Genomic DNA, 72,089 nt, shown 5'->3' on the forward strand with positions numbered 1-72,089 from the left:
TGTGGACCTTACTATAATTAATCATCAACCTTCAATAGATGCATTGAAGGCATGCGGGCTATTTAAATTCTGGGCCATACCTGGCATGAGGGCCCAAGTAGACTTTTTGCAGTGGCTGGTGGACAGATGGAATATACAGGACCAGTGTTTCATTATTGGTGGCCACCAGCTCGAAATGGAGCCAGAGGAAATTTACTTCTTGACTGGTTTGCCCAAGAGAGGTGAAAAATTGACTCTATTCAGGACTAGGCCAGGTGGCCAGTCTATCGATAGTCTCCGACTAGAGTTTTGTAATGACCAAACAAAGGACAAAGGGATTGATATCAAAACCATCTCCTGTTGTGAACTCAAAGTGATTGCATTTACTATCACCAGACATTGCGGAAGCGCAGCACTACATGTAGCCACCGGATCCCAGATGCGAATGTGTTATAGACATTTTTGTGCCTCGCATCATGGAGCATGAAATGTCGATAATTACAGGGATCCTCAGTCCCTAAACATGTTGTTCTTACCCCTAAAAGAACAAGGTCATCAAACAACAGCACTTCCAATCAGTTCTCCACCTGAAAACACTTCAAAACAGGCTTATTTTGGATCATGTCAGCTGCTTAACTGAGCTTCTGCGCTGTAATGCAACTGTCCCACTCTGTACCTACGCTGGAAGTCAAAAGTAATGAAGGCTACCTGCGCTGGGCGAGATTGGCCAAGTGGCACAGTCATCCTGCAAGGTGTCAACTGCCCAGGAAGCTTCCAAACTGACACTTGGTTCATCAGATTCGCCTTGTGATGAGTAAGAGGTACTTGATCACCATGTGTAACCAAGGATCTCCAAGTGGACTCAAGAACTGAAGATTAACTGAAGAGGGAGAGGACACAAGGCAGCTTCATGTCAGTCTCAAGCTGACTCATCCTCTCTTCTTCTATCCTATATATAGAGCTCTTCTATGAGGTCTAAGGAGGCTGGAATTTTGTGTAAAGCAAGGAGGTGTTGTTGGATTACAGTTAGAGCTATTGGGTGATTGTTTTACTAGAGGTGAAGAGGAGAGTTCTTGCTGCTGGGGAGGTGCTGCTGGATTGGAGCCATCGTTGGTTGTAACCTTCTCAGAACCCTGTTACTTCTATCAATAAAGTTTTGCATGTTCTCCTATATACTTGTATTGCATTGATGTATTGTATTTACATATATATTTGATTCACTCTAATCCATGCATCAGTTATGAGTACATGTATCTTGTAGTTTTCTCTCTTGTTTTGTGCAGGATCTGTGTGTAGCTGGACCGGCAAAGAGAGCAAGGAGCTGGGAACAAGAGACAAAGAGAGAGGATCAAGATCGACTAAGCGAAGGACACCAGGTTGGTTAATCATTTCTTCTTTCTCTCTGTACTTTCATAAAGGAAAACATCAAAGCTTTACTTTCAGTTGTTGCTAAAGACTGTCACCTTTAGAGTAGGGATAGGGTCATCCGCATCGGATACTTTTCCCCACAACAAACTGGCGACTCCGCTGGGGAGCCTAGTATCTTGTTGGTGTTTGTAGTATTTTGCTATTCATTTCTTGAAGAAAAGAGTACCAAATCGAAAAGCTTTTGACTATATCAAAAGCGAAGTAGAGGGACTGCTACTCTTGCTCATTTGCTGAGCAAATTCAAGATTTGAAGAGCTTATCTACAAAAGACTCTTTACTCCTTGTGATAGATCTTCATCCTCTTGATCATCCCTTAGCCTGTACTTGACCTATAGCTTTTTATTTCAGCAAAAACAGTGCATTTTTGAGCTTTTTATGACCCGGAATTCTTTGTAGACGAAACTCTCGTGAGTCAGTGCAGGCTGTCCACAGGCAGTCTGCATTACAGCGCAGGTACTCCCTTCGGGAACTGCGCTGAGAGTCAAACTGACAGACCAGAGCCTGCGCTGGTCCAGTTAGCCCTTGTCTTGCTCAGTCTTCCTATTGTGTCTTGGCCCTGTTTGCACTTGTTTTTGGCTGATTGCTTGCTGGTTATTGTACTTGCTGTAAGCCACTTCTCCTTGACATTATTCCGCCTCAGTTGTGTGATGAAACTGTGAATGTTCTTTCAGTATTTCTTGTTTCAGTTACAGTTTCCCATTGTGAAAAGCGAACCAGTATAGCTGTGGCCTCTTAGATCCTGAACTGTAAAAGTGTCTTTGTGATCTTTTGAGTTAGTTTTATTACTGTTCATGGCTGTTTGAGTTTGTTTGCTCTTCACTTTTATGGTTTGAATCTATACATTTCCTGTGTTCAAACAAGTCTATCATAAGGTGTCTTTTTGATTGTGGACAAGCTTGTTTATTTCTACTTGAAATTAGATTCAAAATTATACAACCGTTTCCTTTCTGTCTAGCATCAACATTAAGGATAACGAAAAGAAATACATGCATTGTGCATTTTGCATTTGACTGTGTGCTTGACGATTTAGGAAAATGTGCATTTTAGTGTGTGTTCTTTGATCTGTGGAAAAAGTTGTGTCCTTCTTTTCCCTCAAGTAGATTAAGGTTTTCAAAGTTGAAAGATTGAAAAGATTTGCTTCTCATTCTTAGATTGCATATAGGAAGTTGTATATATACATCTCGTGGCGAACCTGAAAGGCAAACTGTTAAGAAAGATCAACATTAAAATAAACTCAATTTACATAACAACTCTTTGGAATTTAACGCAAACATCTAGAGGTCTAGGTAGAGACGTGTTCCGGCGTCGTTAAACATAGTGACTGTCGATCTCTACGAAGGTGGGTGATTCCTCCTGAGAGTCGGTGGCACTAACACGGACTTGAGCTCCCGCGTACCGTCGCGTATATTGGGAGACCCCTATAGGCTTTTATCCTTTATCCTTAGGAAACCGTGTCGGCCGCCCTACTGATCGCGATGCAGTGAACACAACATTCACAAAGATCGACCACCCGTACTGTAAAACGTATTCTGTGGTTTCGCGAAAGGTTTGGCACACCCTCTGCCTAGATCTCCAGAGCAGTTTCTTTTGGCCTTTTTCAAACTCTATAACTGAAAAAGTCCAACCGAGCATTTGTCACTTCAGGCTCGTTAATACATCGAAGGCGACTAGAGTCATCTTTAGCTTTTTCTCGACTCTTAAAACATGAAAAAGCAAGTTTGTGTCTAAAAGCGTCGTTAATAAAATTTATTTTAAAGCGGAACATAATCACCTGTTATTCCCACGTTGATCTTTCAGTTGAAAAGTATGGAGCCCACCAACCAAGGAAGTAACCTTGGCGGAAGTCCAAATCCCTTCTCCTCTTGGGGAGATGTTGGTGCGCCTCATATGGCTACATTGTCGCTTCCAGGATTGACAATCGGCCTCCCTGTATGGCTCTTTTCAACTAATGTAGTCCAGATCGCCACTAATCCTGAGCATTCGAATCAACAGTCAGAACAATCTAGAACTACCCACCAGCCTTCCACTTCTTATGATACTTCCTCTGATCCTTCGTCTTCGCAAGGTAAAGCTGGCAAAAGTCAGCCTCCCAAGGAGAAGAAGGAAAAGAAGAAGAGAGAAAAGAAGCAGAAGGAGCCTCTGGCGAAGGCGACTGGGGGCAAGCAGAAGAAAGCTGACAAAAACCCACACACTGCACCGACCGGGCCTAAATCGCCATGTGTCATTTGCAAAGGGATCCATTTCCATCGTGATTGTCCTTGTATTCCCCGGATACTAAGGGACTGGTCCCCAAGGTTGCACAATCCGGTAGCATCAACCTCTGGTTGTCATGTTGATTGCATTCCGTCGACTAGCGAGAGTGAAGGACGAAGAAGGGGACCAAGATCACCCTGTCTATTGTGTGAAGGTCATCATGCCATCCACAAATGTCCATTCTTAGATGAGGCCAAGAGAGTTTTGGAAGATCGCCCGGTCTCACCGGTGCGACTTCCACCTGGATATCAAAAACTCGCGCCTAATCCCTCGATAGTTGAAAATCCGGTTGAACCACTCAAGTGGTCAGCTGAAGTGTCGGTCATTGAGAATGAACCTACTGAATCTAGACTAGACGAAAGTCTAAAGGTTGATACGGCAGTTGGCCCGGTTCTTCCTTCAGAGGTTCTATCGTCCAATGACCCCGTCATTGAAGACCCGTCTTCAAATGACACCGTCGCCGAAGAGTTGTCTTCATGCGACACCCTCACTGATGAGAACAAGGATGACACCATCCAGGTTCTTTTCATCAGCACCGACTCCGATGAGCATCAGGGCAATGCGCCCATTCCTTTATCGCAGGAAGGAACATCATCAGAGTCATATCCGGCCGTATATTCGGTCCCACCGCCAAGCAACCTGGTTGTATCCTTTGATTGGAATCAACTAGGCAGACCCCGGTTACCAGCCAGTGTACCATTCAGAATCATTGTCCAGATCTATAGAATGATTATGGCTGGTACTATCATTGATGAAGGGGCGTCTATGAGTATCCTTTCCTCTGTTGCTTGGAAAGCACTGGGTTCCCCGACGCTTTTACCTGAGTTGAGAAATCTCTCAGGTTTTGATAAAGGAACCAGTCGACCATTAGGGATCCTCCCCGATGTACCTGTTACATTGAAGGGGAAGACCGTCAGGATGAACGTGTTGGTAGTTCAAGGACCCTTGGATTATAACCTACTCCTTGGACGCGACTATATTTATTGCATGGGAGCGATAGTCTCCTCACTCTTTAGAGTAATGTGTTTTCCACATGAAGGAAGGGTGGTCAAGCTCGTAGACCAACTTTCATTTCCGGGATCTCGCATCGCAAATAGTCAAATACCAATCCTAAATGGTCTGTTCACTCAAGATTCGCCTCCGCCCCCGGTCCTCCTTCCCGATGAGCGCGAGTGATTCGGAAAGAAAGACTAGGACCCAGGGGGCATGCACCCTGGTCTGCTTCGGGCAGAAGAAACTCCGGGTATAAGACAGAATTTCCGCAAGAGAACATGACTAGTCCGTACCCCGTCCGTAGGAAGTGGGGTTGTTCTGGAATAATGATCTTTTGTTAAAGTTATGTGTTTGGGAATCATTCACCTTTGTCTAAAAAAGTGGGCAATGCCCAAGTAGGAAATCCCTTATTACAACAAGTAGTCACCATCTTTAAATTCAAGCCTCGCCCATCGAAACATATGTTTTGAAGGATAAGCAGGGGCAGTCTACTAAGAAGGAGACCGTATTGTTGTGACAGAGGGTAACCATCTTAGGACAACCCAATGATAGGCATCGCCGAAGAAAGAGATTGATCTGCGGCAGCAAATCGAACCGTCTTTGGAATAATAAGAAAGAGGCAAGCCTCCCTCAATAATACCAATGTTTTATCTTTGAGTAGTGTTCTTCTATTGTCACAAATAGCTGTTTGTTAAAAGTGGGCCGACGGGAAGCCTGAGTACTACGTAAGACCCCTTAAAATAACGAGAAGACAAGTATCGTTAGCATTAGATTAGCAAGATGACAAATAAATGTGAACACCCAAAGAAAAGCGGAAGTAGGGGAGAGGAGGGGCAGCCTCGAAATTCTATCCTATACCTGGGGGCATGCAAACTTTCTGGAGTGCAAGCTAGGGGCGGTTATTTATCTGGTTTTAAGATTAGCCGTTTCCAAACTTGCATGAAAGAAAGCCTGTGGGGCAAAAGTAAAATTTGCCAAAAGTGAGCACAGCTGTGGTAAGGCATAAGCTCTATAAAAATTGGTCCTTACGAGAGGCGTTCTTCATATGACTGGTATATCGAGCAGTTTTAGCATATAGTTCATGCTCGTTAAAAAATAAACGCAAATCCGAGCAGTTTTAGGACTGAATTTATGCTCGTTAAAAAATAGAAAAGTGTGAGCAAAAGTTTCCCTCAGAGTTCAAGCTCATGGAAAAAATGAACCGGTAAATAACCTTTTGAGATCGTAAATTCATCAGCCATAAGAACCTTGATCGTGTTTTCATCCATCACCTCCACTGTTCATTTGGCCGATCATTCACTTCCATTTGTGTGTTTACCTCTTTTGAGAAACAGCTGCGAAGAGTGATTTCACCTAGCCATCCTTGTAACACTGCCGTGATTGGAAAATTCCAACCTGTACCTGGAATCTGTAGCTATCCCTGTTTATCACTCGTTCCTCAAAAGACGAGTCTTCTTTCAGCTCTTTTCACTGACTCGTAAAATATGAAAAGTTTGCCGAGTTTTGGCCTTCCAGCTCGTTAAATGACCGGAACGCTATCCCTCCTCTAAATTTTAATCTTTTTGGACCTGAGGGATTATTGCACAAAAGGATCGAGCGCTTGTCTTGTTCGGCTCGTTAAAAGTACCGAACAGCCATCCCTTCTGTATTGTTTTATACTTTTTCGGACTTAAGGGATTTGCTGACGAAAAAGGAATTATGGAGTTGACTTTCTGTACCTTTTCAGACTCTCTAAAAATGAAAAGGACCGAGTTTTCTTTGTCGTTAGACTCGTTAAAATGATTAAATAGCGACAAACTTGTCTTTAGACGAGAACGAATTTCCCTATCGCTAGGCTCGTTAAATCATAGCGATGGGCTTGCCCGAAGGGCAGGTTATAGAACAAGCATATGTTATCCTCCTCAAGCTTGACAAAAATAAAGAGGTACTGGTCAGAAATGACTGGGGAAAAATTGGGAGAACATCAAATTTAATGGTAGCAAGTCACTCTTGAACATGACACTTTTCCTCCGTACCACATCGGGTTGGGTTGTCTCATTCACCGGTCTCATCACCATGGTCCTCGCCAAACCATCCACATTTGGGGTAATGCTACCGATCCATCGCATCAGTGTCGTTATATGTTCAAGAGGGGTCATTCTGAAAGTGTCAACCGTGTCCCATCCACTGCCATACATTATCCTTCATCCATTCATGATCGCCACCCTGAATCATATGTCACAGTTTGTTTTCACCTCCACTAAAGTCATTAGCTCCGTTCCGTGTCATTGATGTGGGATTCATTAAGGCCCTCCTTTGACGGATCGCTTCTTGTCGACTTCAGCTCATTATCCAAGAAGTTGATCTAGGAACACCCCCATCAGTACTTTGAAGCTTGCATGCCTCAATGGCAAGTTTCTCACTTCCGGCGACAGGTATACATCAATGACCTTCGACCAGAAGATTTTGCGTGGCGTTCGACGCCAAGTCCTTTATTCACGCCACATGAATTGTACTGCAGTACCTTGAGGGTCATCGTCATTATTGGTGATTCCTCTCGCGCTTGTTAACGGTTTTCATTATTGACCGGTAATCAAGCGATGTCTTTCCATGTTCGACTTCAGCGCAATTCTCACATGGATCGACTTGTACTTAGAGTGAAGATCGAACGAGTTTGAAGACCCCGGATCTAGTTTCATCCATCCGGGCTGCGATATATATTCAGGAAATATAAAAGCATTTGTCATGTACATTATTGCAGCAGATGATCATCCTATTCAAAGGATGATAATTTCAGCAGAAAATTATCAGTCTACCTTCAGACGATCGTCTGTCATATGTACCAAAATGTATTTATAAAAGCTGAGCATGGGAATGCCCGCCTCAGCTAGATCATGAAAATAGAATGAAAAATAATGTATTGTATTGTATTGTATTACAGGGCTCCTCCTCAGCACTGGAACGAACTTCGGACCCTCTAGATAAAGCATTTCACCCGATAAACGGCCTCATACTTTAGGGGGCAACTGTTATAGACATTTTTGTGCCTCGCATCATGGAGCATGAAATGTCGATAATTACAGGGATCCTCAGTCCCTAAACATGTTGTTCTTACCCCTAAAAGAACAAGGTCATCAAACAACAGCACTTCCAATCAGTTCTCCACCTGAAAACACTTCAAAACAGGCTTATTTTGGATCATGTCAGCTGCTTAACTGAGCTTCTGCGCTGTAATGCAACTGTCCCACTCTGTACCTGCGCTGGAAGTCAAAAGTAATGAAGGCTACCTGCGCTGGGCGAGATTGGCCAAGTGGCACAGTCATCCTGCAAGGTGTCAACTGCCCAGGAAGCTTCCAAACTGACACTTGGTTCATCAGATTCGCCTTGTGATGAGTAAGAGGTACTTGATCACCATGTGTAACCAAGGATCTCCAAGTGGACTCAAGAACTGAAGATTAACTGAAGAGGGAGAGGACACAAGGCAGCTTCAGTCAGTCTCAAGCTGACTCATCCTCTCTTCTTCTATCCTATATATAGAGCTCTTCTATGAGGTCTAAGGAGGCTGGAATTTTGTGTAAAGCAAGGAGGTGCTGTTGGATTACAGTTAGAGCTATTGGGTGATTGTTTTACTAGAGGTGAAGAGGAGAGTTCTTGCTGCTGGGGAGGTGCTGCTGGATTGGAGCCATCGTTGGTTGTAACCTTCTCAGAACCCTGTTACTTCTATCAATAAAGTTTTGCATGTTCTCCTATATACTTGTATTGCATTGATGTATTGTATTTACATGTATATTTGATTCACTCTAATCCATGCATCAGTTATGAGTACATGTATCTTGTAGTTTTCTCTCTTGTTTTGTGCAGGATCTGTGTGTAGCTGGACCGGCAAAGAGAGCAAGGAGCTGGGAACAAGAGACAAAGAGAGAGGATCAAGATCGACTAAGCGAAGGACACCAGGTTGGTTAATCATTTCTTCTTTCTCTCTGTACTTTCATAAAGGAAAACATCAAAGCTTTACTTTCAGTTGTTGCTAAAGACTGTCACCTTTAGAGTAGGGATAGGGTCATCCGCATCGGATACTTTTCCCCACAACAGAATGGCAGTAGACTATTATCAAGGCACCATCTTCAACTGGTGCGAAGCTGTGTTAGCTAATGTAAAAGGCCAACTGACTAGAGCAAAGAACGGACAACTAAAAAACTTTCGATATGGTTTCTTAGTTGTGAGCTTTGGTCTAGAGAGGGTCCCGATGTTGGTCCACAGCATCTTTCCGTTGGAGCTGGACTTCCCCGAGAACCCAAGCTGACGCGTTGGGTTGCAGTTATGGCCCGTCATCCTGAGGAGGGTTCAGAGGTTGTTCGATTTCCTCCTGAGTATTTTCGTTGGTTGGAGAACCATGTTTTCGTGATTCAGGATTTTCTTTATGCTGGGATGGATTATCGTGGTGACCCATACATGGCTCTTCCACCAGGAGAGCCGTGGGATGACTCAGGTAAAATCATTCTCAACATTTTCTAAAAAAAAAAATGTTTTTAAATCGTCCAAAATTGATAGTAAAAAGTTTCAAATGCAGATGTAGGTCCACGGTGACCAGCCACTCTCTGGCCCTATGAGAGGAGACACCCAGTTGCAGTAGTACCAGCCCCATGGGACAAATCTATAGAGACCCTAGCCATATCGGAAAATCATCTAGAGCGTTTGATAGCAGACATTCCAGAGGATAGCATAGATGACATTCCTCTTAGGTTACAACGCTATGTGATTGGGGTCCCAGGACCTTTCAGGAGGTTCCTTTGTAGGGTGGCCCGAGCAGTGATTTCTTATCGTGATCATCACAAGTGATAGGATGATCGCCTTTTGTAGACTCATATGACATTTTTTCTTTTTGTACTATCATTTTTGCCGATCATAAGGTGTTTTTCAACCTATGATCGAAGACGATGTATATTTGACACACTTCTATGCTATGCTATTTCACTATTACTAGCTATCTTGTAAAACATGTTATGGAATGTTTTTAAATTTACTATTTGATTATTGCAAATGTCTACTTAACATTCGAGAAGCAATTGCATCTGCTAATGTATTTAAATATCTTGGAATATGTTGATATTCAATATAGTCAAATTCACGTTCCAAGAGACGAACTCTCAAAAATAATCTTACTAACACTAGATTTCTAATGGCATAAACTCTATTAAGCTGCAATATAATGAGTTCAAAATCTAACCTCATAATCAAACTCTGAATCCCAAATGAGATGGATTCAGATAATAACTCAATCACTGCACTATACTCTGCAATGTTGTTTGTTGTTTGACTGAGGCTTACCCCATGCATAGATACCAACTCATCAGAGGGTGAATAGATAACCCAAGCTGCGAAAAAAATGTTCCGTGTATTACGACAAGCACCATCAGCGAAACCAATGTATGTTTGAAGAGACGTCGACATCTGCAATATCAAGAGTAAAATCAAGATAAGCAGGAATAATGATAAAAACACTCTCTAAACTAAGCACACTTTTCTAATCTAAAACACACTGGCTAGAAAGAAACTAATCTAACTAAAATCTCCACACCCAGATTTAAGCATAATATCTCTTTAGATAAAGACCATTTTTGGGCTTACCTAAAGAGACATCGTCAACATCTACCAATTCATAGGCCCCCTTTTTTCCAGCTTTTGCTTAACAACATAAGGACCATGCCACATAGGTATGAATTTTCCAGCCCCTAGCTTATCATTTTCTTGATCGTATAGTACGACTAGGTCTCCTTCCGAAAAATTATGACGTGTAACATTTCGATCATACTAAGCTTTAATTCGTTTGGCATGGGTTTCGATTGCTAGTGCAGCATCACGTCGATTCTCATCTAGCTGAGCCAAGTAAAACAAATGTTTTTCCTCTTCGGAAGTGGCTGGAAGTAATTCTATGGCTATTTGCAATGACGGGATTTTGCATTCAATGGGTAACCCAGCTTCCAAACCGTAAACCAGTTGGAAAGGAGTGAAACCAGTTGATGTTTTTACTGAGGTTCGATATGCCCAAAGCATTGAAAATAACATGTTATGCCAATTTGACCTATGAATACCAATGATTTGTCGGATCATAATGACTAGAACTTTGTTGATGGCTTCAACCAGACCATTAGCCTATGGGTAATATGGAGTAAAACTATCGTGACGCAGGCCAAGTTGATCTGTTAGTTCAGTCGTCATGATGTTTCGAAAATGACACCCATGATCAGTGATAATCGCTTGTGGAACACCGAATCTAGTAATTATATGATTGAAAATGAGAATTGCAGTAGTTTTTTCGTCTGCCAAAAATGTAGGCATCGCCTCGGCCCACTTGGTAAAATAATCTACTGCAAGGATGATATACGCATGCCCCCGGCCGAGTGAAGGTTACATGTAATAAAGTCGATACCCCACTTTACAAAAGGACCAACGGCAATTATAGGGTGGAGAGGAGCAGGTGGAGCGTGCATCTTTCGATAAAAAATTTCACAATTGCAGCATTTTCGGATCGCGTATATACAATATTTAAACAAATACGGCCAGAAATAGCCAATGCACAATATTTTTTGGGCTGTGGCATACCCAGACATATGACCGCCACATGCTCCAGAGTGACAGTCATTTAAAACTTTTTCAGCTTCTTCATGAGTTAAACAACGTCGGAAAACAGAGTCCGCCCCACGATGATAGAGTGTATCTCCAATAATCTTGTGTTGTTGGGATTGGAAACGTATTTTCCATCGTTGAGATCATGAAATTTCAGGCCGAAAGGATTGGGTTTGGAGATAAACTATGATATCTCCATACCATGGATCAAGAGTGCTGATAAGAAACAAGGATTCATCTGCAATGGGCTTGATCCGGATTTAAACAGGAACGCAACAAATTACAGAGATAACCATATACACAAAGATGCAGCGGAAATAATACTTCATTTCATTAATGGAAAATACTGAAATATGCTTACAAACAGAAATGGAAATAAACTAGCTAGGGCGATGGTAGCTTATCTCTGAGAAGAGATGTGATGGCTACATGCCTCTGAACTATGTTACAATGAGGCTCGAAGGCCTATTTATTGTTGAGAAACAATGGAAAAACCCTTAACATTCCAAAACCTAACCCTAGGAGATGAAACGCCAAACTGTGGGCCCCGTTTGGGGTAAGTTGGTACATCAACTTCCCGGGGTCGTAACTTTGGCATATGATCTCCGTTTGACACGTACAATAGCTCATTAGAAAGATCTATCCGAGCACTATCATTGTTGGAACGGGCAACACCAGTCCATTCCATGGACTGGTGTTGCCCCCGGATTCCCCAAAAAACGTCGTTTAGGGCCTCAAAACGGCTCCGGAAGTTCAGGACCCCAAAAACTGCTAAAAATAGTAAGTTGTGCTACAATTAAGGAAACTGAAAATGTTGAGAAAGACAATGGTGGGGGTCCAGGTGGACTTGGCAGGTGGCCACCAATATCCACCTGGATCATTCCTCCCCCCTTAGGAAGCAATGGTCCCCATTGCGTTGAGCTCCTCCATGAGATGAGGAAACTTCTGCTGAACTTGTTCCCTGGTGAGCCACTTGCCCTGCTGAAGGAGTTGGCCCGCTTTGACAACTCGATACAGTTGGATATTCTGTTGGCGAGTGTTCTTGATTTGTGTGTCCATGATCCGATCAGTTGCAGCTTATTCCATGCAATCTGGATTTAATTCTGTGGGTTTGAGCTGTTCTGCAATGTCGGATGTGTCTAGCAATGGTAGAAATTATGGCCGAAGGCGGTCCACATTGAATACTGGGTGCAGGCCAAGGAATGGGGGAATGCTGAGCTCAAATGCATTGTCTCCCATAGCCTTAGTAATGGTGTAAGGACCATATCGGAGTGGTCTCAATTTCCGATAGGCTCCAGTAAGGCGTTCCTTTTGCAAATGCAACTAGACTTTGTCACCCACCTGAAACTTGTGTGGCACCCGATGTTGATCATGTCGCTGCTTGTACTTGGCATTTGATTTCTCAAGAATGTCATGGACCTGCTGGCGAATATGTTGGATGCGCTCAATGAAGCTGGTGGCCTTATCTGTTTCGGACTGGACATGAGCTGAATTCATGTGAGTAGCTGCAAGTGGCATGGCCACATCAATGGGGCATAGTGGCTGGAATCCCAAACCCACCTGAAAAGGGCTATGGCCAGTGGAGCTGTGAAGAGCTCAGTTGTAGCTGTGCTGAACGTAGGGGAGGCTCTCGTCCCATGTGCGTGGATGCTTTGAGTTATACATGCGCAGAATGTGCACAATCATCCTATTGACAACCTCTGTCTGGCCATCAGTTTGAGGATGGAAGGCTGTGGACTTCGTGAGTTTGGTGTCCAGCATTGACCAGAGACTGGACCAAAAGGTGCTGAGAAACCGACTGTCCCGATCTGAGATGATAGACTGTGGGATCCCAAAGTGCACCCACACTCGTTCAAAGAAGAGTTTAGCAGTGGCTTCTGTTGTGATATTCTTCTTGCAGGCCATCATAATGGCCATCTTTGAGAACCTGTCGACGACCACAAAAACACAGTCATTTCCATGCTTAGTGGAAGGAAGGCCTGACATGTAATCCAAGGAGATGGATTCCCAAGGTCGACTAGGGGTAGGCAACGGGGTATAGAGGCCTTGCTTCTTAATGGTGGGTTTGGCAATGGCACAGGCAGTACATGATCGGATGTACTTCCCAACATCCTGTCGAAGATTCGGCCAATAGAAATAGTTTTGCAGTACTGCCACTGTTTTCTCGACCCCGAAATGCCCAGCAGCCCGACTGTAGTGTGCTTCCCAAATCATCTTGGCACGCTCGCTTGAAGGAACACAAAGGTGACTGAGGTGGCATAATAGGGCATCTTGGAGGTGAAAATCTGCAACCTTCCGACCCTCCAAGAGTGTCTGGTATGTGTGGCCGAATTCTGGGTCGCTTTTGTAGAGAAGTGGCCAATCAGAATTCTCGTGCCCGCAAGAGTTGAGCACGGTGGTTAGCGCCATGATCGGTGGTCGACTGAGGCAATCTGCAACATTATTGGTGCTGCCCTTTTTATACTTGATATTCAAGTGAAACTGTTGCAGGTATGTAGACCACTTCTGATGGCGATCATTCTGCAATTTCCCTTGGGTCTGTATGAACTGCAGAGGTCGGTGGTCTGTGTGGATGACCGTTTCCTTCCCCAAAATGTAATGCTTCCATTGTCGGCAGGCCTGTACAATGGAATACATCTCTTTATCATAAGTGGGGTACTTCCGGACTGTGTCTGAAAGTGTTTCACTGTGATATGCCACTGGATGTCCATGTTGAGTAAGGACTGCCCCAATAGCATAGTCAGAGGCATCTGTCTCGACCTCAAATGGTTGTTGTAAATCTGGTAACGCGAGCACTGGTGCCGTGTAGAGGCGATCCTTCAACTCCCTGAATGCCTTCTGTTGAGATTCAGACCAAAAGAATTTTGCTTTCGCCCCGCCCTTGGTGACTTGACTCAAGGGCCAAGAAATATGAGAAAATCGCAACACAAACCTGCGGTAGAAGTTGGCAAGACCTAGAAAGCTGCGGAGCTCTGTTAGAGTGGTTGGAGAGGGCCAATCCCGAATGACTTGGACCTTGGCTGGATCGACATGCACCCCTGTTCATCAATGATGTATCCCAGATACTGAACCTCGGTCATGCCAAAAGTGCATTTCTCCAAATTGGCACATAGCTTGTGTTGCCGCAGTGTTTGGAGAACCTGTCGGATGTGTTGGAGGTGCTCTTCCCAACTCTGGCTGAAGATTAGAATGTCATCCAAGTATACTACTACAAAGGAGTTGGTGAATGGCCGCAAGATGTCATCCATTAGCCTCATAAAGGTTGCAGGAGCATTCGTCAATCCGAAAGGCATGACCAACCATTCGAAGAGGCCCTCCTTGGATTTGAAAGCAGTCTTCCACACATCTGAGGGTTCAATTGGTACCTGGTGATATCCTGACTTCAGATCGATCTTGCTGAAATATTTCGCCCCCTTTAGTTGGTCTAGGAGGTCATCAATCCGCGGGATCGGGTACCTATTACGGACTGTGATCTTGTTCAGCGCCCGATAGTCAATACAGAGTCTCCACGTCCCATCCTTCTTCTGTACCAACACTATCGGGCTCCCACAGGGCGAAGAACTCGGATGGATGTGACCTTTCTGCAGGAGCTCCTGAATCTGCCTCTTGATTTCATTGTTCTCCAGAATGGAGCGCCGATAAATTGGTCCATTGGGTAGCGGCGCACCTGGGGTCAGATCGATGGAGTGCTTGACTTGACAGTGCAGAGGAACCCCTGCCGGGGAGGTGAAGATGTCTTCGTACTCCTCCACAATCTTGTCCATCTGTAGCTGCCGTGCAGAGGGACCCCGTTTGGAGGCCGCGGCCACTGTCTTCTTCTTCCCTTGAGGGCGTATCATCAGGAAAACAAATTTCCTGGTTTTGGAAATGATCTTACTGCATTGTTTTTCAGTAATCAAAGAGATGGCGGCAGGTGGTGCTACCTCTGGTATCCTGAACAACTTATTTCCCAACGTAATAATAACAGCACGGGGCCTTGATTCATACACAGCATGTCGCTTCCACAAGTATGGTTGTCCTAGTAATACGTCACAAACTTCAAGGGGAGCAATGTCACACAATACCTCATCCGTGAAGGGCTTGATGTTGTATGGAAGGCGACACTGCTGGCTCACGCGAAGATATTGCCCTTGGTGAAGCCACCCAATGGTGTATGGTTGTGGATGTGCTGTGGTTGGTAAGCCCAACCGCTTCACGACCTCTACCGAAATGAGGTTCTTTTGACTCCCGCTATCAACAATGAACTGTATCGGGGAGCCCTTTACCCACATCTGGGAGTGGAAGAGACGCTCCTCCTCCTCTGGATCTTCGGGTTCATTTTTCTGGATCTTTGCGGTAGCAACAGTGGTGCTGGGATCCGCATCAATGATCTGCTTCCCTTTTTCATACCCCTTATCGGGTTCTGACTCAGAGTCGGAACATGCATCTGATTCTGAAACCTTTAGCTCAGCCACCAGTGACTGCTTGGCCCGACACTCACTTGTGTTGTGAGTGGAGCTCTTATGGAACTCGCACCATTTTCCAGTGTCCTTTCTCGGCTTCGCGGCGTTGCTCTTTGCTTGCAGCTTTGGTTGGTTGTCTTGGGCTGTCCCGCCTTGGCTTTGTCCTTTGTTCTGTGGTTTAGGGGCACCTTTCCCCTGCTTTGGATTCGCAGATCCAAAGTCTCGCTTCTTTTGTTTAAACTTCTGCTCGACCTTGATGGCATACCGGTATGCTGCGCCGAGCGAGGGGATGTTTAGGAACTGTATTTCTTCCTGGATGTACTTGTGCAGGTAGCCACGGTATTTGAGTATCAAATGTTGCTCCGAATCCTTGATACCCAACTTTGTGCGAAGGGTATGGAAAAGATTGGTGAACTCCGGCACGTCTTGGTCCCTTCCCTGCCGCAGCGTGGTCCACTTTATGTATTCATCCTCATAGCTTCCGACAAGGTAGTACTGCTCCTTGATGGCATCCCGGAACGAATCCCAGGTGGGTGCGGTTGAAAATAGTGAGCCAGTACTTTCATCCTTCTGCTCGCAGTAGGTTTCCCACTAGTCCTTGACGTGGGGGGATGCTTTGAGAAGAGCAAAAACAATCTTTTCCCGACTCGAAAATTCATGAACAGAAAAATAACCCTCTAGCAGATTTAACCATTTATCTACGGCATCGGCGTCTATCTGACCCTCGAATATGGGGATTTCAAAATTAACTTGTACCTTAAAGGGTGTGGCGTTTCCAGAGGAGCTGTTGGAAGCCGATGCGCCGCTTCTGGGTAGCCACTGAAGGATCTACACAAAGCTGTCCATCATCGCGTTCCGTTGTCGCTCGAGCGCTTCTTCGAGCAAGATTTTGATGGGATATCCTGCCCCCTCGTCTTTCTTCTCGTCCGCCATGGGAGGCCGTCGGGATTTGCGAGGCTGGTCTTGCAAAGGTTCAACCAGTTCAATCCCTAACTCCTTATATCCCGACCTTGTTGGGGACATGCAAAGAAAAACAGAGAAAAAGAAGACCGCTCTAATACCACTGATCCGGATTTAAACAGGAACGCAACAAATTACAGAGATAACCATATACACAAAGATGCAGCGGAAATAATACTTCATTTCATTAATGGAAAATACTGAAATATGCTTACAGACAGAAATGGAAATAAACTAGCTAGGGCGATGGTAGCTTATCTCTGAGAAGAGATGTGATGGCTACATGCCTCTGAACTATGTTACAATGAGGCTCGAAGGCCTATTTATTGTTGAGAAACAATGGAAAAACCCTTAACATTCCAAAACCTAACCCTAGGACATGAAACGCCAAACTGTGGGCCCCGTTTGGGGGTAAGTTGGTACATCAACTTCCCGGGGTCGTAACTTTGGCATATGATCTCCGTTTGACGTGTACAATAGCTCATTAGAAAGATCTATCCGAGCACTATCATTGTTGGAACGGGCAATGTGTTGCCCTCGGATTCCCCAAAAAACGTCGTTTAGGGCCTCAAAATGGCTCCGGAAGTTCAGGAACCCAAAAACTGCTAAAAATAGTAAGTTGTGCTACAATTAAGGAAACTGAAAATGCTGAGAAAGACAATGGTGGGGGTCCAGGTGGACTTGGCAGGTGGCCACCAATATCCACCTAGATCAGGGCTCTTCTACCACAGTTTCAGTATCAACATGTGGGAAGTCACACATCAACTCCGCAAAAACTAAAGATTTCTTTGAATTGGATTTTTGAAATTCCAAGTCAAATTCCTGCAAGATAACAATCCATTTGGAATACTTGCCCCCTAGAAATTGTTTTGTCAAAATATAGGTCATAGGGTTACAGTAAAAAATTACAGTAGTTTTGCGTAGTAAGATGTAATGACGAAATATTTGGACAGCTTGAACAGCTGCCAAGGCCAATTTATCCACATGTGAATATTTTAACTCAGTCATATTCAAAGTTCGACTAAGATAGTAAATCACATGTTCACTACTGAATTCATCTTCCTGGACTAACACCATCCTGATGGTTGAATGAGAAGTGGTGAGGTACAAGAAGTAATCCTGGTTGTAGTTGGGAGGATGCAATAATGGTGCATGGGTCAATGCGTGTTTAAATGCATCAAAAGATTTATCAGCTATCTCATCCCAAAAGAATGGAGTATTCTGTTTCAACAACCTAGTAAAACCCTTTGTTATCTCGGCGTAGTTAGGAATGAATTGGCATAAAAAGTTTGATTTCCCTTGCAAACTTTGGAGTTGGCGGAGTTGAAGGAGGAGGCAATTTGACAATAGCTTCAACCTTGGAGGGATCAACACAAATGCTAGCTTTCGAAACAAAAAATCCCAGTAAACGACCCGTTTTTATATAGAAAACACATTTGTGTGGATTCAACCTAATTCGATAATGCCTACATCTCATAAAGATTGCTCGTAAATGAGTGAGATGATCGGCTCTATGTAATGAATGGGCAGGTAAATCATCGAGATAAGGTTGCACAATGTGCTTGATGTCATGAAACGCGTAAGACATAGCTCTTTGAAAATTTGCTTCGGCGTTTTTCAACCCAAAAGGTAATTTGCAATAAGCAAATGTCCCCCATGGACAAATAAAAGGCGTTTTTGGTTGATCAGTAGGTAGAATGTTGATTTGATTGTAACCAGAAAAACCATCCATAAAGGAGAAAATTTCACTGCCGACACAATCGTCAATGATTTGATCAATATAGGGAGTTGGGTAATTGTCTTTGGGACAAGCTTGATTAATATCCCTATAATCGATACATATTCTTATTGTTCCTTGCTTTTTGTTAACAGGAACAATATTTGATACCCAATCTGTTAAGGGAATTGGATAAATGAAACTTGCTTTAAGTAATTTCTCAATTTCTGCTTTAATAGCAGCAGCTTTTCGCGGGTGGATCTAACACAAATGTTTTCGGACGGGTTTAGCATCCGGGTAAGTTTTGATTTCATGAACAACAATTGTTGGATCAATTCCTGGCATTTCTTCATATGACCAGGAAAACACATCGCGGAATTCTTGAAATAGGGCCTTATAGGTTTGGAGTTCATTTTCCGTACAGGAGGCACCTATATGAATGTTTTCAACAATTCCAGGTTTATTAACTGAAATGTCATTAGGAACCGTTCGAGAAATATTTCCCAAATTTAACTCAAAATCAGGATTTTGCAATGGATTCTGTGGTTCTTTGACATAATCAGTAGTAAATTTTTCATTCTCAAAGTGATCAAGCTCAGGTAAGAACGAAGATCTATGATGAACAGACAAAATTTTACGAATATGCTCATCATTATGAACAATCTCGAAAAAAGTTGTTGAATCTAAGTTTGATGTTGAAAGTGATTCTCCATGGACCACATTCATTAGATCAATTTTTGTTCAAGAAGGGTCGGAAAATGACTGTACAGCCTGATACGCAATTTCATAGGGACTCAAAGGCATCACATCTCCAAATGAATCCACCTCAAATTCGGAAGGTACGATCCAAGGATCATCATAAACAATAGTGTCTGATGAAATCATATGAATGGTTGCAGTACAAGGCGATATGTTAGGAGGAGAAAGGAAAAAGTTCCTAGTAAACCAGAATATTTAACCAATCCTACCCCAACATCCTTATAAGGGATAGTTGTTTTGCCGACATGCTGGATACTTTCAGAAGAGGCTGGGTTGGATGAAAAGTATGTTAGCTGGTCTATAGTTACGATCTTTCCATTATGAGGAAAATTTGTAAGCTGAAAGACCGATGAAACAACAACAGTCATAGCGTAAGACCAACTATGACCCAAGAGAAGGTTGTAATCTAGAGGGGTATCAACCACTTCCACATCTAGATTAATAGTTTTTCCTTCAACCCCTATAGGTAAATCCTGTAGAATGCCAAAAGGATGGAACCCACGGCCATCAAAAGCCTTTAGAATCATCGGGGATTGATTGAGTGTAGGAGAACCAAGAGATCTCCAACACTGGATTGACATAATACACGTAGAAGCTCCCTTATCAATTACAGTCCTAAAGCAAGGTCTGTTTTTGACTAACACTGGAATCTGGAAAGCCATTTGATGAGGTAAGCGAGGTGTAATATTTTCTAAATCGAAGATTATAAGGTTCGAGTCCTGAATATCAACAGCTCCTATAGCCGACAATAGCAATTTACATTGTGCTGGACATGATTGCAGCACCTCCAAAGCCGACATTGTTGAAGGGGAAATAGCTAAGTCTTCAATAATGTTATATTTCTAAGCAGCTCTCTCATGTGGATTGAAAGCTAACTTTCGAAGTATACCTTTAGCAGGCGGTTTAACTACTAAGTCTGGGTTAGGTTTCTCGATTTGTAGCGGATCAGGACTAGGAGTTGAAGTTGATGGGTTTGAATTAGAAGATTCTGCTTCCTTACCACCAACAGGACTTTTACTTCCATAATCTTGCGATCATGTCGCAATCCTAACATGGGACATCATCATTATGGGTTCTTCTGAGGCATTTGAGGAAGAACCAATCATCTTACTATCTTGACTAGGAAAAGGATCCTTCAAGACAGCAGGCGTTTGAGAACTTTTGACGATTTTCACAACCTCAGTGCGATGAGGGCAATCTCTTGTAAAATGCTCTTCGTCACAAATGAGACAAGGATAACGAGGTTTACATTTCTCGTCAGTAGATTCTGTTTTATTTGATTTCTCTTTCGAATTTTGCTTATTTTTCTTCTTCCCCTTCTTTTTACCGCCGGATTTGGATTTGGCCGTAGATGATTCTACGACATGAATATCGGCAGGAATTTTAGCGAAAGAGTCTCCTATTAGGGAATTTGGTAAAGTTATAATAGGAGAAGAATTATTTGAAGATTTCTTCTTACTTTTGCTGTTAACTGAACCAATCATACCGTCAGTGGCATGAGACCCTAAAGGAGCTGCAGTTATTTGATTTTGTTTCGGGAGGTCAGGGATTTTCTTGTGTAAAGTACCCAATTGCATATAAACGAGGTCAAGGTACTGAGCTTGAGAAATTACTTGACTGTTTTAATGAAGTTAATAATTTCGTGCCATTTTCATATCTGACATGAAACAGAAAATGAGTTAAGAACGAAGTAGCTAGCTGACTAAAGTTATAAAAAGAGGTTCGCGGTAACTCAATGTACCACTTGGCCGCAAGACCAATCACAGTGTGTTGAAAAAGACATAAACGAATTGAATCATCTATAATGGAGTTAGATGCACACCAAATGTGATAAGTCATCACATGGTTTGACGTATCCTCTCCTGATTTACCTTCAAACTTTGGGATATCACTGGGTAACTTATTCAGCATTGGCGGCCAAAACAGAAGATAATTAATCGGATCATTCGTAAGGCGTGACAAATCAGGCAAGTCCAAAGTTGCAATGAATGGTAAATGACGATTAGGGTCTCGAAAACCCTGGGTCATAAGACCAGCCCCAGGAGGAGGATATCCAGGATAACTTGGAATTGGAATTGCATTTGGGATATTATATCCTCCTGAAAAACCAAGATTAACCGGACCATACTAGGGTTGTTGAGGTTGCTGATAAGTATATCCAGGGTACGGTTGATACTAGTAGACTGGGCTTTGAACAGTAGGACCGAATTGGTACTGTCCCTGGTATAGTTGATAAGTAAATTGAGGTTGACTTGTGACAACCATACTTGGACCAGGTTGTCCTGCAAGCATCTGAACCGAAGTCTGAACTGTGGGTTCAGACTAAGGTAAATATTCTTGAGGAGTTGATGTAGAAACAGTAGAAACCAGAGCTGCCGATACTCCAAAAGTAGGTGGGGTAGATTGAACAGAAGCTGCAGTAGCTGTAGCAGTCGTTTGAGGTGGAGTTCGAGGCAAACTAGGCCCAGACTGATGAGCTACACTAGGTGCAAAAGTTTGAATAGTAGGCTAGATAGGTTGCTGGGTCGAACTAGAAACTAAAGGTTGTCCAGATTGAGATGACAACTGCAAATTTGGTTGCAAGATCTGTTGAGATTGAGATGGATCCCACACCATGTTCATTCCGGGGTATGGACCCATAGAAGGTTGAGCATATTGAGGACCATAACTGGGTTGAGGGTAGGGTTGATAATTCAAAGGTATATTTCCAGCTCCTTGGACAAATGATTGACCTAAAGGTGGTTGGAAACCTTGGGTTGGGTACTGACCTTGAGGTTGATAACCTTGAGGCATGTACTGAAACTAGGGTTGACCTTGAGGTATATATTGATACTGGGGTTGACCTTGAGGTACGTACTGAGTCTGGGGTTGACCTTGAGGAATGTAATATCCCGAAGGTATGTACTGTCTTTTAGGTTACCCCCTAGGTGGTAAATGGGTACCTTGAGGTTGCCCCCCAGGCGATAATTGAGTACCCTGAGGTTTCCCCCCAAGCGGTAACTGACTACCTTGAGGTTGCAGATTTGGAATGGTACCTGACATCATAAGAATATCTTCTACACTCAACAGTTTAGTTCTGTTATTACCAGTTGACAGCCCATGTTCAATGGGTTGAGGAGATGCTCCTGAAAAAGTACCAGTAAGTGACTGATACCCAGAAGGAACATAAGGACCACCATATAAAAATGTTTCTGGAGATTGGGAAAACATGGATGACTGTCTCGACATATTCAAAGGAGGATAATAACCTCTAGGTGTTGGATGAAAAGGAATGCGAGGTGGTGAAAAACTTAGACCTGGATTTTCTAAAAAGTTGGTCAATGAAAGATACCAAGCGTCCCTCCTAGGTGGATTGTAGAAAATTGATTCACGCTCCCTAAGTTCTAAAGTTGGTTGATTTTCAAGGATAGATATACCTTCTTCCGGATTAACAAGTTCTTCAATAGAAATAAGTCCAGAAGGAAGATTTTGGGTAATGATCCTTCCTACCCTGGGTGAACCAAGACCACTAGAAGTTGGAGAAGCAAATCCTGAGGATGGAGTAGCAGCAGGTTCAATCTCAGGCTCAGAAATTTCAAGTTCTTCAGCTAATTCACTAGTAGAAGAAAAACTACCAGTAACTTCGGAAAATGAAATTGGTTCGGAAAGATACTCTGTTGCTTGAACTTGATAATCAGGATGAACAACTAAAGAAGATTCTCTTTCTTTCGGTGACCCAACTCTACTATCACTAGGAGTTACAAGAGCTCGTAGCCCTTCAAGCTGGCTTGGTGAATACTCGAGAGGTTGCCCCCGAAGTCTACAGGATTGTCTCGGTAATTCAGCCACGATTAAATATTTTAATTACTTCACACGCAAACAAAGAAAAATCTCAATAAAACCACCTAAAGTCTCTAAAGAACCAAACAATTTGAATCACACGCCTAAAAAAATCTAGGAGTTCAAACCACACACAAACAGTAACTTTCTGTACCGAAAACACTAGTTACGTTGCAGAATTCAATACAGAAAGGGCGGTTGGAACAGTTACCCCCACAACCTGCTTAATGAAATAGATTGGCACAAGTTTCTTCACTAAACTATCTCGAGTGAAGAGAACCCCCTAGAGAGTCCAAGTGAGTCTAGTCGATGTCTGCTCCCGATACAGTGGGATCTTCCCTCCACCGTCACCTTAGGAAAGAATCCTATAGATTATGGTCACTATGGTTACCAACAGAAACAAATATACCTAGGGGAACAGTTTGTGATCCGATACACACGCAAGGGTAGAGTAACAAGGCTCAATCCCCTTGAAGGCTCCTTGACATAATCCAAGGTTTACCAACAAGTGACCCCAGGCTGCTCGACAATGGTCAATCTGAGGTTTACCATTTTTAATACGTGTATATCTTCTATCGTTCCCAATGAGGAAGGATTGATTACCCCACTGGTTCAGATATGATCTCGTGCTTGACTCCTTTAAGAGGAGCTTCCCAGAGCATAGATGTAACAATTGGAATTTATCTCCTACCACAAGATATAGCTACTTGTTTTTTTTAACTATCTTGGAGAGTTAATTACTCCCTACTCCAAGATACTAGCCTAAGCTATGTTGGTGATAAAGAGCCCTAGAAATAAAAAGATTGATAGATAAATTTTACTTTAAGCATTATTTTTATGGTTGTTTCTTAAGTCAAAAGGTGTGGAGATGAAACTTTATGGTGTGAAGACTCGACTCCAAAACACTAAAAATGCACCTAAGATGATAAACAATTCTTTTTCTTCAATGAATTTCTAGCTAAAGAAAGAGTTGAGAATGCAATTGCTTGAAAAACAAATCTTTCCTTAACATATAAATGAAAAGAAAAACTTTTTTGTCTTTTCCAACAAACTCAAAATGAGACTACTAATTATGCTCACGAAAAGTCCTTTTGCTTTTTCCACACTCAAAAACTACAAAAACAAATTCTTTCAAAATAGATTCTAAAATTTCTAGAAAACACTCAAAACTATGAAAAATCTAATCTTGAGATCTACAAATTCTAAAAACCTAATTGAAGCAAAAGCTTAAAAAATTTCTTTCCGATGACGTTTTACTTAGTTATTTAGCAAACTAAGGACTAATTCGTTCAGAATAACAAATTAATCAAAAAACACCTATCTTATGTTTTCTTTTTAAAAATGAAATTCAAAACTTTCAAAACAAGTTCTTTCAAAGCTTTGCAAAGAGAAAATGAGATCTATTCCTCACCAAAGTTAGATTTCACAAATCAGTCAGACTCATTAAGAAGACCAGCAAAAAACTAGGGTAATTTGAGGTTTCTTAGGCTTCTAATCTCTGAGTTACTACAAAGACCAAACAAGAATCAAACCTAGCACGCAAAACTTCTAGAAAATAATCTAAAACTAAAATGCCAATGGAACTCGCCTACAAGAAGTTTCTGATAAGACACATGCAGATCTGGGCAAAGGCTAAAAAACGTAAACAAATCCTAAGTTTAACTGGATGAATAGATTTTAGGTTTTTCAAAAATTTGACAGGGTCCGCAGGCTTCCGGTATAACCAAATGCAGTACCTCTCTGTGTAGTAAAGCAACAGTGCGGGGATGTTCGCATTGTGTTACAAACAGAATGTGCGGTCCTCTTTCAAAAGCGTGAAAAAAAAAAAAACAATTCAGGATCTAAAAAACCACCCAATCCCACACACATCAAGCAAAAACCAGAAACAGAGAAAAAGTTTCTCAAGTCAAAGTAAAAGTAAAGGCAAAAAACCAAAATTCAAGTCCCCAGTATGGTCGCCAATTTGTCGGCCAGATAAATCGTTATTGCGGACAAGACCGATCTCCCTAGTATCTATAGATATCTAGAGACAAGCAAAACAAGAAAATCTACCTTTCTCTAAATATTGTGATTTATAAATAAAAACCAAGAGGTGTTTTAGACCCTACCTTAAGTCCAATGCTAGTTTGTGGCAGCCATGCTTCGACCATCCGAATGAGCTTCCTTTTAAGAACCTGCAAACACAAACAAGCACACATCAAATAACACTTGCATAGCCAATATAATAAATCATATTCATCATGGTGATCAAGGAATCCATGAAATAAACCATAAGAGACAGCTTATTGAGAAAAATAAACTTGATTGTATTAACTTTAAACAAAGAAGAACTTTACAACCTTGGTGCCTTGATGTTGTACAAGCTCCTCCTAAGGTCCAAGCAAGAATCTCCTCTACTTTGACAAGCTTCACACTCTTCCCAATGAGATCAAAAGGTATGTAATCTATCCTCTCAAGTTCAATTAGGAAGTCTAAATTCCAACAACATTTACCCTAAAAAATATTCAGCTTTCAACCTCCTCAGTAACCAGCCCAATGCCTCATTTTATAGTGCAGAGGGAGGAAGTTACAGGTCCACCTATGAAGGGATAGAGTCCTCCTTCAAAGGGATAAGCTCCTCACATCAAGGGGTTAGCTCCTTTAGTTATGGGATGCATGAACCTCAAAGGAGTGAACTTGCCACCTCAAGATTCCGTCTAGAAGCTTCCAGAAATAACCCAAAGTGAGTTTTTAAAAATGTACTTGCGCCTTTTTGACTTTTACAGGGGTCCGCACCCTTTACACAGAAACGGAGCAGGTAGGTCCGCAGGGGACATGACCAAGGAGTGCAAGACCGCATGTAATGCTAAGAGAAAGTGCAGAACCAGAGTTTTAGAGATTTTTAAGGACTTTCTCTCATTTTTCAAGGCTTGACATGAAGAGTTAAGGTTTAAGACTTGCAAAGGAGGAAAGTATGAGTGGTGATAGACTCACAGTGACTGCAGAATGTCATGGTGACAATATTTTGTACAACACCCCCACATATAAACTTTCCACCACCCAACACTTAGTCATTTTCACAAGATGACTTCGCATCAGCCCATGGTGTGGGTGCCCATGTGCGGGACTGCCCCCACATATAAACTTTCCATCACCAACACTTAGTCATTTTCACAAAATGACTTTGCTTTGCATGTTTCCTTCGTTCAGTCATCATGTCACACCATTCACACACGCCCTCAACTCGTCGTTCAACCACCCAGCTTGTCACTCACCCATCATGCACCCGTGCCAACTCTCGTTGACCTGTTGGTTAAACTCACCTGCCCGGCACACCCAACTCGTGGGTCTGACATACTCCCTCACTCTAAACGATTGTCATCCTTGACAACACCATCATACGACATCGCAAAGTGTCGCTAGCTTCAACATCCAAAGATGCCCATGCTGCTTGCCTCTACTCTACCATCGCACAAACCATAAAGGCTTATGTCTCCATGAATCAGAAAGTCTCCTCAATCCATGATCATCAACCACATCCGTTGCATTCCCCACATGCTTCTCCCACTGTGGAATTTTGGTCCCTACAACCCAAGCTACATGTCACTGCAACATATTGTGTCAACCTCATCATGTATCGCCATCGTGTGAACTGCTGCCATGATACTCCAACATAATGCTAACATATTTCTGTACACTTCTAGACCCCATGATTTGAACTAGTCGAGTAGCTAGTCCAACTGTCACACTCAAACCATGAGAATGCACATCCTCATGCCATCATCAGTCATTTCTCAAACTCTTGTCACAACATCAACTCGATCAAGAATCCATCTCCATCTAAGTAAGACATGCCCAGGTCCATGAAGTAAACTCCATCTCATCTGTAAAATTTTGTTCATGATGCTTGGTGTCAATGTGCTACATGAAATTAGCCGCATCTATCCCAACATCATCATCCATATGTGTAAAATCCATCTCCCCAAAATGAAGAGATCCTCTCATCAAACCTAACTCTCGATGTGTCACATCCAGATCCATGAAGCAACCTCCATCATATCTGCAATGTGCCATCCCTCAAGTCTGCCAAAGAAACAAGTGTACACCTATCTCATCTCCCATGTGCTACCTATGATCATAGACCAATCAGCTCCCATGTATCAAAATTGGTTAAGTCTCGCCTCAACCCATGCCCAAGTGTTTCCACCAAGGCATCACTATCGCTGCAACTCCATCACTCCAAAGTGTCTCGTACCGATCCTCCACATCAAGTCACTCTCTCAAGCACACCCATACATGTACTCAAAAGTATGCACCCCATACTGCAGCAAATTCCCTGACCTCAACTCCTAAATGCCTCAGATCCTCCAACTCCACCATAATATGAAGTCCCCAAAAGTCACAACCTCATGTCATCATGAGTTCCATGAGTCATCTCCAACCAACACCCTAGCAAGCATACATGTCTCGGCCCAAAGGTCTCTACAACATGCCTTAGCTCTCCATGTAGAAATAATTCTCCATAGTCTGCTCACAAGTCCAACCAAGTCCATGGCCTTGTTGTACAAGAGTGCACAACATCCCCATCAGCTCATAAATAAAACATACCCATGTCACATCAGCAAATCCACCTACACAACATCCCTGCCTTGGCACTTCTCATTTGATGCCCATGAGTGACACCTCTACAAGTGCTCCTGCATAATGTCTCTGCATAAGACTCCCATGCTCCATGTCTCCAACTCGATGTCCATGACTCAAGTTGCCCATGTTGTCCAACTACGTAGACCCATCACAACAAACGGTCATCCTTATCCAAGTCTGTAATTCGGTCTAGTGAACTTGGACACCCAAACCATATCATCGTCAAGTCATGAGTCTCTTCCACCATGGCTTCCCCACTAAAGGTTCCACCAAGACTTCCTCTTGGTCTCGACCATGAGAAGTCCACCCAAGTATCATCAAACCCAAGTGTGTGCCCTTCTCCAATCTATTCATGAGTCATGTCCGGCACTTAGCCAATTTCTCCATATGGCTAAAGCATGACCCATTCCTCCGTAATGATCATCACGTTCCTCCATTGTCACGGGCTGTTGCACCTTCTGCCATAAGGTCACAAACAACCCCAAAAAGCTCTGATACCAACTCTCATGAAGTGTAGTGGGATCAACTTCTTTGCAAATTGATTCTCTGAATCAGAGCTCTGATACCAACTATCATGCCCTACACTGGCGGTACTCTTCCAACCGCACTATAGGAGGTGCGGCACCACTAACCACTTTCTTTTTAACAATACTTGTGATCGTGGACTACGCCTACTTTCTATACTTAGTTTATTTTTCAACTTTCCTAAGTATACTTTCATTAACATAGCAGAAACTTTCTTACATCATTCATCATTATTATCTTTCACACATATGCATAGCGGATAATAAACCGGGAGGGGCAACTCCCTAAAATATGAGTCTGCCCGATAATATCAATACTTCACAAAATATTCAGTTTTATAGTCTTTGCAGGAAACCCCAAGTTTCCTTGGTACAATATCTATCAAATCGTGCAAGTCAGTATGCACCGTTCACACTGCCCAAACCACCATTCAAAGTGCCCAAGGATACTTCCACCTGTCGCACCTTGTTCACCGTCGCACTATTTAGCACGTCATTCACCCTTGGCTCATTCAGCCGAACGCCCTCACTCGTTCAGGTGGATGCCCTCACATGCCCTCGCCTATTCAGATGTTCAAACCAACCTCGCCCATTTAGTCGTTCAGCCCGGCACCTCACACGCCCTCTCCCATTCACTCATTTAGCTTGGCACCCTCACACACCCTCGCCTGTTTGCTCATTCGGCCCAGTACCCTTGCACACCCTTACCCAAATGCTTTCGAACGACTTCACCCAAATGTCCTCGAATGACTTCGTTCGGTCATTCGGCCTGGCGCCCTTGCACAACTTCGCCCGAACTCCTTCGAAGGACTTCACCCATTGGGTCATTTGGCCCGACACCCTTGCATGCCCTCACCTGAGCGGCCTCGAATGATCGTTCAAACAAATTCCCTCAAATGCCCTAGCCCGGTCATTTCGCCCGATGCCCTTGCACGCCCTCGCCCAACCTATGGCTCTATTTTCTGCGTTTACCCTAGCTCAATGTTTCAGCCCAAAAGTCTGCCTACACCTTGCCCAATTTTTGTCCTCACCAAGTTATCTCACCCTCCAACTCACATGAACATTTGAAAACTTCTATTGATGCCTTTTGCCACCATTCCAATGCTTTACTTATATGGCAGTTGGTCCATTCTTTGGGGTGTCGACTCACCAAGCTGACCCACCATTAAGTCCAACTAGCCCCAACTTTGCATCGGCCCATGGTGTGGGGGCCCATGTGTGGGATCGCCCCCACATATAAACTTTCCACCACCCAACACTTAGTCATTTTCATGAGATGACTTCACGTCGCATGTTTCATTCATTTGGTCATCTCGTCACACCATTCGCACGCGCCCTCAACTCGCCATTCAACAGCCCAGCTCATCGCTCGCCCATTGTGCATCCGTGCCAACTCTCGCTGACCCGTTGATTAAACTCACCCGCCCGGCATGCCTAACTCATGGGCCTAACAACGCCAATCTGAACGACTAACCTGGCGAGGGCGTCCACTTGAAAGAGTTGAGGGTGTTCAGCTAAACGAGCTGTAGGTGAACGACGTGTTGAACAGCATGAAGTTGAATGCGTTGTGATGGACGGTAGAACCTGTGGGCACTCAGAACAGTTGTTAGAGTAGTCTAAATGATGTAGGCCGGGTTGCACGGTTGTGACAAATATTGTACCAAGGAAACTTGGGGTTTCTTGCAAAGACTGTAAAACTGTATATTTTATGTAAAATTGTTATTATCACCAGGCAACCTCATATTTTAGGGAGTTGCCCCTCCCTTTAAAATATTCACTGTGCATATGTGTAAATGGTAATAATGATGAAGATGATTAATTGAATTTTTCCACTATGTATGTGAGTTTTATACTTAGGAAATTTGAAAAATAAACTAAATATAGAAAGTATGTGTAGTCCACACTTACAAGTATTGTTAAAAAGAAAGTGGGTGGTGGTGCCGCATCCCCCATCATGCAGTTCGAAGAGTACCACCAGGGTATGGGCATGACAACAAGGGAGAGGTGGACAAACAAGCTGCATGAGCTTGCACACGGCCCACCCCGGGTCACCACTTAGCATTTTTGATATGGGCTTGTGTGCCCGTGCGCACCCTCACACTTAACGACTCGATTGAACGAGTTTACACCGACGCCCTCAAACGACCCGCCCGAATTCGTTTACATGCCACCCTCAAATGACCCACCCAAATGAGTTTACATGGCTGCCCTCAAATGACCCATCCAAGTGAGTTTACATGGGCACCCACACACGACCAAAATGAACGCACAAGGGAGATGTGGGCAAACGAGCTCCACAAATGTGCACATGGCCCACCCCAGGTCACAACTTAGCATTTTTTATACGGGCTCGTGTGTCGAGGCATGACCTCACACTGAACGATCCAACCGAACATGTTTACACTGGTGCCCTCAAACTACCCACCTAAATGAGTTTACATGACCACCCTCAAACAACCCGCTCGAACAAGTTTACATGGTCGCCCTCAAACGACCCACTTGAATGAGTTTACACTGGCACCCTCAAACGACCCGCCCAAACGCATTTACATGGCCGCCCTCAAATGAACCACCCGAACGAGTTTACATGGGTTCCCACACATGACCGAAATGAAGCCACAAGGGAGAGGTGGGAAAATGAGCTGCATGAACGTGCACAAGGCCTAGCCCAGGTCACAACTTAGCATTTTTGATACGAGCTCGTGTGCCCAGGCACGCCCTCACACTGAACGACCCGACTGTACGATTTTACACCGATTCCCTCAAATGACCTGCCTGAATGAGTTTACATGGCCGCCCTAAAACGACCCACCCGAATGAGTTTATATGGCCGCCCTCAAATGACCTACCTAAATGAGTTTACATGGGCGCCCACACATGACCGAAACAAGCTGCACGAATATGCACACGCCCACCCCATGTCACGCCCCTACCCTGGCAGTCATATTCCAACCGCATGATCGGGGGTGTGGCACCACCAACCACTTTCTTTTTAACAATACTCACGATTGTGGAATACGCCTACTTTCTATACAGTTTATTTTTCAACTTTCCTAAGTATACATTCACATACACAGCAGAAACATTAAATTAATCATCTTCATCATTATTACCATTCAACATAAATGCACAATGGATATTTTAATGGGAGGGGAAACTCCCTAAAATATGAGTCTACCCAATAATAACAATATTTCACAAATATGTAGTGTTGCAGTCTTTGCAAGAAACCCCAAGTTTCCTTGGTACAATATCTGTCACAGCTGTGCAACTCAGCCTGCACCGTTGAGACTACCCGAACCACTGTTTGGAGTGCCCATCGATTCTACCATCCATCGCAACTCATTCACCATTGCAATGTTCAACACGTCGTTCACGTTTCACCGGCACCCCAGCTTTCCATTCAACTTTACGCGCCCACCGTCATGACGTTCCAACTCGTTGGACGATCCACCGTTCGAATTGTCACACTTTCCAACTCATGTTGCCTTGCCCGACTGACGCGCTCATGGTCGTTCATGTTTGCACAAATGCCCAAATCATCCTCTCGAGTCACCACGACCACCCATTCATTTCTTCCACTGAACGACCGTTCAACCGACCGCCCAAATGCCCTCGTTCAACCGCTCGCCCAAATGCACCTCCATTGGACCTCTCACCCAAACACACCTTATTATACAACAAATTGACCTCCTCATCAACTTAGAGGGGAAACACATGATAGCTGAAGCAAAGACCACAATTACAGGCCTTGATTCCACACTAATGTTGGTTGTGCACTAATAACCTACTTTATAAAGCTTTTTTGCAAGCCCAAGGGTGCGTTAGTGACCCTACTAACTCACGTTGCTGGTAAGGGGACAGCGTTAGTGAAACTTGGTGAAGTTCCAAGGGTCAAAGGAATGAATTGACTCATAAATATCTAGATATTTGTTCCTAAAAATACTCAAGAAAAGCAAGGAAGCATCCAAAATCGACCTATTTGGATGATTTCTAATCCGAAAGAAGGAGGCAAATGGGAAAGAGCTAAAAAGAATGGCAAGTTCATTGCTTTTTCCCTAGTGAACTCAAGGAGGAACTTGGCAACCCTAATTCAATTGCTACATAAGCAAAGCTAGGGCTATTATGAAAGGGGTCAGAGCATTTGAAAGGATAGCATACTTGACTATTGAGCATTGTCTCAAGTCATAAGAAGTGAGCAAGAAGGGAGAGAGAGAGAGAAGCTGGAGGGGTAAAGGAAGGCTGATGCAACAGATGGTTGTAATCACTCTTCCAATATTAATACAGAACTGCAGTTGTGTTGTCTACTCTATGGTGTTGGTACTATCATTCATTAAGTTGTTTGTCCAATACCTATTTACATGAGTAGCTTAGTTGTATGCAATTATATGTTCTTTATGTATTCATGTATTAGTTATTAGAGTTGTATGTTGTGATTACGCTTGTCTCTTCTTTGTGCAGGATTTTATCTGTAGCCGGCTCGGGGGAATTCCACCTAGCTGCATTTGTGCTCTCCAACAAATCTACATGGAAGCTTGAGGTAATCTCCTTCTCATACTTTGATAGTTAGTAATTGTTTATGAACATGCATGTAACTTTTTGAAAGTTGCAGATAATCTTACAGTCAGGCGAAGGTCCCAGGAAGACCTTTGAGGGTATTTTCATTCTCCATACACCGTGCATTTTACCCCATAGTAGAATTGGTGACTCCGCTAGGGACTATACATCTAGTTCCCAGTTTGCCTAGACAGCTCTCAGTTTTCTCCTCCTTCTAATAGCTCCCTATACTTCTATAATCCCATTTTGACCCACCAAGAATCTTGTTGTATCATGCCTACATGTATTCATCTCTGAATCTGATCTGAAAAGCCCTCTTTTTGACTGATTTCCCACACGTTATCACTCAGGTTGTTCCCTGCCTCCTAAAGGGAATATGGCCAAGGTAACCACTAACCAATCTTTTAGCTGCAATTCCTAGCCTACCTACAACCAGAGAGGGCTCTCTCTTTGTAGTTTAGCTTTGTTTTGGAGTATTTCAAGCTAGTTATTATTCACAGGTTTTTGTTTTGAGTTTGTTGGAAGGTAATTTCAGGTGGAATAGGGATGTAAGTAGGAAACAGTTTCTTCCATTGGGTAGATGGAGTCAGAGTGAGTGAACTGGTGAAGTGCAGAAGTGTTCATTTGGCAAAAGGAGCTTGCTACAGAGCAGGGTAGTCAATTTAGGAGCAACTTTGATATCTCAAATGGTGGATTGAATTCAGTGAATCAAAGGCAATCAAGATCTTTCATTATGCTGGCAGAGGGAAAGTGCATGAAGATTACTAAGGAGTAATAAAGAATTCCTAAGCAACATTCAGAGTGAAAGAACTAGTGCAAATAGGAGAAATTAAGAATTCCTATTTATGACTAATTCTAAAGAAAACGTATACAATAGCTGAGACTAAACACAGAGTGCCTTTAGGTAAATTCTGTGCTATTCTTCTTCTCTACTACTAAGATTATGGAACATACATGAAATTGCATACATATAAAACATAAAACACAGAGAAGAGAAGACTTATTGATCCATAAGCGACGCAAGCATTCTGTAGCATTTCCCAGGGCTTCAATTCCACATTCAGATGGTTCAGCACAGTGAAATTCCAATAGCCTTTATATTATACAGCCTCAATAGCTTACAACGCAGTTTAGAAATGAAATTACCAACCCCAGATACATTCTATGGGGAGGTATATATACAAAAATAAAATAGAAAATATCTTATGGATGAGTCTTCATGCAATAATTTCCCTCACCAACTCTTTAAAGAAGTAAATGAAAGAAATAAATGCCGCAGTAATTGTTGGTGCACTAGCTGTCCACTTTGTCAAAGAATTTTGACTTTTTTGGACCAACAAAGTCGGCGACTCGGCTGTGGCTGCATCTTTAATATGCGGTTGCTGGGTTTTGCTGTCCTGTTGTCTTTGCTGTGTCACCACTTTGATGTCCTGCTTTTGGCATGCATACTTGACCTTTCTATAGAATTGTTGTAGTCATATTTAGACTCCTTTTGCTTGTTGTCTTCATGCTTTAACCGGTGGTCTTTGCATCCAATTTCTCTGACCTGTAGCTGACCAAAATCTGAAGCTGATCAAAAGAGAAAAAGGACCGAGATTACTTTGGAAAAATATCCAGCATTTCTTGCCACCAATCTTCTTTAGGCAGCTGATGTCTTTGTATCTTGATGAGTGTTTCATCAGCTTCAGTATATCTATAGAAATTTGGTGGAACCTCAAAAAGATGATTTATTTCATGTTCAATGTAAAACAAGTTCTCTAACTTGTCATAAAGACTCTGTCCAGATGGAGGTCCTGTTTCCTCTGAGGTACTTGTGGACGCTATAATCTGATTTGAAATATAATTATTCATCCCGGTAGCATACTGTTCACGGTTCAGCAGTCTTCCAGCGCTGGTCAATAGGCTGGGCAATCCTCTGCTCTGCAATGCTGCAAACTTTAGCTTGAAATCATCTACTTCTGTCTGCATTTCCTGACACTTTCTTTCTAGACTTTGTACAAAATTTCTTAGGGTCAGCACCTTTTTTGCTGTCAGAACAGTATCTGTCCTATTACTAATGTCTAATGCTACCAACTCTTCTTTGGTATGAGTGTTCAGGAAATGAATCATTTTACTAGCCTGCTCAGGCATATTTCCCAATGCTTCCCTAGCCCTTTGATTCTCAAATTGAGCTAGGCTTATTAATTCTATTTGTTCATATATGGTTTGGATTGATTTCCATTGTCCAGTGATTGATTAGCCAATTTTGGCCCACAAAATCTTTTTTATTTCAGCTAGAGTCTTGTCCAAAGTCAGCTCCTTCTCCAAGGCTTTTATTTTGTCATTCAAGGCCTTAATTTCCCTTATTTTTTCAGCTACTGTCATCTTGGACTTATCGTAGCTTACTTCTAGTTTGGCCAACTTTTCTTTGGCCTCTTTCACCTCTGTTACCTGACCTTCTAGCTCTTTAAAAGCTTTCATCATTTCATCCATGCTCATGCTAAATTCAGGTGTTGTTGTTGTTGCTGGTGTTGTAGAATCTGTAGTGGATGAAGCTGTTGTGGATGTTGGGATAATAGGAAGGATTGTTGGTGCTTGTGTAAGAGGAACAGTAGCAACAGTTGGAGTTGTTTGAGGTGGCTAGGAGGCTGACTCTCCCTGCTTGCCTTGCAATGATCTCTCAAACTCTCCCTCCATTTGAATTATTCTTTGGTTCATTTACATCAACAAATCCATTGTATCCTCGGCTTCTTTCTCTTGCACAAGTTTTGCTGTTTGTGGGTGCATAGCTGAGGACAGCCTCAATTGTTTTTTGAGTGCAACAATATCATCCTCTTTTTTCCTTATAAGTGCTTGAATGGATTTGGCATCCTTCTTAGGATCATGTCCTAGATCAACAATGATTTCTTCCAAAGTCTTTATCCTATTATCTTTGGCAAAGGAAGACATTCTTTCCAAATCAAAATAAGTGTTTGTGTTTTTCAATGATTCCTTCAGTTGATGAGCCAGTGTGGCCTTGTCTGCTAGGGTGGCATAGACCATCTCACCCGTTTGCTTGTGCAGCTCTATTTGGTCCATCAGGTGTATGTCCTTGGAGAGGACCTCTAAGCTTGTCTTTACATAATCTGCAGTTGTCTAGGGCTGTGGTATCTTTGGCTTGAAATGACTTAGAATCGTCTTTTCCTCCTTGAGGTCATAAGCTGCCATTAATCTTTGCTATTTGGAGGGTGTTGCCTTAAGAAACTGATCATATAACTGTACTCTTAATAGTTCATTCTGAGCCTTGTTCTCCATAAAAGCTGATTTGATGCTAGATGGTTGTTTGGTTTGCTGCCTTGAAGAAGGACCTCCATACCATGCTGCCTTTCTTGTTCTTGCTGGAATGAGCTGGTAGCTGCTTGCTGGCTTATTTCTCTTCTCAGGCTTTCTATGACCTCTTCAGTAATTTCTTCCTCAACTTGAGGATCAATCCTTTGTCTTTTGGCCTCTGGTTGTTGTGTTGAGCCACTAGCTGGTGTAGTTTCTTCTCGGTCCCACTTGTTACCTCTTTCTTCATTAGCAGGAGTTTGCAATGCTGGCACTTGTAGTGCCTCAGTCTACTATGGAGGGGCTTGTCCTTGACCCTACTCTTTTGAGGTAGTGGGTTGTTCTGTTATTTTTTCTTGTTCTGCATCCATTGGCTCCTTGCCTTTTGCTGTACATGTTGCTGGTGTAGACCATTGTTGGGAAGCTTGTGAAGCTGTAGCTGTAGATGGGCCTTCTCCAACTTGTTGTGGCAGTTTGAAAGTTACCTGGTCAAAAGAATCGAAGTCAAGTGTTTTTTCTAAATCTTTGACATTTTGCTCCATAATTTCTTCTTGGGTAAACTCCTCAACTAGTGTCCCTGCCACCCACTCATCTTGGTTGGCATATTGTTCAATTTGTGGGATTTTAGAATGCTTATAGGCTGTCAGCCTATATTTTACTTTTCTGGCACTGATAAAGCCATCTGGGTCATAAGGAACCCACCCAAAACTCCTTTTCAACTTGAGCTTTTGCCCCAATATTTGATCAGCATCTTGCCAACCTTCTTTCTTGTTCATGAGAAAGGGGCCTAGTTGATCTCTGAATTTGAGGCGAGGCTTCTTCTTAGCACTATGAAAATGAGTTAAGTCTGAGTTGATGAGTTGCCTATAATACTCCAAGGCAAAGAGTCTCATTGGTACATATCTTGGGAGCCTGTAGGGACAGAGCTCACAGCCATAGATCCTAATGATAGTGTGATTCTGGTAAAAGTACCAGTCACCTATTTTATAGTTCTTGGACAGCTGCAATATTTTCTGCATGTCATAGGATAGCCTAGGAGGAAGAGTTCTCATTAGGAGACAAGAGACTGGATAAACAAATTGGTCAATGAACTCACAGTAGGAATATGGAGAGCTTTGAACCTCATGGAAGACTGATGACCAAAAGATAACAGACCTTCTTTCACCCTTTGAATCCAACTTTTTGATGGGGCATTGGAAGCAGTCTAGCTAATAATACATGAACAAATGATATATATAGGATGAATATTTAAAGACTCCCTCCCTATCCAGTTTCACTAGCTGGTCATGTATTTTGTTGGAGATGAATTTGGCATCATTATACTTGACAGCAGGGGGCTGTCCTGGACTATATGCAAACAATAAGACCAGAATGGTTTCATCAATGTGCTCACTTGTTTTGAAACCTAGTACATAGGAGATCATATCAACTAGCAACTTGCCCACTTCATTAAAGCACACATACAGAAAAGGAGGTGGCCCTGTAGGCTGGCGATCTGTTCTCATGAATATTTTGGCAATTCTAGCTATCTTTGAGGTGGAGAGTTTGGGACCTTCATCAAGCAGATATTTCATTGAAAGAGGCATCAGAAGCTGTGTTTGCTTGAAGTTAAGCATTTGGTTGATTGAATCAAGATTTATTTGGAATAGAATGCTCCCAGATGGAGACTTGACTGCTCTTTGATTTGGCTCATAGTTTTCACAGCAGAGGCGAATAATCTCAGGGAAAATATTGACAGAAGGGAGGAAGTAAATGGTCAAATTAGAATCCCATATCCCATACATATCACAGTTGTTCAGGTGACTGTTTCTCAGTTGACGGAAGTTCTGCAAGTGGTTTCTGTCCCCAACCAAATCTCGAATAAGATCGTCCTTATCAGCTAGAGGCAATTCTTGAGGTTCTTTATGAGGTGCATTTAAAGGAGTAATGTTCAAGGTAGCTGGGGTGGCCATCTTGAAGTTTTTCTGTGTTTATACTTTCAGCTTACCTATTTCTGTCTCTAAATTAAAGGGTTTTTCTATATGCATTTTTGTATTGTGGACAACAAACTTTTCCTTTTCAGTTGGATTCTTAATGACTTTCTCCTCATGCTGAATTTTGTTTTGCACCAAATCTGTTTTTAAATTATTTTCAGGAGGGCCGGTTATATTTTCTTTTGGAGGAGAGGATGTGTATGGCTGGTTTTTTTAGGGTTGTTCATCTGATATGTCCTCAACAGATACTTCCTGTGGATTTAAGTCTGTTTTGGTAGGGAGTTCTCTCAGGATGGCTTTATCTTTTTCTTTCTTTGGTTGTTTAGTATCTTTCAGCTTGCTGGGTTCAGGCACATCTATGGTTCTACTTCTCAACTTGTACTGTTTATGAACCTCATAGACTGCTGCATCATAGCCTTCCCTAAAATTGAATGACTCTCCTGATTTGGTTTGAAATTGATTGAAATTATGGGCCTCTTTATCTTCTTGTGTTAGAAAGACTTGGTGTTCACTGTCTAAACCCATTAAGTTGATGTGAGGATCCTATGTTCGTTCACTAGATGTTGAGGCTTCGGCATAGTTCTCTTGAAATGGAGGTCTGATGTTCTGGTCAGGGCCAGCCCTTCCAACATTTGGATTCTGATTTTTTCTAAAATTTGGGTTTCTTGCAGTATTACTTGGTTGACCTTCCCATGATGATTTTCTTTCAATAGTCTCTACCCTGTCCCCAAGTCTGTCCATGCCTTTGATGATTGCATCAAGCTTTTGTTCAAATGCTGAAGGTTCCTCTTTGAAAGTTGTTCTTCTTTCAGCTCTTTCCCAGTTTCATTTAGCAATTAAGTTTGCATCCACACTAACAACTATATTATGCATGTCTGCTAAGCTAGGAGGGGCTCTTTCCCTCAATTGGTATGCCATGTCAGAATCAAATCCATCAGGGAATTTGATTAAGGCTAAATTAGGTGGAGGTATTAGGTTTTGAGGAATGGCATTATAAACAGTGTTGAATCTAGTACAATAGTCTAGAACAGTTTCTTGTGGACCTCTTTTTATACTGTCATACTCTGATAGGATATGCAGTGGATCTTTTTTCTTTTCCCATCTGTTGAGGAAGGTTTGGTAAAGGGATTCCAGATTGGCTATGGAATTTGCAGCAAGCGCTCTAAACCAAATCCTTACATCACCTGTTAAACTTTGAACAAAAATTTTCATTCTCACATCATCATCATCTATCTCATAATTCTCAAAATAATCCTGCATCTTCTTAGTGTGTTTTTGGGCTGTATAGGAGCCAGTACCATCAAAATATGTGATTTTACTCTGGTAATCCTGAGGCATAGCCCCTGGATTTGCAGGAAACTGTAAAGGAGCATATCTATTTGCCATATTTACAGGGATAAATGGAGCACCAAGAAGAAATGGGGCAGCTGGAATAGCAAGGATAGGAGTTGAAATATGCGCAGTGGATGGAGGTGTGGAGAAGGTGTTTTGAGAGGTAGATGAAGAACTATGGGAAGCAACTGTGAGGTGAGGACAGACTGAACCTTTAGCAGGAGTTGGGATAAAGTTCTGCTGAACTGTTTCAGGACTTGAATCAGCAAAATCTTCTTGAATTTGTTGTTTCCTAAGGATTTTAGGGATCAAGTTGGGATTTTCAAAAACAGCTGGAGGATCTGGGTCAGGGTTTGACCTGCTATAACGAGTTTTCTTCTTTGGAGCCAGCTTCTAAACCTGTTTTTGGTATTTTCTGGGAATGTTTTATAATCACAGTTTTTATCAATGTTTTACAAGAGTTCCTCAGAAATAGGGAGGCTTTGGATTTTCTTTGAATATGTTCAAAATAGGGAAACTGATCAAATCTTTGGAACAATTGCCTAAATCCTAAATCCTAAAACTTAGAAAATGGACAGTAGTGGCGAACAGTTATACATTCCCCAGCGGAGTCGCCAATGATGTTATCACTCAGGTTGTTCCCTGCCTCCTGAAGGGAATACGACCGAGGTAACCACTAACCAATATTTTAGCTGCAGGTCCTAGCCTACCTGCAATCAGAGAGGGCTCTCTCTTTGTAATTTAGCTTTGTTTTGGAGTATTTCAAGCTAGTTATTATGCACAGGTTTTAGATTTGAGTTTGTTGGAAGGTAATTTCAGGTGGAAAAGGGATGTAAGTAGGAAACAGTTTCTTCCATTGGGTATATGGAGTCAGAGTGAGTGAATTGGTGAAGTGCAGAAGTGTTCATTTGGAAAAAGGAGCTTGCTACAGAGCAGGGTATTCAATTTAGGAGCAACTTTGATATCTCAAATGGTGGAATGAAGTCAATGAATGAAAGGCAATCAAGAATCTTTCATTATGCTGGTAGAGGGAAAGTGCATGAAGATTACTAAGGAGCAATAAAGAATTCCTAAGCAACATTTAGAGTGAAAGAACTAGTGCGAGTAGGAGCAATTAAGAATTCCTATTTATGACTAATTCTGAAGAAAACATATACAATAGCTGAGACTGAACACAGAGTGCCTTTAGGCAAATTCTGTGCTATTCTTCTTCTCTGCTACCACGATTATGGAACATACATGAAATTGCGTACATATAAAACATAAAACACAGAGAAGAGAAGACTTATTGATCCATAAGCGACGCAAGAATTCTGTAGCATTTCCCAGGGCTTCAATTCCACATTCAGATGGTTCAGCACAGTGAAATTCCAACAACCTTTGTATTATACAGCCTCAATAGCTTACAGTGCAGTTCAGAAATGAAATTACCAACCACAAATACATTCTATGGGGAGGTATATATACAAAAATAAAATAGAAAATATCTTATGGATGAGTCTTCATGCAATAAGTTCCCTCACCAACTCTTTAAAGAAGTAAATGAAAGAAATAAATGCTGCAGTAATTGTTGGTGCACTAGCTGTCCACTTTGTCAGAGAATTTTGACTTTTTTGGACCAACAAAGTCGGCTGTGGCTGCGTCTTTAATATGCGGTTGCTGGGTTTTGTTGTCCTGCTATCTTTGTTGTGTCACGACTTTGCTGTCCTGCTTTTGGCATGCATACTTGACCTTTCTATAGAATTGTTGTAGTCATATTTAGACTCCTTTTGCTTGATGTCTTCATGCTTTAATCGGTGTTCTATGCATCCAATTTCGCTGACCTGTAGCTGACCAAAATCTGAAGCTGATCAAAAGAGAAAAAGGACCGAGATTACTTTGGCAAAATCTCTAACATTGCTTTCCACCAATCATCATTAGGCAGTTGATGTCTCTGTATCTTGATGAGTGTTTCATCAGCTTCAGTATATATATAGAAATTTGGTGGAACCTCAAAAGGATTATTTATTTCATGTTCAATGTAAAACAGGTTCTCTAACTTGCCATAAAGACTCTGTCCAGATGGAGGTCCTGTTTCCTCTGAGGTACTTGTGGATGCTGTAGTCTGATTTGAAATATAATTATTCATCCTGGTAGCATACTGTTCACGAGTCAGCAGTCTTCCAGTGCTGGTCAATAGGCTAGGCAATCCTCTGCTCTGCAATGCTGCAAGCTTTAGCTTGAAATCATCTACTTCTGCCTGCATTTCCTGACACTTTCTTTCTAGACTTTGTACAAAATTTCTTAGGGTCAGCACCCTTTTTGCTGTCAGAACAGTATATGTCCTGTTATTGATGTCTAATGCTACCAACTCTTCTTTGGTATGTGTGTTCAGGAAATGAATCATTTTACTAGCCTGCTCAGGCATATTTTCCAATGCTTCCCTAGCCCTTTGATTCTCAAATTGAGCTAGGCTTATTAATTCTATCTGTTCATGTATGGTTTGGATTGATTTCCATTGTCCAGTGATTGATTGGCCAATTTTGGCCCACAAAATCTTTTTTATTTCAGCTAGAGTCTTGTCCAAAGTCATCTCCTTCTCCAAGGCTTTTATTTTGTCATTCAAGGCCTTAATTTCCCTTGTTTTTCAGCTACTGTCATCTTGGACTTATCGTAGCTTACTTCCAGTTTGGCCAACTTTTCTTTGGCCTCTTTCACCTCTGTTACCTGACCTTCTAGCTCTTTGACAACTTTCATCATTTCATCCATGCTCATGCTAGATTCAGGTGTTGTTGTTGGTGCTGCTACTGTAGCATCTGTAGTGGATGAAGCTATTGTGGATGCTGGGATAATAGGAGGGATTGTTGGTGCTTGTGTAAGAGGAATAGTAGAAACAGCTGGAGTTGTTTGAGGTGGCTGGGAGGCCGACTCTCCCTGCTTGCCTTGCAATGCTCTCTCCAAATCTCCCTCCATTTGAATTATTCTTTGGTTCATTTGCATCAGCAGATCCATTGTATCCTCAACTTCTTTCTCTTGCACAAGTTCTGTTGTTTGTGGGTGCATAGTTGAGGACAGCCTCAATTGTTTTTTGAGTGCAACAATATCATCCTCTTTTTTCCTTATAAGGGCTTGAATGGCTTTGACATCCTTCTTAGGATCATGCCCTAGATCAACAATGATTTCTTCCAAAGTCTTTATCCTATTATCTTTAGCAAAGGAAGACATTCTTTCCAAATCCAACTGAGTGTTTGTGTTTTTCAATGATTCCTTCAGTTTATGAGCCAGTGTGGCCTTGTCTGCTAGGGTGGCATAGACCATCTCACCCGTTTGCTTGTGCAGCTCTATTTGGTCCATCGGGTGTATATCCTTGGAGAGGACCTCTAAGCTTGTCTTTACATAATCTGCAGCTGTCTGGGGCTGTGGTATCTTTGGCTTGAAATGACTTAGAATCATCTTTTCCTCCTTGAGGTCATAAGCTGCCATTAATCTCTACTATTTGGAGGGTGTTGCCTTAAGAAACTGATCAAATAACTGTACTCTTAACAGTTCATTCTGAGCCTTGATCTCCATAAAAGCTGATTTGATGCTAGATGGTTGTTTGGTTTGCTGCCTTGAAGAAAAGACCTCCATACCATGCTGCCTCTCTTGTTCTTGCTGGAATGAGTTGGTAGCTGTTTGCTGGCTTGTTTCTCTTCTCGAGCTTTCTATGACCTCTTCAGTAATTTCTTCCTCAACTTGAGGATCAATCCTTTGTCTTTTGGCCTCTGGTTGTTGTGTTGAGCCACTAGCTGGTGTAGTTTCTTCTCGATCCCGCTTCTTACCTCTTTCTTCATTAGCAGGAGTTTGCAATGCTGGCACTTGTAGTGCCTCAGTCTGCTGTGGAGGGGCTTGTCCTTGACCCTGCTCTTTTGGGGTAGCAGGTTGTTCTGTTATTTTTTCTTGTTCTACATACATTGGCTCCGTACCTTTTGTTGTACCTGTTGCTGGTGTAGACCATTGTTGGGCAGCTTGTGAAGCTGCAGCTATAGATGGGCCTTCTCCGACTTGTTGTGGGAGTTTGAAAGTTACCTAGTCAAAAGAATCCAAGTCAAGATTTTTTTCTAAATCTTTGAAATTTTGCTCCATAATTTATTCTTAGGTAAACTCCTCAACTAGTGTCCCTGCCACCCACTCATCTTGGTTGGCATATTGTTCAATTTGTGGGATTTTACAATGCTCATAGGCTATCAGCCTATATTTTACTTTTCTGGCACTGATAAAGCCATCTGGGCCATAAGGAACCCACTAGAAACTCCTTTTCAACTTGAGCTTTTGCCCCAATATTTGATCAGCATCTTGCCAACCTTCTTTCTTGTTCATGAGAAAGGGGCCTAGTTGATCTCTGAATTTGAGGCAAACCTTCTTCTTGGCACTATGAAAATGAGTTAAGTCTGAGTTGATGAGTTGCCTATAATACTCCAAGGCAAAGAGTCTCATTGGTACATATCTTGGGAGCCTATAGGGACAGAGCTCACAGCCATAGATCCTAATGACAGTGTGATTCTGATAAAAGTACCAGTCACCTATTTTATAGTTCTTGGACAGCTGCAATATTTTCTGCATGTCATAGGATAGCCTAGGAGGAGGAGTTCTCATTAGGAGACAAGAGACTGGATAAACAAATTGGTCAATGAACTCACAATAGGAATATGGAGAGTTTTGAACCTCATGGAAGACTGATGACCAAAAGATAATAGACCTTCTTTCACCCTTTGAATCCAACTTTTTGATGGGGCATTGGAAGTAGTCTGGATGATAATACATGAAAAATGATATATATAGGATGAATATTTAAAGACTCCCTCCCTATCCAGTTTCACTAACTGATCATGTATTTTTTTGGAGATGAATTTGGCATAATTATACTTGACAGCAGGGGGCTGTCCTGGACTATATGTAGACAATAAGACCGTAATGGTTTCATCAATGTGATCATTTATTTTGAAACCTAGTACATAGGAGATCATATCAACTAGCAACTTGCCCACTTAATTGAAGCACACATACAGAAAAGGAGGTGGCCCTGTAGGCTGGCAATCTGTTCTCATGAATATTTTGGCAATTCTAGCTATCTCTTAGGTGGAGAGTTTGGGACCTTCATCAAGCAGATATTTCATTGAAAGAGGCATTAGAAGCTGGGTTTGCTTGAAGTTAAGCATTTGGTTGATTGAATCAGGATTTATTTGGAATAGAATGCTCCCAGATGGAGACTTGACTGCTCTTTGATTTGGCTCATAGTTTTCACAGTAGAGGCAAATAATCTCAGGGAAAACATTGACAGAAGGGAGGAAGTAAATGGGCAAATTAGACTCCCATATCCCATACATATCACAGTTGTTCATGTGGTTGTTTCTCAGTTGATAGAAGGTATGCAAGTGGTTTCTGTCCCCAACCAAATCTCTAATAAGATGGTCCTTATCAGCTAGAGGCAATGCTTCAAGTTCTTTATGAGGTGCATTTAAAGGAGTAATGTTCAAGGCAGCTGGGGTGGCCATCTTGAAATTTTTCTGTGTTTATACTTGGAATGAGAATTAGGGCAACAACAGAATGATGAAAACTACTTCTGAGGATTTGCAAAGGAGCTGCAGACTATGTTTCAATATGGGACTGGCCTTCACTGTCTGTAGTTATGACAAAATAGGCAAATTTTGCAGAGTTTAGATAGACTTATCTTTTGTTAATGAATTCCCTGGATTAAGAGACTGTGGGCAATTTGCAGAGGGAAAAGGGGATGCTTTTGAGCCAAATAGGTAGAATTTTGTAGCAGAGTTTAGTACAAGGGGTCAATGCACGACAGTATGAAGATTCTACCGGCGAAAGAGCTAAAAGACGATTTTTTAATGGTGAAATTGCAAATGGGCGTGGGTCACAGGGTATCTTTTGGAACAGGTGAATTATCAGTGAATTTTGGCAGAATTTAGATGTAAAAGTATCTTTGATTTGGGTATTTGTAGGTGTTCAATCAGCTAAATGGAGAAAATGGTGAAAAAGGGGTTAACAGGTGAGATTCGGCAAATACCTGGCTTTTATGGAGCCAAGGGCGGTTGAGCAGGTTCAATGGTGAACAATGGAGGTGAAATTGCAAGCAGCAGTGGCATGATTTCTCAAATTCGAGCTTGGGTAGAAAAACGACACAAAATAGCGAACACGGAGCTCCCAAACTGACCAATGATAATGAAAGAAAATGGTCATTTCGCGTATTTTTATGAAAATTTGGGACTTTAGTTCTTTTGGCGCTTTTTTGGGATGATGTCAGCATGACGTCATTCGGTGGGTCGTGGGTACGACGTGGTGATGTGGCAGTTGACTCAAACGATGACGTGGCAGAGGACACGCTGGCAGGGTGATGACATGAGCGGATGATGTGGCAATGACACAGGGCAGCGGTGGGCCGACGCGGACATGACGTTAGTGGTGACGTGATTGCTAATGTCAGGGGGCAGAGGGTGGTTTGTGGTTTTCTCCTGCACCAACTTTGGCCCTAGGTGGTATTGGGGAGTGCTACACAGCAATTTGTCACCGTTTGTCACCATCCCTGTTACCCCTTACCCGCACACTGGAGGACTCATTCCGGGACCTGTGAGAAGTGACATGACCTGAAACCACTTGCATCTTATTCCTCTAAGTATGAACTTCATTTGCCCTGAAGACATCTCCTGCAAAATACCCATGAAAACAGCTCTTTTTGCATTAGCGCGGGTCCACAGTTCACTGCCCGCGCCAATGAGGGAAATCCTCTAAAAAGGGCGCGCCATTGGCGCTCTGTCTCAGAGTCGCACTCGCGCCAACCGAATTGAGTAAAGTTTTTAACCAACAAACTTCCGAAGGTTCTCTTCAACCCATTCACCAACTGAATCCATGTTGAGCTAGGATGGTTTCGCTTCGAATCTCCATAGAAAGGAAAGTGGTTTGCCACCTTTCATGGAAGTTTCCAAGTGATAAAGCCAATCCCATGAATAATGTGGTTGATCCTATCTCTTTCTTCTCTATCTATAAAAGCTTGCCTCTATGCCTTGAGCAAGCTAGTCACAATAGTCATAGTTACAGTAGTTCTAGTTCCAGCATAGTGATAGAGAGTTTGAAGCTGCAAGAGCCTTCTTTGCACCCATAAGGCCAAATCTAAGTAAGGAGATTCTTGTCACCCAAAGAGAGAGAGGCTTGTTCCTCATCCCAACAAGCTTTGCAAGACTTGTGTAGCCGACTACCCAGCCAAAGGAGGATTTGACGTCAGAAAAATGGTTGTATTCTTCTTTGTTATTTATTAATAATAGATGACTATCATTATGGTTCCACTCTCATTGTCCTATGATTGATGTTGAGTTATATCTTTTCTGACTGATATATAATTGCATCTACTAGATTTTATGCTTGTTTTCGTGTTATTCTTTGCATGTGCAGGTGTCCAATCACGGAGATCGTGGGGATCGTGACCGGCCAAGGCAAAGGAACGAGGGCGACATCTCTTCTACGAACACTAGCATTGGAATCCAAGTAGGTTCTCACCATCCACTTTTATTTGCAATTAGGAACTTGCGTGATAGCATTGTGTGATTGTTTCTAGACCCGGTCTGGGCTAGTAGGGATCGTCTCTGTCCGCAGAGAGGATTTACCTCCACAACAATTTGGCGACTCCACTGGGGAGACTTGTCTCTTTGGTTTCTCGTTTGATTGCTTAGATAGCTTTCTGGGTTGGATTTCTTACTGTTTCTTGCTCCCTGGTTTGCCTAGATATTGTTTTCAAGCCCTGGATTGCTTTCTTTTGTTTTGGACTTAGCAAACTTCATTAGCGCGCTTTTTAGCCTAACAGTTGCGCCAATTGGCACAAGTTTCTCAAAAACAACCCGCACCAATCCCATAAAAGCGCGAGTTGAAGCCTGACAGTCGCGCCAGGCCTGTCAACTTTTCCAGTTCGCTTTTCTTCAAGCCCTCTGAGCTTGGGTTTTGTGTCTAGCTACACCTTTTCAATCACTTGAGTGTGTCAGAGTCTTGTTTGTCTAGTTTTGAGTTTTTTTGGCAAATTATTAATTTGATTTCCTTTGATCATTACTTGGAGGTTTGTCTCAGTCTTTTCAGTGCTAAATTGTGTATGAGTGTTAATCGCCTTTGAGTGTTTTTAGTTTATGACCTTTGGAACTCACACCCGTTTTTCTTGATTTGCACTTGATTGGTTCTTAGATTATATTAGAATCATCATGTGCTTGAGAATTCCCTTGCATAGATCACACTTGCATAATTAGAATTCTCATTTTCAGGATATGAATGAAAAGTGTGCATAGATTACATTTGCATACTTTGGGTGTTTGCCATTTTCTATCGATTTCACATTTTAGCCCTAGGACATCTAGTGGCTTTGCGTGTCGAATTTTTGGTCTTCTATCATTCTAGTCGACTTTTTGGTTACTCTCTTGCACTTGTTCAGTGGTTGATAAGTATTTTATTGCGTTATTCGAGTGATTTACTTCTTTTTCACTTGGATTCTGCCCGGCTTTGTTTTGGGCCTAGATCACATGGCTCATTGAAGTCTTTGGTGTTTTTCTTCGTTTTGAAGGACTGCCTCGGTATTTTGGGGACTTGATTGTGTTCTCATTGAGTGAAGTTTGTCTCTTTTACTTGGTGTTATTATCTCTCAAAATTTGTTTAGTGCACTTTGCCATTGAAAAGAAAACGAACAGTCTCTTTTGCGTTGAATTAGTTAATGGAAATTAGAGCTTTTCATTGATTAGTGACTTTAAAGAAAAGTTTCGTTTATTGCCATTAGCTACATTAGAGTGGTTCTTGATTGTTTATGGTCATTTTGTTTGATTGAAAAGTTCTCAACTCTCTCGTAGTTAGCGTTCATCGAACGAAATGATACTTTTTGGCATATAGCTTTCATTTAGGGAATTGTGAGAGATTACATACGGTAGGACCTGGAAATTGAAACTTAACTAAATATCAACCATAAAATGAACTGAATGAACTTAAAAACGCATTGGAACATAACGCTCACTGATTAGAGGTCTAGGCTAGAGACGTGCTCCGGCGTCGTTAAACCTAGTCACTGTTGTTTCACACTACGGTTGGGTGATTCCTCCTTTTGTGACTCAATAGTGGTCTAGCACGGACTTGAGCTCCCACGTACTGTCGAGTATATAGGGGAGACCCCACTAGGTTATCATCCTTTATCCACAGGAAGCCGTTTCTACTGCCTTACAAGCCGTAACGCACCGAACATAGCATTCGGGAAGATTGACTGCCGTACGGGAAGTCCTTGGTTTTCATATGACTGCCAAGGTGTATATGTAGTTTTACGGATTTGTTTGGTAAAACCTTTGCCTAGTTTCTCCAAAGTAGTCACTTTTGATCCTTTTCGGACTCCTTAAAAGAAAAGGCTCACTTGAGCACTTGTCACTTCGGGCTCACAAAACATTCGAAGGCCACTAGAGTCATCTTTTTTTCCTTTTCTCGACTCTTAAAACATGAAAAGGTCAAGTTGTGTCCTTGCGTCTTAAAATTTATTCGGCCGCGATTAACATTACCCGGTTAGATCTTGTTTGTGTTAGCTTGAGTAGGCTTCTTTCGTTCTCGATGGCAACTTTTCCGGGGTTCACCAACCCAGGGATCCCCTCTAACGGGAACCCTGGTCATTTCGCTCCTTTTGGAAATGTTGGTGCTCCTTATATGGAAACGTTGTCCCTCCCAGGGTTAACTGTTGGGTTGCCGGTTTGGTTGTTCTCAACCTCTTTGGTCCATGTCGTCTCACCGTCTAGCAAATCCGTCCCTCCACTTGAACAACATCATGTTGATTCTAAGGTGGATCTCTCCCCTTCTACGCCCACTTCTACGTCCTCATCTTCTACTTCACCGGGTGAAAGTCTAGATTCGAGTAGCTAGGTGGCTAAGAAGAAGAAGAAGAGATGAAGAAGAAGAAGGCTCCTAAGGGAGAGATTACAAGTGCAGCTCCCCCTCAAGTATACCTGAAGTCGGGCCCCCTTCCGCTCCTCCGCGAAAGGTCAAGTTTCCTTGTCGATTATGCAAGGAGGACCATCTTCTTCGCGATTGTCCTGGCATTCCCAGGGTACTAGAAGTATGGTCTCGCGATCCGGCCTGCCCCTCATCATCCTCTGAAGCTCACAGCAATGCTACCTTATCAGTTGGGAATGGTAAGGGAAAAGGGAAGATTCAAATCCCCTGTAGACTTTGTGAAGGCAATCATCCCCTTCACCTTTGTCCACTCATGGATAAAGCCTCCGTTGTCTTGGAAAGTCTTACAGCTCCTTCACCCCAACTTCTCGTTGGTTATCAACGTCTCTCTGCAGCTGCAGATCGTCCCCCTGTTGACAAAGATATTGCTTCAAATTCTTCTCTTGTCTAGCCTCCTCTTCCCGAACCTGGCTGTGCCCAGCCTGTCCCAGACCAACCATTGGTCGGAAAGGGTGTCGATTCGATTTCACCACCCGTCGATCACTCTATTTCAGAAGAGCATCACGCCCATGTTCTTCTCGTCTCTTCAGATTCTCCTGAGTCCTGAAATGACTCTCCTAACCCAGCTGCTCCCGAAGGTTCTCCTTCGGTTCCTTTAGCACATGGGGGCAATCATACGATTCCACCACCAAGTAGTCTGGTCACTTCCTTTGATTGGAATCGCCTGATCGCCGGTCGCCTTCCATCCCATATGCCTTTCCATATCATAGTACATGCCTGTGCTAAGGCAGTACCTAGCACTGTTTTGGATGAAGGGGTGTCTGTCAGTCTTATGTCGTACACTACTTGGCAAGCTTTAGGTTCCCCGCAGCTTGGGCCAGTCACTCAGAATCTGTTGGCCTTCGACGGAGGAGCCTGTCCATCTCTAGGAGTTCTCCCAAAGTTCCCTATTACTTTGGGATGCAAAACCGTCTATATAGACGTCTTGGTTACCCAGGGTGTTTTAGACTTTAGTCTTCTCCTTGGTCGCGACTATGTTTACGCCATGGGGGCCCTCGTTTCTTTGCTTTTCCGTGTGGTTTGCTTTCCGCACGATGGAAGAATTGTGACTATCGATCAAGTGTCATTTGTTAGTCCCCCGATGCCTCCTGCGCCGTTGTCATCCCCTCCTAGTTTTCATCCACCAGTTGCATCTACCCCACCACAGATCAACTACGTGGCCACCTGTCCCATGCCTCGAACCAGTGATGCCGCCGTCGTGCATAGTGTCCTGGAGGCATTGGGCCCTGACTTCCAAGATGTTGGCCTTCCATCAGGAGTGGCACTCTTGGGAGCCTCAACTTCCTATTCATTATGGTGAAGTTCCATTGGATCATAGTTCCTTTCCGGTGTCAAGCTCCTTAAAAAATGAAACTAGGTTTGGTGGAGCATAGTTCCTTTCTGGTGTCAAGCTCCTTAAAAAATGAAACTAGGTTTGGTCGAGCATAGTTCCTGATCTTGTGTCAAGCTCGTTAAAAAATGAAACAAGGGTTTTGAGGATAGTTCTTTTACTGTGTCAATCTCATTAAAAAATGAAACAACTCCCTTTCCAAATCGAGTCTTTTAATTAAGATCTCGTAAAATACAAGTCGAGTCTTTCATCGATCTCGAGAGTGAACCTTCATTCCATCCACTTTGTTGAATGCAATGAAGCTTGGGAGGCATGTACCTCATTTTGCATCATATGTTGGGGGCATGCAAACTTATAACAAGCATATTTTTTCATTTCAAGCTTGTGTAAACATGAAACTGAATCCAAGCAAAGTTCTCCATGGTTCAAGCTTGTGTAAAAATGAACCCATACCCATTTTACATCTTGTGATTGCTATCTTTATCTGCTAAATTCTGCTAGATGAGCCTTGGTTGTTTTCATTCCATCGCTGCCATCTCTTTGGCCGATCATATGCTTTCACTTGGTTGTTTTTCCTTTCCTGAGGAACCGCAGCGATGAGTGGTTTTATTAGCCAGCCTCTTGCCCATTACATGTTTTGAGTAGTTCCACCATTTCCGGAACCAGTTGCTACCCTTTATATCACTCGTTCCTCCAGGATGAGTCACCTTTAAGCTCTTTTCTGACTTGTAAAATATGAAAAGATTGCCGAGTATTTTTCCCTTTTTGACTCGTTAAAGAGAATAAAAATGGAGGTCCGCTTTCAGCTCTTTTCTGACCATTTAAAGATGAAAAGATTGCTGAGTTATTCCTCTTGACTCGTTAAATGTAAATAAGAGGCGGTCGTCTTTAAACCATTTTCCGACCGTGTAAAAATGAAAAGATCGTCAGACCCTTGTCGTTTCCGGTTCGTGAATGGTTATGAAACGACATGATGCTGATCACTTTTCTACTTTTTCGGATCGATGTCACTATAAATGAAAAGTACTCCTCGATCGTAATGGTCGGGCGGTTCTTTCGAGCATTGTTTTATACTTTTTCGGGCTCGCGAGACACAACTTTACGAAAAAGGACACCCCTGGAGTTTTCTTTTCTGCCGTCTTTTCAGACTCTCTAAACAGGAAAAGACGCCGAGTTCTTCCTTTGTCAGACTCGTTAAAACTTAATGACATCGAGTTCCATCGAAATGACGCCTTACAAGTATATGTTATCCCCGTCAAGCTTGTTAAAAATAACTGGGGTACTCGCCAGAAATGGTGGGGAAAATGGACCCATAATTATTGTCGTGTCGGCAGTATGTCGCTCTTGAACATGGAACTAGTCTGCATTCGTGTCAGGGTGGGGACATCTCATCTTGCTTTACACTAGCCTCCATGGGTTTGGGTTATCCTATTTGACCTCTCATCTGCTCACTACCTTGTCACCATGACCTCTGCTCATTTGATGTCAAATACTGCCAAATCCACTGTCATGCCGCTGATATGTTCAAGAGAAGTTGACCTCTACAACAATACAACCTCCTCTGATACCTCACATAATTTTGATTCACCACAACATTCTTCCTCTGTCTCATGTCACTGATGTGGGAAACACTATGGCCCACCTTTTATCAAGGTCACTTCCTGTCGACTTCAGCTCATTATCCAGGAAGTTGATCTAGAGACTCCCTTCCGGTGCCTTGGAGCCTACATGCCTCAATGGCAGGTTCTTCGTGTTTGACATGAGGTTTTCATCATTGGCCTCCGATCGAATGATTTTACGGGTGTTCGACACCAGCTCATTGATTCACACGCCATAGATTGTACCTGTAGTACCTTGAGGGCCATTGTCATTATTGGTGGTACCTCTTGCGTCTGTTAACAGTTTTCATTATTGACTGGTAATCAGACGATGTTCATGCATGTTCGACTCCAACTCATGAATTCACATGCTTGAACTTGTACTCTGTTCGGGTCGAGATGGAGTGCAAGACCCTGGATTTTGTCTATTGGAATCCAGGTTGCGATTTGTGGATCATTATGTTCATTACATGACTCATTCACTGGATGGTTGCGACCATGCCTGAGTCTCTATATCGATCCTCACTGGATGGCTGCGCCCATACCTTGGATCTGGATTATTATGTACTCTGTTCTAGATGGCTACACCCATACCGCATATATCATGTACTTGAGATATCAGTTGTACTTCTTTACGCAGGTTCTCTGGCGGCCGTGTTTTCAGTCATTCATGTTCTTGTAAAGCATTTCACCCCTCTCTCTCTCGGGCCTCATGCTTTAGGGGGCATCTGTTACACAGCAATTTGTCACCGTTTGTCACCGTCCCTGTTACCCCTTACCTGCACACTGGAGGACTCATTCCGGGACCTGTGAGAAGTGACATGACCTGGAACCACTTGCATCTTATTCCTTTAAGTATGAACTTCATTTGCCCTGAAGACATCTCCTGCAAAATACCCATGAAAACAGCTATTTTTGCATTAGCGCGGGTCCACAGTTTACTTCCCGCGCCAATGAGGGAAATCCTCTAAAAAGGGCGTGCCATTGGCGCTCTGTCTCAGAGTCGCACTCGCGCCAACCGAATTGAGTAAAGTTTTAACCAAAAAACTTCCGAAGGTTCTCTTCAACCCATCCACCAACTTAATCCATGTTGAGCTAGGATGGTTTCGCTTCGAATCTCCATAGAAAGGAAAGTGGTTTGCCACCTTTCATGGAAGTTTCCAAGTGATAAATCCAATCCCATGAATAATGTGGTTGATCCTATCTCTTTCTTCTCTATCTATAAAAGCTTGCCTCTATGCCTTGAGCAAGCTAGTCACAATAGTCAGAGTTACAGTAGTTCTAGTTCCAGCATAGTGATAGAGAGTTTGAAGCTGCAAGAGCCTTCTTTGCACCCATAAGGCCAAATCTAAGTAAGGAGATTCTTGTCACCCAAAGAGAGAGAGGCTTGTTCCTCATCCCAACAAGCTTTGCAAGACTTGTGTAGCTGACTACCCAGCCAAAGGAGGATTTGACGTTAGAACAATGGTTGTATTCTTCTTTGTTATTTATTAATAATAGATGACTATCATTATGGTTCCACTCTCATTGTCCTATGATTGATGTTGAGTTATATCTTTTCTGACTAATATATAATTGCATCTACTAGATTTTATTCTTGTATTCGTGTTATTCTTTGCATGTGCATGTGTCCAATCACGGAGATCGTGGGGATCGTGACCGGCCAAGGCAAAGGAACGAGGGTGACATCTCTTCTACGAAAACTAGCGTTGGAATCCAAGTAGGTTCTCACCATCCACTTTTATTTGCAATTAGGAACTTGCGTGATAGCATTGTGTGATTGTTGCTAGACCCGGTCTGGGCTAGTAGGGATCGTCTCTGTCTGCAGAGAGGATTTACCTCCACAACAGGGAGGGGGCCTCCGATCACGCCGGGAGGATGACGCGTGGCGGGGGTACGACAGTAAAACCGCCCATCCCTCGAACGCTAACCTCTGACGGATCGGGAATTGAAAACGATTGCCCACCCTTGGATCTGTGGAGCGGGATATCAGACGGCGGATGAGGCGATTGGGATGGCGTGCAACTCTAGAGCGGGACCCATTTAATATAGTATTTAAATGCCGACAGGAGGGGGTTGAAAACTTTGGAAATGTGGGTTAATGGGTTATGCGTCGGTGGAGAGTTTGACCTTTAGTTAAACATTTTGAACAAAAACTTAAACAATATGAACGCGGAGGGTTTTTGAGGGCAGGTTATGAGTGGAAAGGGGCGGGATGGTTATTAATTTAACCAGAGGTTAAATTAATACCAAGGTTAGGTCGCGGAAGGGTTAAAATTAGTCCCAAATGGACTAATATTTCCCAAAACTGTATTATATAGCTATAGTGCTATAGGGTAGGATATTTAATATTATTTGGGGTTTTTATATGATCTTTTGTAGAAATAGGGGTAGGAAAGTAACTTACGGAGCTATACAATAAGTCAGAGTGTTAATATGACTTTGTGGAGTGAAAGTGTAGGGGTAGATGCTAAGTTTATAAAATGAAACTTAGACATTGGAAAGGAATGGGGTGTGAAGTGAGGATTTTTACATAAGAAATGTGGCTTCTTTTCATTAACGAAAGTCAAAACTTGACTTAGTATTTCTCAAAAATGAAGTGAAAGCAGGACTTATTGGGCAGATCCCAAGGTCCTTGAGGGGATGTTAGTAAAATATTTGTGGGGGAATGAAGGGGAATTAGACATGCTTCCATTGTTATGCAACCAAACAACTGCTATGGTACCAATGTCATTGATGAGATGAATCTTTCTTTGACAAGACAAAAACTGATCATGACCTTGCTTCTGCAACCTCAAGCTACCTACCCAGGCTAACACACCTAGCATTTTTTCTTCGTTTGATTGGGTGCACTTGAACTGGCAAACCCTGATTGTCCTCTTTTCTTTTGACTGCCCTCCTATCTAAATGTACCCTTATCTCTTCCAAGGGCCCAGATTAAGCAGTTGGGATCCTTTACTTTCTCTATCTAGCTACTCACCTGCCAAGCTTGAACTGTTTGGACATATATTCTTTCTCTATTCTATAACAAGCAATTTAAACATGGAATGGTCTAGATTGAACTGTTGGGCCACCCATCGACTGTGATAAATAACAATATTTTCACATTGTGAAGCTGCAAATGAGATAGCAGTGGCATTTTGGCTAGCCACTTTCCCGGTCTTTTGATTTGGGGTTCATTTCTATTATTTTTCCTGACCAATTTACTCTTTTTGCCCTTTGATTACTCTTTTAAGGCATACCCTATTTACATTTTTTAATTTTCTCTATCTGTACACAAAATATGGAACCTTTGCAGCTTGAAAAGATGAACATATTTGGCACTTGCACTGTTAATCATGAAAAATGAAACCTATTGGTATAGGAACCTAACAGTGGCTCCACTTGGGGATGGCCTTTCCTTGTGAAAGGCCAAGGATAGCAGGTCAGATTGCCTTATTTTTCAACTCTTGGCATAGTTTGAAACTTCCTTGTCTTGGAGACCATTGATTTGAATCTTTGTAACCTGTATGTAGTCCTTATGAGATGATCTGTGTGAAATTACAACTTTGTCTTTGTTAGTTTCTCTGAGTATTTATCATCATTTTTATACTTCCCAAGTCTTCTTCTTGATCCTTTGTTGTAATTTAAAAACATACACCCAATGTGATGTAGTTCCTTGATTTTTCTTCAAAATTTGTTGCATTTGGTTCCTTATCTAACTGTTGTAAATGAAAATTCTAGAAATACAAATATTTATGTACAATATATAGCCATGTTGTGTTCATCAAAGGATCAAAATAATGTTTGAGATTTCTCCCATTGACTGGGCCTTCTTCAGTATTTGTGCCATCCAAACTCTTCAGAAAATAGGTGTTATTACCTTGTACATCATGAATAACATAAGGTCCCTTCCATAGGAAATCAAACTTGCCATATTTCCCTTTATCCTCTCTTCTAGAATCCCATCTCAGCACTTTGTTTCCTATGAAGAAATCTTCAGCCTTTGCTCTTTTATCAAAGATCTTTTTGAGCTTATCTTGTAGAATCTGGGTTCTCTGATATACTTCCTCTCTTGTTTGCTGCAACTGAATAGTTTGATTGATCCTTCTTTGAATATCATTAGGCTCTGCCTGTATTTCTTGCAGCAATTTGATCACAGGGATTCCCAAAGATGAAGGGAAAACAACCTCTAGACCATATACTAGTTCATATGGACTTGTACCGATGGATCTTTTAGTGGTCAATCTGTCTGCCCATAGTGCATCTTATGCAAATTCGTTTTGTTCTCCTCCAAGACCTTTTTGATGATGTTGATGAGGCTTTTCTTGGAGGACTCATCTAGGCCATTGCCTTGAGGGTAATAGGCTATGGAATGGCCCAAGGTCATGTGGTATTTGTGGCAAAAGTTGATCATTCTTTTGGATTTGAAAGTAGCAGCGTTGTCTGTAATAATTTTTTTTGGACAGCCAAACCTTGACAAGATGTTGGTTTCTAAAAATTGCATGATGATTGAGTCATTGGCTTGCCTACAAGGGATGTCTTCTATCCATTTGGTAAAATAGTCTGTGACAGTCAAAATCCACTTGTGTTGGCCAGAGGAGGAAGGATGAATTTCACCAATGAAGTCTAAACCCCATTATTGGAATGGTCTTTCAGTTGAAATAGGTTTGAGGGGTAAAGGCAACAACTTTCTCTTGCCTTCAAAGATCTGGAATTTATGGAAAGATATTACAATTTTTTTCACATCAGCAAACAGGGAGGGCCAATAAAATCTAGCCCTTAGGATCTTATCAGCTGTTGATTTCCAATACAAGTGTCCACCACAGTCCCCTGCATGAAATTCCTTGAGTACATTGTCAGTTTCATCTAATGTTAGGAAATTATGCAAAATACCTTCATGATTTTTCCAAAACAACACATTTTCTATAATACAAAACTTTGATGCCTTCATTTTTAAGAATCTCTTTTTAGTTCTGGACAACCCTGGAGGAGCTTGCAGGTTTAACAATACAAAACATATGTCAGCATACCAAGGTGATTGTAAAAAGGCTTGATTGATCTGTGGAGTCTCCATCTCCTCTTTGTTGTCCAGTTCATTGATGTCAAGGGCTTGGAAATTGGCTTCAGTCAGGAGTTTGGCTAGCCCTTGTCCTTTTATCAGTTTTGGCTTAATTTCAATGTCATATTCTAGGATTTTAGCTATCCATTTGCCCCTTTTGCCTTCAATTCCTTCTTGTGTTAAAATGTCCTTAATCACAGCATTTGGGACATAGGCAATCACATGTGAGTACAAGATGTAAATTCTAAAATATTTGATGGCTTTTACAAGGGCATAAGCATAAGCTTGCTTTTCCATGATTTGATATTTTAGGGGAGCATCCCTAAGGGCTTTGCTGAAAAAGGAAATGGGCTTCTCACACCCTTGGTCATCTTTTTGCAATAGGACAGCAGCAATTGTATGCTCAGAGGCAAAGGAAAAAATGATGAAATCTCTATCAAACTTGGGGCTGGTGAGGACTGGTGTTTTTGTTAGCGCTGTTTTGATGTCTTCAAAGGCTTGTTTGGCTTCCATAGTCCATTTGACCTTAGAATATTTCTTCAGCATATTGTTTAACAGTCTAATTAGCTTAGCTAAATTGGGAATGAACCTCCTTAGGAAATTGATCTTTCCTAAAAAATCTTGTAGTTCTTTGATGTTCCTTGGATGAGGCACTTGGAGAATAGTTTGAATTCTATCTGGGTCAATCCTAATGCCATCTTTTGAAATAATGTGACCTAGGAGTTTGCCTTCTTCCAAGCCAAACAGTGATTTCTTTGGGTTCAATGATATGCCATATTTTCTGCAAATTAGGAACACTTGTCTGAGATGTTTTAAATGTTCTTGGTTTGATTTTGAAAAAGCAGTGAGATCATCTAGGTATATGACTAAGAAATCATGAATCTCCTTAGCAAAGGATATATCCATTGCTCTTTGAAATGTGGTTCCTGCATTTTTGAGTCCAAAAGGCATTTTGACATATTTGAAGGTTCCCCAAGGTGTTGTAAAAGTAGTTTTGTCTTGGTCATCCGGGCATACTAAGATCTGATTGAATCCTGAGAACCCATCTAGCAATGAGATCCTAGAGGCTCCCACTACCCTTTGTAGGATATGGTCCATTTTTGGTAAAGGGTAATGGTCTTTGAGGGAGACTTTGTTTAAATTTCTTAGGTCAACACACAGTCTTACCTCTCCCATTTTCTTCCCAGTGGGTACTAGATTTGAAATCCACTATGAGAACCTGATAGGTGCAATAATTCTAGCTTCATACATTCACCTAACTTCTTTTTCAATCAAGGGAAGGAGGATAGGATTCACCATCCTAAGCTTTTGTTTAAAATGTTTTTGATTCTCTTTCAAAGGTATAGTATGTTGGATTACCAAAGTGTCATAGGACTTAAGGTCCTCATAACTCTAGGCAAAGAAATCTTGGAACTCCTTAAACAAGTCTATGTATTTCAACTTCTGATCAGCAGGCAATGCTTTGGATAGTTTTACCATTTTGGGATTTTCTGTGGTTCCAATGTTGCAGTCCTCAATTTCAGCATTCAGTGGTTGCACTTTTGGCTTCCTTGAAATGTCATTTGAATCGAATAAATCCTCCAAAGGGGTCAAGCCTCTGGGCAGAAAATTGTCTTTTAGTTCAATTACTTCAGCTTCTGCCTCAGCTATTTCATCAAAATCTGTTTGCTTTAGCTCTTGTAAATTCTTGTCATCAAAAGTAGTTGGATGCAAAATCAGATTTGTTGTTTCAGCAGATATGTTTTGTTCAATTCTGTCTATCTGTTGTTGGTCATCCACAGTGCTAGTATCAATGTTCGTGCTGAAGAATTCCTCCTTCAAAGTCAGGAAATTATTTATTTGTGTATCACTCTCAAAGACTTGCCAATTTTTTATATTATCTGGGACAACAGGCCTATGTTTGATTTCAGCAGTGAAATGGTGGTTGGGCTCAAATGGTAGCTTGCAAGTGCTAGCAAAGGTTGCCAAGCTATGTGCATGTAGATTGTGCTTTCTAGGAATTTTGGTGAGTTGAGATTCTGAGAAGGTGTCAAGTATTTCAATGGCTGCCCCTTTGTAAGCCCTCAACCTAAGATCATTTGTAACAAAATTTCCCTTCATCTGTTGTATGATTAGATCTGAATCCCCTAGAATTGAAACCTTAGTTGCCCCAAGACCTCTAATGAGTTTGAGTCCCAACAGCAGGGCTTCATACTCGGCCATATTGTTTGTACATCTGAAGTTTAACCTATATGCATGACCTTCAGCATGGTCATTCTGCATGTTGTGTATCAAAACCCCTGCCCCTGCTCCTAATTTTTTTACCGAGCCATCAAACTCTAAGTACCATAAGATTTCTTGGTTATGACTTGTCTTAAAAGTTTTAGAAGTTTGTTCAATGGGCAGATTTGGCTCTTGTATGTCACATGATATGTCATTTCCCTTTGTTACATTAATCACATCAACAATTTTTTGATCTTGAGTATCAGATTGTTCATTCATGCTTTCTGGTTGTGCTGTTATCATGAGTTTGACATCAATTTTGGGACAGATGTCAGCATTGTATAAGATGAATGAATCCATGTCGGAATGCATTGCATAGATGGGGAAGTTTTGGGGCTTTTCTTGACTACTCATCACATATTTCATCAGTGTTTTACGGTATAATCTCTTTGGCTGTCCAAAGACTGAAATAGTGGCATAGGACATGTCTAGTTGCAAAGATCCTTGGAGTTTTTCACCCCAAGATCTAGATAAAAGCATGCCATACTTGGGTGGGATATCAGATACCACCACATCCCTCAAGATTGTCTTAGCTGGGTATTGGACTAAAGATACACAAAGGTCTTTGATTAGGCCTAGACACCTGACCTGGCTAGAATCAAATGAGAATAAGTCTTTGTAGGGCCTTGTGATGTCTAGGTCCAGTCTTTCCATCACAGATTTTGGCATTAGGTTGTGGGAAGCTCCCGAATCAAACATAGCATTGTGGAGCACCTTGTCATGAATGTTTAAGCTCGCATAGAATGGAGGAACTCCTCCATCTAATGTTTTGCCGTTGACTTCAGGGCCAAAGATCAGTTCTGGTTGATCATCAAGAACATTGACTACATCCACGTTCTCTGGTATTTGTAGTGACTTATTGATTTGTTGTCTGTATATATCATGTTTGGCCAATTCAGAAAGAGGAATAGATACTTTCATCATACCTATTTCTGTCTCTAAATTACAGGGTTTTTCTATATGCATTTTTGTATTGTGGACAACAAACTTTTCCTTTTCAGCTGGATTCTCAATGACTTTCTCCTCATGCTGAATTTTGTTTTGCACCAAATCTGTTTTTAAATTGTTTTCAGGAGGACCGGTTATATTTTCTTTTGGAGGAGAGGATGTGTATGGCTGGTTTTTTGAGGGTTGTTCATCTAATATGTCCTCAACAGAGACTTCCTGTGGATTTAAGTCTGTTTTGGCAGGGATTTCTCTCAGGACGGCTTTATCTTTTGCTTTCTTTGGCTATTTAGTATCTTTCAGCTTGCTGGGTTCAGGCACATCTATGGTTCTACTTCTCAACTTGTACTGTTAATGAACCTCATAGACTGTTGCATCATAGCCTTCCCTAAAATCGAATGACTCTCCTGATTTGGTTTGAAATTGATTGAAATTATGGGCCTCTTTATCTTCTTGTGTTAGAAAGACTTGGTGTTCACTGTCTAAACCCATTAAGTTGATGTGAGGATCCTCTGTTGGATCACTAGATGTTGAGGCTTCGGCATAGTTCTCTTGAAATGGAGGTCTGATGTTCTGGTAAGGGCCAGCCCTTCCAACATTTGGATTCTAATTTTTTCTAAAATTTGGGTTTCTTGCAGTATTACTTGGTTGACCTTCCCATGATGATTTTCTTTCAATAGTCTCTACCCTATCCCCAAGTCTATCCATGTCTTTGATGATTGCATCAAGCTTTTGTTCAAATGTTGAAGGTTCCTCTTTGAAAGTTGTTCTTCTTTCAGCTCTTTCCCGGTTTCGTTTAGCAATTAAGTTTGCCTCCACACTAACAGCTATATTCTGCATGTCTGCTAAGCTAGGAGGGGCTCTTTCCCTCAATTGGTATGCCATATCAGAATCAAATCCATCAGGGAATTTGATTAAGGCTAAATCAGGTGGAGGTCTTAGGTTTTGAGGAATGGCATTATAAACACTGTTGAATCTAGTACAATAGTATAGAACAGTTTCTTGCGGACCTCTTTTTATACTGTCATACTCTGATAGGATATGCAGTGGATATTTTTTCTTTTCCCATCTGTTGAGGAAGGTTTGGTAAAGGGCTTCCAGATTGGCTATGGAATTTGCAGCAAGTGCTCTAAACCAAATCCTTACATCACCTGTTAAACTTTGAACAAAAATTTTCATTCTCACATCATCATCATCTATCTCATAATTCTCAAAATAATCCTACATCTTCTTAGTGTGTTGCTGGGCTGTATAGGAGCTAGTACCATCAAAATACGTGATTTTACTCTGGTAATCCTGAGGTATAGCCCGTGGATTTGTAGACAATTGTAAAGGAGCATATCTATTTGCCATATTTACAGGGATAAATGGAGCACCAGGAAGAAATGGGGCAGCTGGAACAGCAGGGATAGGAGTTGAAATATGTGCAGTGGATGGAGGTGTGGAGAAGGTGTTTTGAGAGGTAGATGAAGAACTAGGGGAAGCAACTGTGAGGTGAGGACAGACTGAACCTTTAGCAGGAGTTGGGATAAAGTTCTGTTGAACTGTTTCAGGACTTGAATCAACAAAATATTCTTGAATTTCTTGTTTCCTAAGGATTTTAGGGATCAAGTTGGGATTTTCAAAAACAGCTGGAGGGTCTGGGTCAGGGTTTGACCTGGTATAATGAGTTTTCTTCTTTGGAGCCAGCTTCTAAACCTATTTTTGGTATTTTATAGGAATGTTTTATAATCACAGTTTTTATCAATGTTTTACAAGAGTTCCTTAGAAATAGGGAGGCTTTGGATTTTCTTTGAATATGTTCAAAATAGGGAAACTGATCAAATCATTGGAACAACTGCCTAAATCCTAAATCCTAAAACTTAGAAAATGGACAGCAGTGGCAAACAGTTATACATTCCCTAGCGGAGTCGCCAATGATGTTATCACTCAGGTTGTTCCCTGCATCCTGAAGGGAATACGGCCGAGGTAACCACTAACCAATATTTTAGCTGTAGGTCCTAGCCTACCTGCAACCAGAGAGGGCTCTCTATTTGTAATTTAGCTTTGTTTTGGAGTATTTCAGGCTAGTTATTATGCACAGGTTTTTGTTTTGAGTTTGTTGGAAGGTAATTTTAGGTGGAACAGGGATGTAAGTAGGAAACAATTTCTTCCATTGGGTAGATGGAGTCAGAGTGAGTGAAATGGTGAAGTGCAGAAGTGTTCATTTTGAAAAAGGAGCGTGCTACAGAGCAGGGTAGTCAATTTAGGAGCAAATTTGATATCTCAAATGGTGGAATGAAGTCAGTGAATGAAAGGCAATCAAGGATCTTTCATTATGCTGGCAAAGGGAAAGTGCATGAAGATTACTAAGGAGCAATAAAGAATTCCTAAGCGACATTCAAAGTGAAAGAACTAGTGCAAATATGAGCAATTAAGAATTCCTATTTATGACTAATTCTGAAGAAAACGTATACAATAGCTGAGATTGAACACAGAGTGCCTTTAGGCAAATTTTGTGCTATTCTTCTTCTCTACTACCAAGATTATGGAACATACATGAAATTGCATACATATAAAACATAAAACACAGAGAAGAGAAGACTTATTGATCCATAAGCGACGCAAGAATTATATAGAATTTCCCAGGGCTTCAATTCCACATTCAGATGGTTCAGCACAGTGAAATTCCAACAGCCTTTCTATTATACAGCCTCAATAGCTTACAGCGCAGTTCATAAATGAAATTACCAACCCCAAATACATTCTATGGGGAGGTATATATACAAAAATAAAATAGAAAATATCTTATGGATGAGTCTTCATGCAATAAGTTCCCTCACCAACTCTTTAAAGAAGTAAATGAAACAAATAAATGCTGCAGCAATTGTTGGTGCACTAGCTGTCCACTTTGTCAGAGAATTTTGACTTTTTTGGACCAACAAAGTCGGTTGTGGCTGCGTCTTTAATATGCAGTTGCTCGGTTTTGCTGTCCTGCTATCTTTGCCGTGTCACCACTTTGTTGTCCTGCTTTTGGCATGCATACCTGACCTTTCTATAGAATTTTTGTAGTCATATTTAGACTCCTTTTGCTTATTGTCTTCATGCTTTAATCGATGATCTGTGCATCCAATTTCGCTGACCTGTAGTTGACCAAAATTTGAAGCTGATCAAAAGAGAAAAAGGACCGAGATTACTTTGGCAAAATCTCTAGCATTGCTTGCCACCAATCTTCTTTAGGTAGTTGATGTCTTTGTATCTTGATGAGTGTTTCATCAGCTTCAGTATATCTATAGAAATTTGGTGGAACCTCAAAAAGATGATTTATTTGGTGGTCAATGTAAAACAGGTTCTCTAACTTGTCATAAAGACTCTGTCCAGATGGAGGTCCTGTTTCCTCTGAGGTACTTGTGGATGCTGTAATCTGATTTGAAATATAATTATTCATCCTGGTAGCATACTGTTCATGGGTGAGCAGTCTTCCAGCGCTGGTTGATAGGCTGGGCAATCCTCTTTTCTGCAATGCTAGAAGCTTTAGCTTGAAATCATCTACTTCTGCCTGCATTTCCTGACACTTTCTTTCTAGACTTTGTACAAAATTTCTTAGGGTCAGCACCTTTTTTGCTGTCAGAACAGTATCTGTCCTGTTACTAATGTCTAATGCTGCCAACTCTTCTTTGGTATGAGTGTTCAGGAAATGAATCATTTTACTAGCCTGCTCAGGCATATTTCCCAATGCTTCCCTAGCCCTTTGATTCTCAAATTGAGCTAGGCTTATTAATTCTATCTGTTCATGTATGGTTTGGATTGATTTCCATTGTCCAGTGATTGATTGGCAAATTTTGGCCCACATAATCTTTTTTATTTCAGCTAGAGTCTTTTCCAAAGTCAGCTCCTTCTCCAAGGCTTTTATTTTGTCATTCAAGGCCTTAATTTCCCTTGTTTTTTCAGCTACTGTCATCTTGGACTTATCATAGCTTACTTCCAGTTTGACCAACTTTTCTTTGGCCTATTTCACCTCTATTACCTGACCTTCTAGCTCTTTGAAAGCTTTCATCATTTCATCCATGCTCATGCTAGATTCAGGTGCTGCTGTTGTTGCTGCTGCTATAGCATATGTAGTGGATGAAGCTGTTGTGGATGCTAGGATAATAGGAGGGATTGCTGGTGCTTGTGTAAGAGGAACAGTAGCAACAGTTGGAGTTGTTTGAGGTGGCTGGGAGGCCAACTCTCCCTGCTTGCCTTGCAATGCTCTCTCCAACTCTCCCTCCATTTGAATTATTCTTTGGTTCATTTGCATCAGCAGATCCCTTGTATCCTTAGCTTCTTTCTCTTGCACAAGTTCTGTTGTTTGTGGGTGCATACTTGAGGATAGGCTCAATTGTTTTTTGAGTGCAACAATATCATCCTCTTTTTTCCTTATAAGGGCTTGAATGGCTTTGGCATCCTTCTTAGGATCATGCCCTAGATCAGCAATGATTTCTTCCAAACTCTTTATCCTATTATCTTTGGCAGAGGAAGACATTCTTTCCAAATCCAACTGAGTGTTTGTGTTTTTCAATGATTCCTTCAGTTGATGAGCCAGTGTGGCCTTATCTGCTAGGGTGGCATAGACCATCTCACCCGTTTGCTTGTGAAGCTCTATTTGGTCCATCGGGTGTATGTCCTTGGAGAGGACCTCTAAGCTTGTCTTTACATAATCTGCTACCTGGGGTTGTGGTATCTTTGGCTTGAAATGACTTAGAATCATCTTTTCCTCCTTGAGGTCATAAGCTGCCATTAATCTTTGTTGTTTGGAGGGTGTTTCCTTAAAAAACTGATCATATAACTGTACTCTTAACTGTTCATTCTGAGCCTTGATCTCCATAAAAGCTGATTTGATGCTAGATGGTTGTTTGGTTTGCTGCCTTGAAGAAGAGACCTCCATACCATGCTGCCTCTCTTGTTCTTGCTGGAATGAGCTGGTAGCTGTTTGCTGGCTTGTTTCTCTTCTCGGGCTTTCTACGACCTCTTCAATAATTTCTTCCTCAACTTGAGGATCAATCCTTTGTATTTTGGCCTCTGGTTGTTGTGTTGAGCCACTAGCTGGTGTAGTTTCTTCTCAATCCTGCTTCTTACCTCTTTTTTCATTAGCAGGAGTTTGCAATGCTGGCACTTGTAGTACCTCAGTCTGCTGTGGAGGGGCTTGTCCTTGAACCTGCTCTTTTGGGGTAGCAGGCTGTTCTGTTATTTCTTCTTGTTCTACATCCATTGGCTCCTTGCATTTTGTTGTACCTGTTGCTGATGTAGACCATTGTTGGGCAGCTTGTGAAGCTACAGCTGTAGATGGGCCTTCTCTGACTTGTTGTGGCAGTTTGAAAGTTACCTAGTCAAAAGAATCCAAGTTAAGATTTTTTTCTAAATCTTTGACATTTTGCTCCATAATTTCTTCTTGGGTAAACTCCTCAACTAGTGTCCCTGCCATGCACTCATCTTGGTTGGAATATTGTTCAATTTGTGGGATTTTACAATGCTCATAGGCTGTCAGCCTATATTCTACTTTTCTGGCACTGATAAAGCCATCTGGGTCATAAGGAACCCACTAGAAACTCCTTTTCAACTTGAGCTTTTGCCCCAATATTTGATCAACATCTTTCCAACCTTCTTTCTTGTTCATGAGAAAGGGGCCTAGTTGATCTCTGAATTTGAGGCGAGCCTTCTTCTTGGCACTATGAAAATGAGTTAAGTCTGAGTTGATGAGTTGCCTATAATACTCCAAGGCAGAGAGTCTCATTGGTACATATCTTGGGAGCCTTTAGGGACAGAGCTCACAGCCATAGATCCTAATGACAGTGTGATTCTAGTAAAAGTACCAGTGACCTATTTTATATTTCTTGGACACCTGCAATATTTTCTGCATGTTATAGGATAGCCTAGGAGGAGGAATTCTCATTAGGAGACAAGAGACTGGATAAACAAATTGGTCAATGAACTCACAGTAGGAATATGGAGAGTTTTGAACTTCATGGAAGACTGATGACCAAAAGATAACAGACCTTCTTTCACCCTTTGAATCCAATTTTTTGATGGGGCATTGGAAGCAGTCTGGCTGATAATACATGAACAAATGATATATATAGGATGAATATTTAAAGACTCCCTCCCTATCCAGTTTCACTAGCTAGTCATGTATTTTGTTGGAGATGAATTTGGCATAAATATACTTGACAGCAGGGGGCTGTCCTAGACGATATGCAGACAATAAGACCAGAATGGTTTCATTAATGTGCTCATTTGTTTTGAAACCTAGTACATAGGAGATCATATCAACTAGCAACTTTCCCACTTCATTGAAGCACACATACAGAAAAGGAGATGGCCCTGTAGGCTGGCGATCTGTTCTCATGAATATTTTGGCAATTCTAGCTATCTCTGAGGTGGAGAGTTTGGGACCTTCATCAAGCAGATATTTCATTGAAAGAGGCATCAGAAGCTGGGTTTGCTTGAAGTTAATCATTTGGTTGATTGAATAAGGAGTTATTTGGAATAGAATTCTCCTAGATGGAGACTTGACTGCTCTTTGATTTGGCTCATAGTTTTCACAGCAGAGGTGAATAATCTTAGGGAAAATATTGACAGAAGGGAGGAAGTAAATGGGCAAATTAGACTCCCATATCCCATACATATCACAGTTGTTCAGGTGACTATTTCTCAGTTGATAGAAGGTCTGCAAGTGGTTTCTGTCCCCAACCAAATCTTGAATAAGATGGTCCTTATCAGCTAGAGGCAATGCTTCAAGTTCTTTATGAGGTGCATTTAAAGGAGTAATGTTCAAGGCAGCTGGGGTGGCCATATTGAAGTTTTTCTGTGTTTATACTTGGAATGAGAATTAGGGCAACAACAGAATGATGAAAACTGCTTCTGAGGATTTGCAAAGGAGCTGCAGACTGAGTTTCAATATGGGACTGGCCTTCATTATCTGTAGTTATGACAAAAGAGGCAAATTTTGCAGAGTTTAGATAGACTTATCTTTTGTTAATGAATTCCCTGGATTAAGAGACTGTGGGCAATTTGCAGAGGGAAAAGGGGATGCTTTTGAGCCAAATAGGTAGAATTTTGTAGTGGAGTTTAGTACAAGGGGTCAATGCACGGCAGTATGAAGATTCTGCAGGCGAAAGAGCTAAAAAATGATTTTTAATGGTGAAATTGCAAATGGGCGTGGGTCGCAGGGTATCTTTTGGAACAGGTGAATTATCAGTGAATTTTGGCAGAATTTAGATGTAAAAATATCTTTGATTTCGGTATTTGCAAGTGTTCAATCAGCTAAATGGAGAAAATGGCAAAAAAGGGGTTAACAAGTGAAATTCGGCAAATACCTGGTTTTTATGGATCCAAGGGCGGTTGAGCAGGTTCAATGGCGAACAATGGAGGTGAAATTGCAAGCAGCAGCGGCATGGTTGCTCAAATTCGAGCTTGGGCGGCAAAACGACGCAAAACAGCGAACACGGAGCTCCCAAACTGACCAATGATAATGAAAGAAAATGGTCATTTCGCGTATTTTTATGAAAATTTGGGACTTTACCGCTTTTGGCACTTTTTTGGGATGACGTCAGCATGATGTCATTCGACGAGTCGCAGGTATGGCGCGGTGATGTGGAAGCTGACTCGGATGATGACGTGGCAGAGGACACGTTGGCAGGGTGATGACATGAGCAGATGATGTGGCAATGACACAGGGCATTGGCAGGCCGACGCGGACATGACGTCAGTGGTGACGTGGTTGCTGACGTCAAGGGGCGGATGGTGGTTTGTGGTTTTCTCCCGCACCACCTTTGGCCTTGGGTAGTATTGGGGAGGGGGCCTCCGATCATGCCGGGAGAATGACGCATGGTGAGGGCACGACAGTAAAACCGCCCATCCCCCGGACGCTAACCTCCAACGGATCGGGAATTGAAAACAACCGCCCACACTTGGATCTGCGGAGCGGGATATCAGACGGCAAACGGGGTGATCGGGGTGGCGTGAAACTCTAGAGCGGGACCCGTTTAATATAGTATTTAAATTCCGACGGGAGGGGGTTGAAAACTTTGGAAATGTGGGTTAATGGGTTATGCGCCGGCGGAGAGTTTGATGTTTAGTTAAACATTTTGAACAAAAACTTAAACAATATGAACACAGAGGGTTTTTGAGGGTAGGTTATGAGTGAAAAGGGGTGGGATGGTTATTAATTTAACCAGAGGTTAAATTAATTCCAAGGTTAGGTTGCGGAAGGGTTAAAATTAGTCCGAAATGGACTAATATTTCCCAAAACTGTATTATATAGCTATAGTGCTATAGGGTAGGATATTTAATATTTTTTGGGGTTTTTATATGATCTTTTCTAGAAATAGGGGTAGGAAAGTAACTTAGGGAGCTATACAATAAGTCAGAGTGTTAATATGACTTTGTGGAGTGAAAGTGTAGGGGCAGATGCTAAGTTTATAAAATGAAACTTAGACATAGGAAAGGAATGGAGTGTGAAGTGAGGATTTTTACACAAGAAATGTGGCTTCTTTTCATTAAGGAAAGTCAAAACTTGACTTAGTATTTCTCAAAAATGAAGTGAAATCAGGACTTATTGGGCAGATCCCAAGGTCCTTGAGGGGATGTTAGTAAAAGATTTGTGGGGGAATGAAGGGGAATTAGACATGCTTCCATTGTTATGCAACCAAACAATTGCTATGGTACCAATGTCATTGATGAGATGAATCTTTCTTTGACAAGACAAAAACTGATCATGACCTTACTTCTGCAACCTCAAGCTACCTACCTAGGCTAACACACCCTAGCATTTTTTCTTCGTTTGATTGGGTGCACTTGAACTGGTAAACCTTGATTTTCCTCTTTTCTTTTGACTGCCCTCCTATATAAATGTACCCTTATCTCTTCCAAGGGCCCGGATTAAGTAGTTGGGCTCCTTTACTTTCTTTATCTAGCTACTCATCTGCCAAGCTTGAACTGTTTGGACAGATATTCTTTCTCTATGCTATAACAAGCAATTTAAACATGGAATGGTCCATATTGAACTGTTGGGCCACCCATCAAGTGTGATAAACAACAGTATTTGCACATTGTGAAGCTGCAAATGAGATAGCAGTGGAATTTTGGTTGGCCACTTTCCTGGTCTTTTGATTTGGGGTTCATTTCTATTATTTTTCCTAACCAATTTACTCTTTTTGCCCTTTGATTACTCTTTTAAGGCATACCCTCTTTACATTTTTTAATTTTCTCTATCTGTACACAAAATATGGAACCTTTGCAGCTTGAAAAGATGAACATATTTGGCACTTCCATTGTCAATCATGAAAAATGAAACCTGTTGGTATAGGAACCTAACACCACACTAACACAGGTTAGCAGACTATACAGATCTTTATAAAGCATTGTGTCTTCTTACAGGGAGCGTTAGTGGACCTATTGACTCTTTGTAGCCACTGTTACACAACGTTAGTCTCCCAATAACTTAATTTCTAGTTGTGTCTATAAGCCAAAAGGGATAGGAAGCCTTCTCTTGGACTGAAATAAGATTTGTTACTATATTGTGCTAGCAAAATTGGTGTCCTATAAAGTTTTTTTTTGGGAAATAAGTTTTGTTTTTCTTTCTTAAAAGCATTTTTTATGAAAGAAAGACCCACATTTTTTATTCATCCTTCTTTTTAGCTCGTTAAAAGTTGCTCTATTTTGGTTTCAAGTAGTTGTTAAGAAACATTGGAAATAAGTCTTTTGGTTATGAATGTGTTAAATGAATAAGATACATGGAAAGAATATGAATATGTGAAAAATATGAATATGTAGAATACAACTTGTTTTCATCGAATTGAAAATTTTTCAAAGCATTGTCTTGTGCATCATTTATTGAGTCAGAGTCTCATCACATTTCATACGTCAACTCCCCTACTGAAGACAATAATCAAGTACACATAAAATTTACCTAAAATCAGTAAGTAACTCTTTATTGAGCAAACAAACATTATTGCAGGCTAGGATCTTGGGCTAAGTAGTGTGAGTAAACTGCCCAAGGTTGAAAACCAAACTAGTGTCATTAAAAGAGAAAAAAATTCCTTTTTTACTCATACTACCAGGACCACTCCAGTAAAAGTGGAGCAAAATACGAGACAACATCGGACTGTAAGTGAGGGTAGCCCGCCTTCTCTTACAACTCCTTTGCGTATTCTGTGTATTGGGGATCCCTTCAGGGATTTCAAAACTAAGTCGAGGACTCAGGTATCCTACCCACACAATGTGTTGTCTACAACTATGTCCCCCCCAATGGTGTCTGTGATCTGAGGTATCTTTAGTGGCCAAACTTTTAGGTACTTACACAAGGTGACTGGGACGGGTTGTCCTGGTACCTAACATGGAGAAATCTACTCTGTCTTTAGTTTTTGGGAGGGTGCTCATCTTCACGAGAGTACTTGGCCCCTCAATATGAGGTTTGAGCAAAGCTCTAGAGTAACAATAACCGTACATGTGGCCATCCTTCTCTGTTATTCATTGAGATCTGGGTTTCATCTCCAATGATTGGTGCTTATCGGACAGGGTAATTTCCCTTTGTTTGCTGATTGATCAATTTAGTGTATTTTTTATATTTTTCAGCACCCGAGTGTTATCATTTTGAGACTTTAACAAATATCATGATAAAATTTATTGATAAAAATTAACGTCACCATGGCTACATATGTCCCTCGTCGTTAATCTAGACGATTGCTAGGACTTCCTCCACTCATTGTGGAAGATTCACCGAGCTCCAGTGAACCAGATTCCCCATCTTCGGGGAATCAGTCTCCCAAATCTCACACAGGATCTGTTTGGACAACTGACGATTCAAGTTTTCCAGAGAATTTCTTTACTGAAGGATTCCTTCCTCCCTTAAACCCTCCACTTACGAATTCGTCGGACCCAATCTTGGATCCCGCGGTACCTGTACTTCCTGCTTCAATAGTTGGAACATTTCCATCTATGCCGTTGATGACTAATGGGTTGTGGGACTTTAGGGACACTTTTGGTCCTCCACCACTTCCCTAATCGACAGTCACCACAACACTGGTAATGGAAAACCCCGCTATCCCATTTTTCCCAGGTACAACCACTCACATGACACCCTCTACGAGTGGGACCCAGCCGATGTCGGGTTCCCCTCCTTTAGTGTCAAACTACATACCTTCGACAAGTGCTACATATAGTGCTCCCTTTAGCTCTCAGTATAGCAATATAGGCATGGTTCCCATTCACCAACAATATGGTTGGCCACCATTGTACAATTCGATTCCCCAAATTCAAATATCTGGGGGCATTCCCAATATGCACATGCTAGTAGGGAACGTAACAGTTCCCCCTCCGTTCTGAAGCATGCATGGTCAATCTCTAATTGACATGAGCATTCCTTATGTCAATTAAGGACAAATGGTTAGTTTTGTGATGGGTGGGAATCCTCTAGGAGGTCCCAACCAATCCATGGGGGCACCCTACTCACACATTCAAATGAGTCACAGGGGCACCACTTATCCTAGGTGAAATTCTATACCCCAGTATCAAAATCCTCATGGAAATCCACACTACAACACCATACCTCAAAGAAACTGCTATACCACGCAACCCATGTATAATATTAGGAGTCAAACGATGGGAGAAGTGCAAAGCTCCTCATGTCAAATTTCATCACCTTGGTCTGAGTCGGGGACACCA

Source organism: Pinus tabuliformis, chromosome X, assembly GCF_031772625.1.
Source record: "Pinus tabuliformis cultivar Carrire ecotype Pingquan chromosome X, CPIR1, whole genome shotgun sequence".
NCBI lineage: Eukaryota > Viridiplantae > Streptophyta > Pinopsida > Pinales > Pinaceae > Pinus > Pinus tabuliformis.